Source organism: Cryptomeria japonica, chromosome 6, assembly GCF_030272615.1.
Source record: "Cryptomeria japonica chromosome 6, Sugi_1.0, whole genome shotgun sequence".
NCBI classification, from domain to species: Eukaryota; Viridiplantae; Streptophyta; class Pinopsida; order Cupressales; family Cupressaceae; genus Cryptomeria; species Cryptomeria japonica.
This window is the reverse complement of record NC_081410.1, coordinates 24169582-24241670: the sequence shown is the minus strand read 5'-3', so window position 1 is coordinate 24241670 and position 72089 is coordinate 24169582. Positions and strand designations below refer to the sequence as shown.

The 72089-nt window shown below is 35.3% G+C and overlaps 1 protein-coding gene across 1 annotated transcript; it reads right to left on the bottom strand.

The window, feature by feature from the left end:
- Window positions 1–29489: 29489 nt before the first annotated feature.
- LOC131069916 (phospholipase A(1) DAD1, chloroplastic-like) lies at window positions 29490–52805 on the bottom strand. The gene is made up of 2 exons (XM_058005463.2): window positions 52689–52805; window positions 29490–30968 (listed from the first exon to the last, which is right to left on the bottom strand). The coding sequence occupies exons 1-2, from the start codon at window positions 52803–52805 to the stop codon at window positions 29490–29492; spliced, it is 1596 nt and encodes a 531-aa protein (XP_057861446.2).
- Between the last annotated feature and the right edge of the window lie 19284 nt (window positions 52806–72089).

Here is a 72089-nt window from a genome sequence, read left to right as displayed (position 1 = left end):
TAATGGATCAAACCAAGCATACTGTGCTAGTATCTAGATCACTCACTTGTTGATTACTTACATCTTCGACAAGTCTGAAGACCCTTAACCGGGTAGGCTTGGCAAAGCCTTTGTAAATCCTCTAACAAGGTGGTTCACATCAGTGGATCTTAAATCCTCTCACAAGGTAGTCTTTAATTGGACTTACCTCCTAATAGAGATTGAGATTCCTAGCAAGATCTGTTCTGGTAAAGAACATTATATGACCTTAACTGGTCTAGTTTCTATTCTACAGATAGTAACTTGTGAGTTTCATCTCACTGTGGTTTTTTACCATTTTGGGTTTCCACTTCAAATATCTTGTGTTATGGTGTTACTGCTTATGTGGGTGAATGTGTTATTCGCTATTTGGTTTGCATGTGTGTTAATCGGTTTGTTTGTTAAACTAATTCGCCAATTTTCTACTAGAGTGTGTAAGTGTTTAAGTCTAGTAAATTTCTATATACTAATTCCCCCCCCCCCCCCCCCCCCTTAGTATTCATCAATTGGTATCAGAGCCAACCTTTCTATAAGTCTAACCACTTGGAAAGAGATATGGGGGTATACATTGTGAGGGAACTTACTCATTGGCTCACTCAGTCTGAGAAAGCCTATGATGAACTTATGATCAAATATAAGGCCTCTCAGGCAAAAAGAAGAGAGTAGTTGAAAAACTGATGGAGCTATCTGAAAATAGTTCTTCTGATGAAGCAGACATGGAAGCCCTAATTCAAGAAGTAGAAAAGCTGGATGAATCCAATTCCAACCTGAGAAAAGAGTTGGAAGGATTGACTATCCGAATGTGTCAAGAGATTGAGAACCGGAGGAAAGTTGAAGATCTGGTAAAAGACAAAGATCATGAAATCTCTAAGTTGAAGCAAGAGATCAGTGCACTTACCGCTAGTCTTCATGAAAGAAAAATGGAAAAAGGAGTGCAAGGTGAACTAAACATGTCTATCTCTGAGAACACAACCTTGAAGGAATCCAATGCTACTATTTCCAAAGAACTCACTGAGTCAAAGGAAGTACTTGCCAAATTCAATAAGAGCACTATCAAGCTAGAGCAGAAGCTAGAATCAACTAAACCAGTAAAGAATACCAATGGAATTGGTTTCTCTGATTATGAAAATGGTGAGACCTCTAGAACAAAAGATGAAGTATCAATGAAACAACAGGCATCAAAGGATAAAGGTAATAAAAAGTTCAAACCTGTTTGCTTTAACTGTCTCAAGGAAGGACACACTGCTAATGTATGTAGAAGTAAGGCTTACAATAATTCTCTTTATTTTCTAAACGATAAGCCTAGATCCAATACATTCAATGGTAATTGTTATGCATGCAACAAGTTTAGGCATAGAGAACTTGAATGTAGGTCTGTCATGCACAATACCGAAAGTTATGCTCAAAGGAATCAAGGAGTTTTTCTTGAACCCTCTAGGAATCGGAACCCAAACCGATTTAATACGTATAATCATCAGTTGCATAGTGGTAGCTATCAAGCGGCAACCGGGTGGAGAGAAAACTATTGGATTTGCCATGGTCATGGTCACACTGCTGCAATATGCAGAAGGAAGAATGGAAACATGAATAATGGACCTTAGAGAGCACCTGGAATGGTTTGCTATCATTGCAACAAACCAGGTCATTCAGCAAGATTCAGCAGAAGTAGAAAGAGCATATCGGATGACATACTAGTCACTCTAGAAGGAACGATTGATGTTGAAATTGTTCAAGAATATACAAACAAAACCTAGAAGAAGAAGCCAGGAGAAGTAATTCAAGAAGAACTGGTTTCTACACCTAGTGTGGAAGCTGTTGAACCAACAAACTAAGCATCAAAATAGCTTAGGGGGAGCAAGCGATGAAATGTTTCAAACCCCTAGTCTATAACGGTGAAAGACCTTAACTGGTATGTGATACTTGTCATTTGGCAGAAGACCGAAAATGGTAAAAGGCAGATTAAGGTTTATGCCCTAATGGTGGAGCGTTTATTACGGTAGGTGAGGAATATGTTTAAAAGGAACTTTCAAATCATTTTTCGAGGGAAGAAGTTTTTCAAGTGCAGAGCGAAGAAAAGGCGATTTGTGTTGCAATTCAAAGAAATTTCAAATCCCTAAAGAAGATTCAAAAGCTAATATTAGATGGTCAAGGGAAGAACTCAAAGTGGTGTTTCCTCAACCGATGTAGTGTGTGGTGAAGTGGAATTAGCAAGCCCTAAATTCTTGATTTCTGAAAGGTATTTCTCGAGTTTTTCTATTCTATCATGGCTTCTGCATCACACTCTAGTTCTAGTGCACCTGTTGATTCAGCAGATTTCATCCAACGAAAAGCAAAATATAATGCCCTATCCTTAGTACCTGCTGATGTCATTGTCAAGGAAGGCATTTCCGATTACATTCACTGCAAAATTGAAGACCTACTATCTCTTGCAATCCATTCTTAGCTAGTTCTATTCTATGGGAAGGATAAAAAGATCAAACCAGAGTATAGCATCTTGGAGAAGAAGAAGCTTCACAATGCGATTTATTTCCTTGATTATTTCACAGATGATCACATCCGAATCATTCTGAGCAGAGTTCATGGTGATAAAATGTATCTTGAGAGAACACATGACATAACACTGGAAGCTATTCATGCCATCACCGGTTTCTACAACGTCGGTGAAGTGCTAGCCCTGAGGAAGATCATCAAGACCGAAATGACCAAGCTCACTGGTTCAGTGAGTGACTCACATGGAATGACTGTCAATTCCATCAAGGATGACTTAGTCAAATATGTGTGTATGGTAATAGGATACCGGACATTCCATGCCAGTAGAATTAAGTTTGTCTCTGCTGCAGCGATAAATGTCGCTTATAGGATAATCAAGGAAGATGCATCATTTGATCTGTGCACTTGTATGCAAAGACAACTTCTGTTGAACCTCAAATCGATCAAATGGGATAATGCATTAAAATTTAAGTTTGGTCAACTCCTAGTAGGGTTATTCTTCTACTTCCAAGGTTACTTCCCAGGAGTTGGAGATATTCAGTGGTCTGCTAACCAACCGGTTACCAAGCAAATCAAAGAAAGCCTACAAGCAGTTGGAACTGGTTACCCTAAAGTCTTGAGCAAGTACTTTGATGAGTTCAGAAGCAAGATGAGCCTAAGGATGAGGATATCCAGTGACATTGTTAAGAAATACGAAGAGGACATCTGCTTTATCATCAAAGTGGATGAATGCATAATGGAGGCTGTTGAGCTCAGATAGGAAGAGGTGGAGCCTATGGGCTATGAGGTAATGTATGATATGCTGGATGGGTACACCTCTACCCTTATTGCCTCACCTCTTGACCCTAAGGAGAAAATAACCGACACCTATTTGGAACAGGTGACATCAGTTAAAGAACTTTCAGCAAAGAAGGGAAAGGAGGTGCCATCTGTATCGGTACCGGTTGCTACTGTAAGTCCTAAAGTGACCAAGCGGTCATTGGCAAAGAAAAAACTAGAAGAGAAACCTGCCAAGGTATTTGAGAGGAAGTGGAAGGCAAAAAGAAGCACACTAGACTTAGAAGAAACTGTGTCTAAATAACAACCTAAGAAGACTAGGAAAATGAGGAAGAAGACAAAGGCAACTAGCAATGAACCGACAACATCTGCACTGGTAAATATTGATATTTCCTCCTACAAACCTTTGACACATTGTCAAAGAACTATCAAGAATATTAAAAGAAAATTGCTTAGTGATTTGAAAGAATATTTTGATGATTTTTCCGATAGTGAGAAAAAAGAAGTTGAGCAGGAAATCATTAATTATTTATGTGTTTATGACCGGTCGCCATCAGAAATTAGATCTAATGCACCTGATTCTTTATTCAATTCTTTAGATAATAAATGGCGCATTGCCATAGAAAAGGAACAGGAAATGATGGAGGAAATATTTGCACAATATTTTCCTGATGTATCAAATTCATAACTTTTCAAAGTTATGAATAAATACAAAGGCCTCTTCTTCATGAGAAGAAGAAGACTCCTATTACTGGAAAGAAAGGTTCATGGAGTGATAAAAGATACACATACTGATGTTCAAGCAACTCTAAAGATGCACCAGGTAGCTGAAGCCAACAGGAAAGCTGAGCAAGAACCGAAAACTAGCAAACCAAATGAGGTGTATAACAGTGAAGGAGAACCGGTCACATAATAGATGGACCCCATTGATGTTGATGCCTTGGATGGTGAAAATGTTACTTAGGGTACACCACTTGAAGAAGCAGGAGAGGAGAAGCAGGCTAAAGAAGAAAAGAAGCAATAGGCAGATGAAGAGGAAAAGAGAAAATAGGAGGAGAAAACAAAAGAGGAGAAGAATAGACAAGAGGAAGATAAGAAGAAGAAAGAAGCGGAAAAGAAAGAGGAAGAGAAGAAAAAGAAGGAGAAAGATGAAAAGGAAAAGAGAAAAGAGGAGGAGAAGAGAAGAGAAGAAGAAAATAAGAAACAAGAGGAAGAGAAGAAGAAGAAGAAGGAAGAGGAAAATAAAGAAGAGGAGAAGCAAAAAGAGGAAGAGAAGAAATAGGAAGAAGAGAAGAGAAGAAGGAAGAGGAGAAGAAGATGGATGAAGAAGAGAAGAAGTAGAAAGATGAAGAGAAGAGACAAGAAGAAGAGAAAAGAAAGAAAGAAGAAGAGGAGTAAAGGAAGGCACAAGAAGATAAGCAAAAAGCCAAAGATAAGGAAGCAATGGCAAAAAACACACAGGTGGAGACCCCAATGGCAACTGGTAGTCAGGCTAAACCAGCTAACATTGCCAATCTCATTGACCTCCAATCTGCAAATGAAATGGAGCTACTCCAAAGAATCAAGATTGCCCAAGAGCGACTAGAAACTCTAAGGAGGAAAAAGGAGGAGGATATTATTCAAACTACAGTAGAAACACTCACCAGTTTGATACTCGGTACCAATCTCCCTAGTACCGATTCCTCTCTAGCACAACTGAAACTCTTATGCACAGTTGTAGAGGACCAAGTGCAAAGTCTGGAAGAAGTGGTTGAAGCCAGTGCAGAAAAGAAGCACCAAAAGCCTCTAAACACTACTCTGGTGAAGAAGTTAAATGAGCTCCGGTCCGATCTATAAAAAGCTCAAAAAGATATAAGGAAAAGCTCTTCTATGATGATGTGCTTGTACAGAAGGAAAAGCTACAATCTGACTTGCAGTTATACATAAGAACAGACCAGTGGAAGATTCATCTTGGATTTCTCAGTAAGAGGTAGACCACCTTGGTTTCCCTCTAACCCCAGCAAAGTGAGAAGCTCACTTTTTATTAACCCTAGATGTCTGATGCAGGAGCATCCCCAGTTCACAACAATCTTGCATCAACCAAAAACATTTCCTTTTCCATTTTTTTTGTAGTTTTAGTTTTCCTTTCTATGTGTCCCGGTTCTGGCTCACCAGTTCCTGTGGAGTTGGATTCTACTTGAAGACTTGATCATTGTTCTTTCTTTCAAACCGCATCTCATTTGGACCACTTTCCTATTGGCATTTTTGATGATTATGTTGTGATTGTCATTGATGGTCACACACTTGCTATGAGATCACTTTTTATATGTATGAGTTAAAGCTCAATCGGTATGATGTATTATAGTTTTTAGACTATCAGTGTTTTGTAGAAAGTGTTTACCGGTCTAAAGCAGTATGAAGACCCCAAGTGGTTTGAGGATCTCAAGTGGTACAAAGGAACAAAGCGACACAACTCATATTTCCTAGTCTTCATTTTGTCAAACCGGCAACTGGTATTTTGCTTAAACCGGTATTGTATGAACCAATAATACTCTGGGATGAGTTACCAACCGGCATTTTGTCATGAGTTTCCATCCACCAATTGTTTGGTGGTGCCGACACTCTAGTGGTGCTTTTGTGTCATGTTACCAAATATGTTTAGATGCACTGAACCTAGGAACTTGCAATGCAATCCTATTGGACTGACATGAAATTAGTTTCCTTTTTAAGGACATCATGTCTAGGGTTTTAGGTGTGAGGGTTTTTAATTGCACGAGTTTTGTATGAGCAATCATAGGAGAGAAGAGGGAGTCTGTGTGAAGTAATAGTGTGAAGTGTCTGAAGATTGAAGTAATGCAAAATGCATTAACTATGAGCTTTAATGGATCAAACCAAGCATACTGTGGTAGTATCTAGATCACTCACTTGTTGATTACTTACATCTTCAAAAAGTCTGAAGACCCTTAACTGGGTAGGCTTTGTAAAGCCTTTGTAAATCCTCTAACAAGGTGGTTCACATCAATGGATCTTAAATCCTCTCACAAGGTAGTCTTTAATCAGGCTTATCTCCTAACAGAGATTGAGATTCCTAACAGGACCTGTTCTGGTAAAGAACATTGTATGACCTTAACCGGTCTGGTTTCTATTCTGTAGATAGTAACTTGTGAGTTTCATCTCACCGTGGTTTTTCCTATTTGGGTTTCCATGTCATATATCTTGTGTTATGGTGTTACTGCTTCTACAGGTGAATGCCTTATTTTCTATTTGGTTTGCATGTGTGTTAACAGGTTTGTTTGTTAAACTAATTTACCAGTTTGCTACTAGAGTGCATAAGTGTTTAAGTCCAGTAAATTTTTGTATTCTAATTCTCCCCCCCCCTTTAGTATTCATCATTTCCGGTAAGATATCGCTATCGGTTTCCTTGATAGTCTCTTGTTACTGGTTGTTCCTTTGTTACCGGTTGCCTGAGACCTATTCTAGTGATCTATGGGAACCCATTCCGAAGCTTGCGGAGCCTTGGACATTGATCTTGATATTTCTTGGCGTGTGGCCGACCTTCTTCATTTCATCCTTTGGATTTTCTAGAGGAATCTCTTGATGGAGGCTGACCTTGTTTACTTTTGCATGCTAGGTCTTGCTCTTCGGGTTTTGATCCTTTTTGGGCCGACCAGATCCTTTAGATTGATATATGTATATTTGTAATCATGTTGTAGTATGTAATCAATCGAAGAATCAAAGAGTATTAGATAGATAGACTGTGCCTAGAAGATAGATCTTTCGATTCTAGGACCTGGTGTGACCTATTCTACCAGGTCTATGTGCCGGTATGTTGTAATCTGGTTGTTATCAGTTGGATATAATTAAATTTCATGCAATAAAACTATCTGTTATGCAATGCCTCCATCATATCTATGTGATTCCGTTGTGTTTACTCTTGCTGACCAGCTTGAACTGATCTCCTTGAGGTGGAAGTCAAAATATAATTATCATTAAATAATTAACTTATATAATAATAATACACTTTTTAAAAGGGGATGACCCGTGTAGTATAGCAGTTAAAACACTTGCTTGATGAAACCGCCACCAAGATTCAAAACCCCACTGGACCACTATGCTCGCAGGCTTGCTCGTTTCACTAAACTAGTGAGCTCAAACTAAGAAACTCGCAGATTTGAATAGTGTTCGACACCTTAAAAGGTGCTCTTACCGATAAAATGGACAAGTTTCAGATTTATGCTTGGTTGGATTGCGTCTTATAGATACAATCACAGAGCACTTAGAAGCCGTCGTGATCGTGAGCCGAAGATCTGTAACTATCACAAAAAAATTCGGCGCTGGCCAATTACATCATATGCGGCTTTCTGAACTGTGAACCACTGTATGGACGGCTTGTTGAGTTGAAAGTAGCAGCCCCAGATAGAAACGTTTAAGTGAGTTTTCCAAGTGTAAGGAATGTATTGAAGCAGAATGGCCCCTAGTGCCAAGTTTCAACAATCGCCGACATGTTGGAATATTTGAAACGCAGTTCATTGTCTTACTGGATGGCACGCTACTTCAAATTTCCAATTTCAATCCTACTCCAACTGCTTCAGCTTTCCTACAAATTTTGGACAGTCTTTCTCCACTCAAACTTCGACTAAATGCTATACTACAACGTGTTCTTTGTCTTATGTCTCTCATTGAATACGTGCTCTTTTACAAAATTTGTTTTTCTTTCTTGACAACGATGCCCTGTCTTGTTTTATTTATGGAGATTTTTATTCATTGTTGCGCTGCCATATATATTTAGAAGAATACATGTAAAGTATGTTGAAATATACCAGTCTTAAATCAAAGCTTAGTGTGTGATTTAAGCCGTCGGCGAAGTATATAATATTTGTTTATTGTTTTATTTGAAAAACATAAATATTATTATATATATTTTATATTAAATTATTATTATATTATGATATTGTAATTAATATTAAATTATTATTAAGATATGATTATATTATTATCTTTTAATATATTCTTATCTTTTAAATTTTATATTTGCATTAAACTCTTTATAAAACTTAAAAAGCTTTTAGTAGCAAATATTATTATTATATTTTATATTTATATTAAATTTTTTATGGAAGAAAAACAGCTATTAAGACTGCATTATTATTAGTATATTACCATTTCATTAAGTTATCATATCATTATATTTTTATTTTATATTCATTGGATATTATGTAGGGACACTTTCAATCTCTTATAATTAATAATTCTAGATTGAGATAATTATAAAGTTAACTAATTGCATGATGGAGATAGACAAAATTGATTGATCAGTTAAACTCAGAGCGAGTGGTAGTTGAGAGGTGGAAGTAAAGATACAATTAGCATTAAATAATATAAAATTTAAAAAAATAATAAAATACTTTTTTGCTTTTCATGAATATAGTGTCACAAAATGCTTCTAATTTTTATTGATGGATGTTTTTCCATCCATATGTAAGTATGATACACTCTCGACATAATTAGGACACGTCACTTTGTACTAGACATGCTATTTTGACGAGTTGCATGATGAGTCGCACCTCTAAACCTTAGTTGTAGATGCATGTGTGTGCATTTTACAAATTTACAATAAAGTCTTACGATATTTTATATAACAACTATAGGTTGACAAAGTTAGCCTACAAGACCAGTAGTCCCCCTCCCCCCTAATCTTAAATTATTATATCTTTCACTTTGTCTACATAAGAAAGTTCCTTTTGTATATTAATGGATTGTGTATCTAGTATTAATTTATTATTACTCTTTCGTGGAAAGTTTTATTTTATTTTATAGGTGATTCTAGTAATTTGAGTTTATTATGTAACTTTTAAATGGTACTAGGGCTTTAGATTTACAAATTCCTTCTTAATTTGAGTGTTTTTTGACAAAGACTCTTATTGACTACATTTTGATGAAAAATGAATCTCATCAATTGAATTAAAAGACCTACAACCTATAAATTAATATATAGCTCAATAAAATTTTGATTTTTTATGGACTTGCAATTTAATTTTTTATGAAAAATCTCTAGAATACAATTCTATTAAATAACTATGTAAGTTTTCTCAACACATTTTACGCAATCTTTAATATTACTAGGTACATTTCTTGATGTCACAAGTTTGCATCAATGATACAAAGTTTAGTTGTTGTTTTTTTTTATTTGATAGGGTCTAGTAGGAGGTCATATTTGGGTTGAATCGTATGGTTTTCCTTACTTGGCTCCACTCATTTGTGACTTATCTTATTGTTGTGCTTCAATCTATATATGCATAGGTGGTTACACTCATCTTTGTTATCTAGGAAGAGGCCCCACAAATCTTGCTAGCAAAGTAGTGAAGGGAGACACCATTTGATTTTCTTAAAAGAGAATTTATTTTGGGGGAGGTTATATTTTTCATAAGAGTCTAATTGTTTAACATTCTTATATGCTTTAGATACCTAGGTGTGAACATTTTACAATACTATATATATTATTTCTTGTTTTTGTGACAAGCTCTTGATATTTCAATTTAAAGCCTAGATTTAATTTTATTTCTTGTGTACCCACAGGATTTGATTTTGGATTTCTTATAGATGTTGAAAAGGTATTTCTAAGAACCACACATACATTTCTATCACTTTTTAAAACTGAACATCTGATGTTAGAATTTTTATTTGAAGTCGTTTTGTTGATTTGGCTTATTTATTAAAGAAATATTAAAAGTGATCAAATTTTTCTTGGTGGGCTTCATTTTCAGTATTGGTTCATATTTGAGAGGTTAGAACTAAGATAAATTATTAATATATATTATATTTTTCACTAACTTTGTTTTTTCAATGGTGAGCTTTCATTCATTTAAACTCTTCACTCATAAATTTTATATATGTTAAATTATAATTATTACTCACATTTAAGTTTTTATGTTATTCATTTGATAAACATGATTTCAATAGAAAATATGAGGGATTTTATTATAAGAAGAAATTTGAGGATACTATTTTCTCATATTAGACATATGATGGTGTTACTAGGGGTATGCCTTAACAAGAATTAGGATCAAACAAAATGGAAAACTAAAGAGTTGTACCAAAACACAAATTTAGCCTTAACCACTAATACTCTCACTAGATCAAGATACATTGGTTGCATGTAACCCCTATATAGCTTATGTGACTATGCAAACATGGCCCACATGAAATATATCCACTAAATATTCCCTTAGGAATAATTCCTTGGCTATATCAAGAATCATGGGTCTTATTGAATCCTTGTTCCACCCTTGTTTTTGATGTAGAGTGGTTAGGCTCTCCTACTAGGTTAGCTTATTCTTGATGTCTCCTTAGGCTATCTCTTGAACCATCAAATGGTTCCACACTTTTCAACCTTCCAAAGGTTGTAGGGTCCACCCTTAATGACCTTCCTAAGGTCCTTATCCTAATGTGACCACTTCTTATTTTGTGAGTGTCCCACACTCCTTACTAGAGTCCTCCCTACTCAACACCTTAACCAAGAGCCAACCCCCTCTACCATAGGATCTCCATTCACATATGACCAACACACTTAGGGATGATTTTCCTTAGTTTTCCAACCCTATCCCTTCATTTATGACTTTTGTTTTTACCTATTTCAAGCTTTAGAGCTGAACTACTCTTTTAGGCCTACTAGGAGACCTAGTTCAATTAGCATTACCTGCGAGGTATTTTGCAATTATTTGTCAGAAGTTTTGAACACCCCTCAAAAATATTTGTCTTTTCAGATACCCTTTTGGAAGCTAAATACAATATCTCAAAATTGGATATGGGTTTGGTCTCTAACCCTCCTAACCATTTTTAGGCCTAATTCCTCCTTTTAAGCCTACAAAATAGGGATTTTCTTGAATGTCTTCACCAGTCCGATTGCTCAAGGATTATGATGACTGTTTTAGGTTTGTATATCCATGAGGATGTCCAATCCAACCTTGTGTCAATTCCAACCATTGGATTTACCCATCTAGGGCCTGTTGTCCATAATCCCCAATGCTTGCCAACTCAACATGCCAAGCCTAGGGTATGGTGGCAAATCTGGACTTTATCCTCCCTTATCTTAAAACCACAATCAAAACATACTTTACAAGGCCTCCTAAAATTCCATAAGGCTTCAATATGGATTTCCACCATGGAATGCTAGGAATGGGCCATAGAGTCTTCAAAACCCTTGTTTTTAGGTCCTTAAGACCCGCCTACAACAAAAATGACACAATTTGCAAACTATAACACTTCAAAGATTAATACCACCATCAAATGGAAGACAATTATTTTCTCTAACATGTCATGCCTTGGTCTGGGCTTGGAAGTCCATACAAACCATACAAAACCAATTGAACTCAACTAGACTCACTGAAAATAGAAAAATTGAAAGGCTAAACTGTCTCTTCTTGTTTCCATTCTTCAACCCACAATTCTCATTAGTTTTCCCAAACCTTATATCGGCCTTGGGTTGGTTACAAATTCCTTCAACTGAAAAATATAACCAACTAGTTGTTGGTGTGTGAAAGTACAAAATGTTGTAAAGTTGCTATGAGCAACTTTTGCAACTTTTTACATAAGTGAGCAACTTTGCTCAAATCCAACCTAGGTGACTTCCAAATGATCCAAATTACCTTATAAACCTCTAAACAACATAAAAAACACCTATTCCAACTCAATAACAATTTATTCTACCAAGTTCTCTATCTGGTACCCTTAAGAGCCCATGTGCCAAAATTGGCCAATGAGTAACTCCTAGGGTCCTTACAAACATTTGAGCACTTATTCAAAGACCTATTGACCTTATTACAAACCAAACAATATGATTCCAATCTCCTAGAATCAACACAACAAAATTGGCTTTGTGCCCCTACACCATGCTCTAGGGGTAAGAAGAACTCAAGTCCCTTGAGTGGATAGGGCTTGGACAGTGGTACCATGTTGTAATATATCTCTCTCTATCATCCTTGTAGCCTTTGACTCTGGTAGCCCTATCCATTTGATCAAATACTCTTTATAGAATCCTCTCCTAATCTTTTTCACAACCTTAGAATCCAAAATGCATTCCAATGTGACCGGTTGGCTTGGAGGTAAATCTTTTAACCAGTCTACATTTTTTGTAGCAGTAGTCTCTTCTTGATTTGTAGTTGTTTGAGACCCATTGTATGGATACAAATCACATACATTGAAGATTGGGGATATGCCCAAGTTTGGAGGTAACTCTAACTCATAGGCATTGTTGCCAAACTTATGGATTACCATAAGAGGTCCAATATTCTTCATGCATAGCTTACTAGGTTGTCCCTTGGGTAGTCTATCCTTCCTCAAGTAGGCGAACACTAGATCACCAATCTTATAGTGTACTTCTCTTCTCTTTTTATCTGCTAGGGCCTTGTACTTCTCATTGTGTTGTTGCAATGTCTTCTTGACTTGCTCATGTATCTCTTTTACATTCTTTGCAAAGTTTTCCCCTTGTTCACTTCTATGGTCCATAGAACTGAGATCTCTAAGCTCTAAGATACCCCTAGGATGACATCCATATACTATCTAAAAGGGTGTCTGACCTATGCTTCTATTAACTAAGTCATTGTCGGCATACTCTGCTTGACCCAATACTAGATCCCAAGCTTGTGCATGCTATTTGGTGCTCTCAAGACATCTCAACAAGTTTCCTAAGGATCTATTAACTACTTCAGTTTGACCATCTGATTGTGGATGGCATGCTGATGTAAAGGAAAGTTTTGTGCCTAGTTTCTTCCACAAGGTTTGCCAAAAGTGACTTACAAACTTAGTGTCTCAGTCACTCACAATGCTAAGCGGTAATCCATGAATCCTCACAACCTCTTTGAAGAATAACCCTACTATGTAGGAGGCATCATTAGTGCATTTGCAAGGCACAAAGTGTGTCATCTTGTTGAATCTGTCCACTATGACAAAAACACTGTCATATCCTCTTAAAGTCCTAGGCAAGCCAAGAACAAAGTCCATGCTCAAAAATTCCCAAGGTCTGGTTGGTATGGCCAATGGCTGATATAAACCTACATTGTTGGAGATTCCTTTAGCTCTCTGACATATAGGGCATTGCTCCACAAACCTTCTAACATTTGAATGAAGTTTAGGCCAATGATAGAACCACCCAACCTACTCTAAGGTCTTGTCAAGACCAAAATGTCATCTTAAGCTGCCTTGATGCTTCTCCTTGATGACGTTATCTCTCATAGAGCACTATGGTATGTAACGTAAGTATCCTTTAAAAAAAAGGGCTTACTACAACATAAAATCAAAATATGCAACATGACTAATATTAGTAAACTTGGTGCAAACATCATATGCTTCACCAAAATCCTTGTCACCTTGGTATAGGTCTTGGAGGTCACTTAACCCCACACTTTAGAGCTGTACTTCTTGGATGGTAAGAAATCTTCTACTCAAGGCATCTACTACCTTATTGGTGACTCCTTTTTTGTGTTTAATAGAAAAGATATAGGCCTACAAGTGCTCAACCCATTTGAGATGTCTTTTGTGCAACTTCTCCTATCCATTCAAGAAACTAAGTGCATGGTTGTCAGTATAGATTATGAATTCCTTAGGGAGCAGATAATGCTGCCATTTATTAAGTGCTTGTACCATGGCATACAACTGTAGGTCATAGGTAGAATACTTTTTCTTTTCCTCATTGATCTTCTCAGAGAAAAATGCTATCGGATGACCTTCTTGACCCAAAACTACTCCTATTGCCAACTTTCTAGCATCACACTCCACAGTAAATAGATGATTGAAATCACGAATCCTAAGATAAGGTAGTTCTACTATTTTTTTTTCAACAACTCAAACCCCTTGTGTGTTTCACTAGTCCATATAAATTGACATTTCATTCCACCTTTGATGGTGTTCAATATAGGTGCACATACATGGCTAAACCCTCTAATAAACTTCCTATAGAAAGAAGCTAATCCATGAAAACTTCTCACATCTCCTATTGAATTAGGAGTAGGCCAATTAACTATTGCATCTACCTTGTCTGGATCCATTTTCAAACAACCTTGAGAAATTACAAAACTAAGATATAATAGTTCAGTTTTGAAGAACTCACACTTGTCTAAGTTGATCATCAACTTTTCTTGATGTAGTTTCCTCAAGAATTGGTCCAAATGTCTGACATGCTCCTCGCTTAACCTATTAAAAATTAGAATGACATCAAGATAAACAATCACAAATTTACCAATAAACTCTTCTAGCACTTCATTCATGAGTCTCATGAAGGTGCTAGGTGCATTTGTGAGCCAAAATGGAATCACCAATCATTCATAGAGCCCCTCATTGGTCTTAAAGGTTGTTTTCCACTAATCTCCAAGTCCGATCCTTATTTGATGATAACCTGATTTCAAATCCACATTTGAAAAGTAACAAGCTCCTCTTAGGTAGTCCATTAGGTCCTCAATTCTTGGCATTAGAAACCAGTATCTGATTGTAATCTTGTTGATGGATCTTGTATCAGTGCACATTCTCCAATTGCCATCTTTCTTAGGTACCAAAATAGCAGGTACTACACATGGGCTTAAACTCTTTTTTATCAACCCCTTATCTAGCAACTCCTGCACTTGTTTTGCTATTTCCTCATTTTGAGTAGGTGTCATTTTGTAAGCAACTTTGTTTGGTAAGTTAGCTCTGGGTATAAGGTATGAGGTCTATATGATGGTTCACATCTTTGTATGGGGGTAAAGCATCCAGTATCTCATTTACAACAATGTCACTGTTTCGGTCCAACAAGGTCTTCACTTCTTGAAGTACCACTAGTTTGGGTCCAGTCTTTGCCTCTACTTTTAGTTTCACTATGATGGCACATTCTTGGTTCCCTTCATGCTTCAACTCCTTTAGGAACTCTTTCCCACTAAGCAACATAACACTTGATCCTACATATCTTTCTTCTCCCTGAACAACCAAAGGATCCATTTGAAACTTCCTAATGTCCTTGGTGATCACATAAGAATTCTTCTCCCCATCATGTATGGCTTTGACATCATATTTACAAGGGCATCCAAGTAACAAATGGCATGTATCCATGGGTAGTATATCACATAGTACTCTATCCTTATACTCTCCTATTTCAATGTCTACCCAAGCTTGCTCATCAACTAACACATGTTGTCCTTTAATCAGCCATGATACGTTATAGGGATTGGTGTGTGGCAACCTTTTCAACTTAAGTTTGTCTACCATCTCAACTACTGCAATGTTGTCAGTAGACCCTGAATCCACTATGACCTTACAAATCTTACCATAGGATCTGCAAGTGGTTTTAGAAAAGGTCTTTCTTTGAGTAGGTTCTTTGGCTTACGGTACCTTCAACAAGGTTCTTCTTAGCGTTAGATTCTCTCCATCTAGGACTAGTCCATCTTTGCTAATTGGCGAGGTAACACTTTGATTGTCTTCCTCCTACACAATTGAGTTCTCCTTTCACCCACATAAGAACTTGAAGTCTTTTCAAGACACTGGTTCATTGTGTGGTCCACTTGATGATAATGAAAGCATTTACCGGTGAAGACTATGGGTCCTCTTCCTTGAGTGCCAAACCTGCCTCTAAAATTGTTTCTTCCTCTAGAGTTGCCTCTAAACTGAACACTCTTGCTGAAGTTATCCCCACTATTTTCAAATTGATTTCCTTCCTCATTCTTGCTAGAGTTATGACCCCTTCCAAAGGTGCCTCTTCCTCTAAATCCTTTACCACCTCTGCCTCTTTGATTGAAATCACTTTTCCTCTTGATCTTGTCCTCTACTCTCAAAAACAACTGAAAACACTTATGGATGGTCTCAGGTGCCAACATGTAGATTTCATCTTGAATTTTTTGTCTTAGGCCATTTAGGTATCTTGCTACCTTATCCACTTCTTCCTCTTGCTTCCTTTCTCTTAGAGTTAGTTTATTGAACTCCTCTATGTAGGCACTCACATACATTTCTCTTTTCTTTAAGTTTATCAACTTCTTGTGTATCTGCACCTCATAATCTAGAGGTAGGAATTGAGTTTTGATTTTGATCTTCATTCTCTCCTAGGAGTTGATCTTCTTTCTCTTGGTTTGTTCCCTTTATTCTTGCATCATGTTCCACCACACTGGAGCTGATCCTTTCAACTTTGTCTTAGCCATATTGACCCTCTTTTCTTCTACAATCTCCTTGTATTCAAAATGATTGTTCAAGGCTTCTATCCAATCCAATAGCTCTTCTCCATTTAGGCTTCCACTATAGACTAATAAACCATCTAGGCTATCCTTGTTGAGTGATTTAAGGGCATCCAAGAAGATTTTCTGATCTTTCTCCAACTCCTTCTTTTCTGTCACCACTCCTATCAATATTCATCATTAGTTTCATCACCCCACTATGTGATCTTTCCCTTACCTTTCTTGGTGTCTTTCTCTCGGGCTTCACTAAGCATGTCTTGGACCAACTTCCTAATGGCCTCTTGACTCATTTCCTTAGGTGGTATGCTACTAGCTTTTGACTCTACCTCTTGGTCTTACATACACCACTTTGTTCAATCAAGTGGCTCTGATACCAATTTGATGTACAGTGGTTAGGCTCTCCTACTAGGTTTGCTTACTTTCGATGTCTCCTTAGGCTGTCCCTTGAACCATCCAATGGTTCCACACTTTTCAACCTTCCAAAGTTTGTAGGGCCCACCCTTACTGACCTTCCTATGTTCCTTAGACTAAAGTGACCACTTCTTGTTTTGTGAGTGTCCCACACTCCTTACTAGAGTCCTCCCTACTCAACACCTTAACCAAGAGCCAACCCCCTCTACCATAGGATCTCCATTCACATATGAACAACACACTTAGGGATTTTTTTCTTTAGTTTTCCAACCCTATCACTTTATTTAGGACTTTGGTGTTTACTGATTACAAGCTTTAGGGCCGATCTGCTCTTTTAGGCCTATTAGGAGACCTAGTTCAATTAGTCGTACCTGTGAGGTATTTTGCAATTATTTGTCATAATTTCTGAACACCCCTAAGAAATAATTGGATTTTTAGATACCCTTTTGGGAGATACATACAATATCTCAAAATTGGATATGGGTTTTTTCTCTAACCCTCCTAACCCTTTTTAGGCCTAACTCCTCCTTTTAAGCCTACAAAATAGGGATTTTCTTGAATGTCTTCACCAGTGTGATTGCTCAAGGATTTTGATGGTTTTTTTAGGTTTGTACATACATGAGGATTTCCAATCCAACCTTGCATCAATTCCATCCATCGGATTTACCCATCTAGGGCTTGTTGTCCATAATCCCCAATCCTTGCCAACTCAACGTGCCAAGCCTAGGGTATGGTGGAAAATCTAGAGTTTATCCTCCCTTGTCTTAAAACCAAAATGAAAACATAATTCAAAAGTACTCCTAAAATTCCACAAGGCTTCAATATGGAGTTCCACCATGGAATGCTAGGAATGGGCCATAAAGTCTTCAAAACCCTGGTTTTTAGGTCCTTAGGACCCACCTGCAACAAAAATGACACAATTTGGAAACTATAACACTTCAAAGCTGCAGACCACCATCAAATGGAAGATATGTCTCTACTCTAACAATTAATTAGAGTAGATAGTATACATCTTTAGGGAAAAGATAGTATATATCAATATGATTGAGCTGTAGGCAACCCTATCCACTGATATATTGATTAGACTTCTCTGTTAAAACACATCTGAAACTACCTTTATTACTATTCTACTACATTTGTGTACATTTACTCAACTACACAAAATGATTCACACAATACACACAACTCATACATACATCTATAAAATGATTTCATTCCTATTATACCATTCAGAACTAAACCAACATCAATTAGGTCATCCTAATTGGATGTAACATGTAGAATCAAAATAGTCAACCCAATAAAATCTTCAATGTAATGTAGAAGGCAAAGTGAAATATGTAAGGAATTACATCATGTTGACACACCTTCTTGACCATTCCAAAATAGCTCCTATAATTTAGCACGCTACCGCATGGACCAAAATACTATAGGTTGGCTCCAAATGATAAAACGTTTAAGGCACACCAACTCAAATAGCTCCAATTACAAAGAAAACATCCAAAGACACTCATGGATGCTTGATATAACATCACCTAATATCTAAAAACACAAATTAAGGAAATGCATCACCAATTACTAGTAGGCAGAAGAATGCAACACATTCTTATACACTGTCACTTTGTCATTGAATGCCTAAACTCGAATCAACATAACTCCCAATTTTGACCATTCTGGACCACTAAAAACATCTCCAAAACTCTAGAATAGTGTGTTGAACACACATGGTGACTAAAAGGGAAGATGAATCAATCTAGACCTCAAAATACTTCACTTCTGATCTATCAAACTTTAAACCATAATCTAGTAAAATTATTGTAAAATTTATTATTGATGAGGATCACATCAGTTGCGAGCATGATTAAAATGTGCTAAAAGGAAAGTATTGATAAGGATGTAGATGTAGAGTTTTGGTCTTACACCAATGGATCACATTCACTTAAAAGATTCTCAAGCACCTTCTACAAATTCATTTTGTACGTGAGTCTGAAGTGATTATTTATTTCATGAGATGACATCTCTTTGGCAGACTATTCATATACCTTGCCAATGTTTCGGTCCATTGCACGTATATCTACGAAAGATTTTCCTTATATCATATCTAAAAGACTCTACTAATCAAATTACATGAATAGACATTTCCAACCTATCTCAAAGTGCTTCATTAAATCAAAGATCTTGAGTGCATCTTATGCACATTCTACAATCATTTCATTTCGTTCCTTGAGATGGAATCTATTTGAGGCATTTGTGACTTTGACATGCTTCTATTTGAAAGTTTCTAAAGCTTTCAACAAATCCATTTCATTCCTATTTTGAAATCTTTGCCGTCCATGAGATGGTGTTGGTAAGGCATTCTATGAGATGACATCCCATTGAATCATTTTGTTAAGCAGTTCACAATCCGTTTTCAGTGAGATCAACTTTACACCTGTTCGTTGCATTCACTAGAAAGTTTCTTAAGCTTTTACACTAGACAGTTTCATGTTACCTACAATCATTGTATTATGTGTGAACACATTTCTTGAAGGCAAATTTTTGGTCTTAGACATGAAGATCATGGCATGCACATGGACCTTCCACCTTTATTTATTGATTATGTAGTAAAATTTTTATATTGAGTTGTGTTTTGATTTATTGCAAGAAATTCTATGGTTGTATTCTAGTTATATGAAATAGAGTTTGTTTTACTATATTTTTTAAATTAGGGATGTGGGGATACCAACTCAAAATTCCCTTTCTATTAAAAAATGAATTTTAGGATCCAATGTCATTCACCTTTTTAAACATTTCACTTCTCAAACTTAAATTTTTTAGGCCATATGGCCCTTATTTGTACATTTTTGTTATAAAATACGATAAAAACTTGAATAATTTTAAGACAAATATGTGTGTTTGTATTTGTAGTCGATGATGTCTTTATTTCAACCATGGTAATGTCAAAAAAGTTGAGATTAACTTAGAATATAAATAATCACCAAGATATTAATTGGTAGTAGGATCACCCTAAAAATATTTCCTTGCTAGGGATATCCTAACATTCCATATTATTTTGAATAATAAATTGATACAAGAGCATCCATGGATGTAAGGAAATCTCCCAAAAATATTGCTATTTTTATTTTCTATTATGGTCAAGTGGTTAAAATTAAATCCAATCATATATAGGTCTCCATGTGGCTAGTAAAGTGCCCAAGGGGACATAAGGAGGTGAAAATTATTTAATATTTGTGGCCTATGTTCAATGAAAATTCCAATTTTCAAGAAATTGCACATTTTTCTATCATTTATAATGTTAAAATCATAATTTAACAACCCTTTTTGGCATGAGAACAAGGAAGATGAAAACTCATGGACTCATATTTATTGAATGGTTACACAAAAATTGGGAAAAGACTCCTTTTTAGGCATCCACTTTGGAAAATTGAAAAGACACCTTTTAGGAGCCCTCTTGGAGAAGTTGAAAAATAATCTGTTGGCTATGTGCTTCTTTTCTTGATAGCCATGTATTGTTCATCAAGAGGAGAAGTGGGATTTCCAAGAGGCACAAGATTTCTACAAAAAAAGGGAGACTTGGGCTAGTTGTTCAATTATCCAACACTGAGTGTATCATTGGGAGTTGATCCAAGGTTAAGTGGATCATCTAGAGTGGTTTGGATCATTCGAAGTGGAGTAATAATTTGATGTTGTGGAGAATTCTCCTTCGTTTGGGAGTTGAGTTCTACTTTTTCTTGTAGGATTGGTCAAGCACATGAGGCTAGAGCATTGTAAATTCTGAATATTTGAGCTTCTTTATATTAAGTAATAGGAAATCAATTATTTATTTTCTCGCAATTTCTATGTAATATTAGTTGTTATGCTATGCATGAATCTTAGGTGGAGTAACCCTCATATAGTGTAAAAGAGCATGTGTTTTGGGTTTGTCAGGGGAGTCTCCTACATTACAAATACAAAATGTGAATAAACATTTATTTGTAGTATTGAGATATACAATTGGAGAAATAGAATAGAAAAATGGATTTAAGTCATTTTTTCTCCTTGTAGACAATAATCAAATCAGCTTTAGCGCTAATTCCAAGTTTACTTATTATTCTAGATTGAGCACTATTCCTAGATTCAATATAGCATTTGTAGATATCCAAGCTAGATGGCAGTTTTCTCTATATTGGTCCTGGAGAGTATCTTATAAGTTCTATTAGAGTTAAGCTATTTTTTACATTTAATTATATAATTATTTAATATTAAAATACATTTAAATTTTATCTTTAATTTACTATTAACATATGTATTAAACCTCCTATGAATGCAAATGCTAGTAATTAAGCATTTATGTTATTCAATCAACACTACTAAAAATTAGTTGTGTATTGATATGGAATAAACTTTTCAAGTCATATTGGCACCTCCCATAAAACAAACTAGAGCCGTCTATTCTCCATACAAAATAGCACCTGATCAAAAACACAAAATCTGCAAATCACAACAGATTTTTATGCGATTTCCATTGGTTCAATCCTCTTAATCTGCCTTCTCAATACTGTAAAAAGCAACTAAAAAACAATTGCATTATTGAAATTTACATTTTTTATCGAATACTGTTTTATATGAAAAATAATCATTGCTGAACAAACCACATAAAAAAATTGGCACAGCTTTACCAGCACATGCAAGTGACTAGTTCACATAGATCTGTTTGGATTTTAAACCATGTTTGCATGGGTTTGATATGTCTTTCTAAAAAACATAGGGTTAGGGTTTGGACATAGTTAGTGAGCTGTCTACTATCAATGACTATTATTACAATTGGACAGATAAGTTTGACCGATCATCTGACACTGTTGTCCTATGATCACCGTCTGTATTGAATTTATACTAGTGATGGATTAATAGCATAGATGCATAGTTGATTGCATGTTTATGTTGTATTTAATTAATGAGTGCATAATTGTAAAAATATGTCCCGAGGATTTCGCACTTTTCTCATACAACTTACGAAATCCTTTCTGTTAATTTCTTGTGATTTTATTGGGTGCCATGGCATTAACATCAATGATTTATAAGCATTTTCTTCTTGCATTATTGGTGGTTTAGGTTTCTGTCATGTAGAGTTGGATTGAGAAGTTTGTTGAGATAGTTTGCGATGACAGATTTAGCTAGTTTTGGAATTTGGTTTGCAGATCCTTAATTTGCTGGTGTTGGTCGCTTTAAGCAAATTGTTAATGTGGTGACTTTGTGAATGGCGTTGGTTGAAAAAATATATCATAGTGAAAGACCATGAATTGTAAAGAAGGCAAAGTTACACAAAAACATACATTGAAAGCTACATTTTCGTATTTCTTTAACACTTTTTTTGAGTTACAACAAGAATTTTGTAGAGGTGTTTCAGGTGAATGGCTTAAATCACACACATTGAGTTTTGATTTTTAGGCTTAAAAGCATTAAACACTCAGAGTTGTCTGACATCCTCTAGACTTAATGTGTTGCTTAGTGTGTGTGGTTAGGTGGTTGCCTGGTTTTCTTCTACTACTATACAATAATTCACGTTTATGTGATATTCATTTAATAGATTGCAAGATCACTAATGAAATACTTAAATAATTTTAGTGGTAGAAATGGGAAAGAGACAAATTGAAAGATTGAGAATAATTAGTATAGATATTTAAAATATGTTAAATAATATCAATTGTGGGGTATTTTATAATTTGTTATTTTAAAAGATATGTATTTTGAGATATTATCATTTTTTTTTTAAATAGATGCATTTAAGACATCCATACTAGTAGTATATGAAGGTGAACCATGTAGAATGATAATTTAACATATATTATTTGTTGCATTTTTTATAAAATAGTATATCATATGATTAAAAAAGAAATCATATCACATTCATTGAAATGCATCAAACACACCATTTATTGAGCATTATTGAATCACTTTATATTAATCAAAATGTGCAATTTATAAAATGGGATAAGCCTAAACCTTTACAAATCTACTAAACAATAACACCTAGGGTACATGAGGAATGCACACCCAGCCAAAAAACAAACTACCAATACACGCTATAAATCACCAAACAATTAGACAGAGATAAGACACAAACCCGAAAAGAAAGAAACAAATGGCCACCCACCAAAGACACGAAAGGATAGTTTACTGGATGGAGGCATTACCCTATTTCCAATCTTTACATAGACCTATTACTTTATTTGAAAATGAAATCTATTTGTTAGAGTCCTTTACAAAGACTGGAGCGCCAAAATTTAGGGTCACATTGACCAGTGAGGCTGATGCAGGGACTTCACTTTCTATATTTTCATAGATTTTAGAAAGTTTATTTTTTAGTCAGTTTAGAAAGTTGTCAATTTGTGTCAAAGTCATGATTTTTAGGTACTTAGAAGTTTTCTGGATTTTTTGGATAAGTTTGGGAAATTACCAAAAGAAGAAAATGACAATTTTTGAAAGTAGTCAAAGAATGCCAAAATGGGTAATTTCGGATTACAAGATATTGTAATATATTTAGGTTGTATAGAGAGATTGTAGGAGAATAATAGTAAACAAAAATGATCCATTCAAGTGTTTCTTTGTGTTTTCATTAATGGTGCCATTTATGTTTTGAATTAGCTACATCATCTAGTATCAGAGCAAGAATATGGCTGGGAGAGGAAGAGGAAGAGGAGGACTTGCATAGATGCATAGAGATATGCAAAATCTCTAAAGGCAAGTAGCAGATCTTGCAAAAATGATGGCAAATCAAAGAATAAGAAAAACAAGAGATGATTTTGATGACAAAGTAGGCCAAGGAAGAGGTGCAAACCAACATTGATTCACCAAAAGAGATGAGACATTTTGTTAAAGAAATTGACAATAATGTCAATCAATTATGTAATACCAAAATGTAACCACAAAATTGAAACCACACAATCCAACTTAAACTATTAGAACATATAGACGAACTCATTTTTGTAGATATCAGTTCCTCATATGCTAGGATTCTCCTATATCAAACAAGGATTTCTTGACCTTGAAATTTTATAATAGAATACTCATTTTTGGGGTTTATTTCCATTCATAATAGATTCTAACTAATTGAATCCTTAAATTCACTAAGAAGTATACTAAACTATATATCTTTATCTAAAATTAATGTTTGAACAAATACTAAATGTTATCTCCAATGAGGTGGCTATCATCAACATACTCACTAACACAAAATTATGTGTGGCTAATGTTCTATGACATACTATTAAGTGTGAAAAGTATATTGCCTATTCTATGAAGTATACTCCTCATCCTTAGTAGTAAACTCATTAGTATAAAAGTTGCATTTATTATGGCTCACCAAAAATTTATTTGGCTCATATATGGGTAGTGATAGGTTATACCTTAAACTCTCATGATTATCACCAACCTATGATAAATGTATAATATGCCTAACTAAGGAGCTTGCAAGTGCATAATAGATTACAACATCTAAATCATTTTCTATCTCCTTCAAAACTAATGGTATTTTTACATATTTAATGGGTGGGCAACCAATGGATTTCATCAATTAGTCCTATGATGTGAGATGCCTCCTTCATGTCCTACTTATAAACTTTGTTTCTACCTCAAAAGTTATGAATATCAAATAGTTTAGGATCTCATTGAGTCTAAAATTATAATAGAATTTTCTTAAGAAACATTTAGACACTTTATAGTCACATGGTAGTTGGTAAAAACCATGGACATTATCTATCATAAAATTTATTCTTTATTTGAAATTTGTTGTATTAATAGATTGGGAATGTATTGTAGCTTGTTTAAATGGCACACTAGTTATTGGTCCAATGAATAATATGAACAATTTTTTGTCTCTTAAAAAATTGTTGTCCTTCACTCTATTATAATTTTTTTTAATGGTGTTAAATTGATTATAACTTTGTCTATGGCTTGTCCACGTGCTTATTTATCTTGTGACATAATCTATGTGAGATTGTCAATATTCCAATGATATCACAGTATCCTGGCATTGTATGTTTATTACATTAGTATTTCCTAATATTTCAATAAGCACTTTAAACTTTGTTTTGTTTTTTAAATCTACCCTAATATTTTTTTGTTATGTTTTAGGAGGATTACTAGAAATTATAAGAGTTTGAGAGGGCTTTTATATGTCAAGTTCTTTTACTTCTTTTTTTTCATGTATTTTATTACGTGAATTATTTTGAGGTGGAAGATGGTTTGGTTTGGATGAGAAGAAAATTTGATAGATTAAAATCAAATTAAGAAAACACATTTAATTATAATTATAATTACCAAGTTGATAATATATTACCTCTTCCATGTTGAAGTTACATTATCAAGGAGGGCGAGATGGCTTTGATTCAACACAAATTGAGGTCATTCTTTTGTATGTTCATTTTTTTCTCTCAATGACATAAATAAGATGAAATAAGCTAGCTATTGCCTATAATGTTTGTTTGGATTTTTGTCAATATAAAAAAAGTACATTATAGCATATACATTTTATAACACAACTCTTTTAAGGTTTTAATTTATCAAATTTCTAAATACATTAAATTTATAACAGGGACATCTTGTATTTTTTACAATATAAACATATTCACCAATTGGCTAAAGTTGAATTTTGAAGGGTCTTCTCATGGAAAACTGAGTTAGGTGGGAGGGGGTGGAGTGATCAAAGACTCGTATGGTGGCCTCATCCTTTCCTATATGGAAAAATTTTCTACCCAAATCTCAAGCATGGCTGAAGTAGTTGTAATCTATTACAGGTCAATTGCCACAAGGGATAAGGGTCTTAGACGGATAATTGTTGAAGGATATTCTCACAATACAATCATGATGCTTAAAGGGGTGGCTAAACTAGATTGGAAGTCTACCTCTCTCATTGCCAAGTGTCATTCTCTCCTTCCTACTCTAAGTGATGGTAGCTTCTGCCACATGCAGTGGGAGGAAAATTGTGTGGAAAACAAGTTAGAGGGCTTTGGCACGTTTGTTAATGATTTTGAAATCAGGACTCACTTGCATGAAATTCTGATTGTGGCTTGTGCCATGATTGTGAATGAATTTTCTATTAATGATTTTTACTTTCCATTCTCACCTTTTCCTTTCCTTGTTGGATTATGCAATGAGATTTAAATTTTGTTTAAAGTACTACCTACAACTCTATCCCTTAGACCTGTCACTTTCTCAACCTAGCTTGAGCTTCTGTGGATATGGGTGGGGATTTGAATAAAATTGAACCTAAAGAATTCTCAAAATTCAAAAACAATTGGGATCTTTGGAGTAAGGTGATTCAAGGCAATTTGGATACTTATATGGAGGGGATGACCGACCATAATCCTAAGCTCTCTATTGTGTTTGTTTAGGCTTGGGATAATGGTGTTGTTAAGATTGAGAGTGTTGCCTTTGTGGTTTGTACAGAGACCATTGCGAATGTGACTGGGATGGCCCTCGATGGTGACACTTTCCAAAAAATCCCAAAGAAAATTATAAGGAGGATTTTGATCGTTTCTTTGAACCAGGGGAAGGGGTTTCCAGGCTTCAAAGTGGCTATAATAAGGAAGAACTTCTTGGTATCTGGAAGGAGGTGGCCCTTTTGTTCATGAAGTACTTCACCCTGGATATAAGGAAATTAATCTCTCTATTGTGTTTGTTTAGGCTTGGGATAATGGTGTTGTTAAGATTGAGAGTGTTGCCTTTGTGGTTTGTATGAAGACCATTGCGAATGCAATTGGGTTGGCCCTCGATGGTGACACTTTCCCAAAAATCCAAAAGGAAATTATAAGGAGGATTTTGATCGTTTCTTTGAACCTGGAGAAGGGGTTTCTAGGCTTCAAAGTGGCTATAACAAGGAAGAACTTCTTGGTATCTGGAAGGAGGTGGTCCTTTTGTTCATGAAGTACTTCACCCTAGATAGAAGGAAAAGGAAGTTCCATTTGCAGATTTTTCCCATGTTGAATCATCTTCGCCACGGGGTAAGAATGAATTTTGCCTACTAGGTCTTGTCTTCTTTATCTCAGTCTATCTCTAAAGATATTGTTAATGGTAAACCCCCTCTAAAGTAGGGCCTCATTCGTAGATTGTATTGTCTCCACCTAGCTTTATCACCCTATCATGAGATCCCCTCTATTGTGATTGGGTCTACTTATGACCCCAATTTATATGTTGATCTTATCGTTACTCCTTCCAATTCTAGTGAAGTGTTGTATTCAGATTCGAAAATACCCACTAGAAAAAACCCTGTGCAAATCTAGCCAAATTTTTGCCACCACCAAAAGGGACCAAGATGTGGATACCCGGCTTAGGATGAAAAAGAATGTGGAGATTATTGAGGATTCGGGCTCCAATTCTCCTTACTCAGATGCTTTGGAATCTTCATAAACCATGGGGTTGGATTAGTCCCCTACTAATACTGGTGCTAATTGTAGCCCATCCCCCATAAACCCTCTCCCCTCTGCTAATACTAAGTCCTTGAGCTATATTTCAGTTCTTACTAAAATTGAGAAGGACAAGTATGAGGATGTGCAAAGACAAGATGACATATTAAAGTGGCTCTTTGCACAGACAAATGTGGCCATCAAAAAGATAATCGGTTGGAAGCAATAGCTAAGGCAGAAGCTAGGGATAACACTTGGGTGAATGATTTGGATGAGGACAGAGTGTGGAAAACTGCCAATGACATTGTTGGCATCATGGAGCAGTAGAATAAGGTGGGTGGGAAGATTGATAATATGGACTCCAAGATCAAGATGGCTGGGACCAAAATTGAGTTGGAAGATGTCAAGAAATCCTAGGAGGCCATAAAAATTAAGGAGGTTAACTTTGCTTGCAGGAATGTGGCTAATATGCATAGTGCTTCCCTACTGGCTATCCAACCTGAGATGGAAAGGAAAAGGGCAAAGAAAAGAAAATGCATGGAGTCCCCAGCTATGCGTCCGGGTGCCACTATGTCTCTTCTTAAAGCCACCCTTGATTATGTGTTGTTCTCCTCTAGCTCTCAGATTCGGTCGAGAAAAAAAGTGTCCTTTTTTGATAAAGTGCTGAGTTTGTGCCAGGATTGACAGGAAAAAGGTACACCCATGTAGTTGACAATCTCTTTGTCTCTGTACTGAGTGGTTGTTTTATGTTTTTTGGGTTTTAGTTATTCTCTATTTTGCTGATTTTCTTAGTTTAGTTGCTCGCTCTTGGGTCGCCTTGCTGGGTTTTTGTTGTGTTTTACTGGGGGATTTTTTCGCTGGTTGCACATCCCTCATGTGCTTTTGGTGTCGCTATGCTGTTATGTAATAGTACGAGTCTATACCACTTTTATTAATCAATCTTAAATTTTCCATAATCATGATCTTTCCAAATATCTTTCACTACAAACATAGAGAAATTAAACTTATGAATATACCTTAAGTAAATATCAATTAAATACATACTAATTCATAAAATAAAATCTTAAATGTTGTATTATTTCTTTCGTTCCACTTCCATTTATGAGTCTCTTCCAAAATTTACGTACGTGTCATGTTGAAGTCATAATTCGCGGTTTCATCTTCCTTCAATTACGTGAACACTTGAGGCGCTTCCATATAAATGGAAACGCATGATTTTCTACAAGATTCATTGCAATTTTCATAGACCTCTATTTAAGTAGGTGAAACTATACAATCATCTATTTGACTTTTTTTTTTTTATACATTATTCAAAATAGATAACTTGCATTAAACTCACATCTAAAACAGCTTCAAGACCAGTAAAATCAGTATCACAGAGTGCTCTACAAACACAGAACTTTCGTCTATAAAACAGCTTTTTAAGACCAGTATAATTTGCTCCTAAAAGTTTTCGTTCTTTAAAGTTACAGTATGATTTTTACAAACGTGACAGAAAAAGCAGGATTAAGACGAAGAACCAAGGAAATCCTATCGATGTTTCTTGATTACTCCATTGAGCATAATATGATTAAGATGAAGAATTAAGGACAGTTTTAAATAATAAAACCGATTTTTTTACACATTAAATAATATATTAAATCTAGAGAATGTCAGTTAATTCTGAATGTTTAACACTTTTAAATTTAAAAATATAAGCTTAATGCATATGATTTAAACTATTCAATTTATTCCTTATAACTATCGATCTTAAATGTTATAATATGATTTTTTCAAACAGAGCTTAAAATCAGGGCTGCACTAAGAACCTGCATCATATCAATATTTCTTGATTACTCCATTGGGCATAAACGGCCTAAGATTTTCATTCTCACATGTTGAGAGCAGAAAACAAGGACTTCAACTTATTAGAACAAAGACAATCCGAATCGTATCTATATTTCTTAGAAATTGTACCATTGGACCTCGAAAAAATTCGATCCAAGACACTTCATTGAATTAATTATATTTACAAGCTAAATATTAACAACTTTTACATAGGTAAATTCTTGATGGAGGTACTATTTTTCTCTCGTAATCAGGTATTCAATGTGCCCCAAACTTTTTAAGGTGATTCTGACATGACAACTCCTATCATACTACATAGACTGGAGAATCTGGATTTCAAAATGTCTTAGTTACAACAAAAATAACTCTCACCAATCAAACCAGACCCTCCACCCCTGACTGACGTTACCAGTACCAACTAGACAAAATTCGCTCCATTATGGTGATAACCACTCTTGGCAGCTGTGAGCAGGACGTTGGATTTTTGATTGACAAGCAATCGAAGAATATCTCTCTTCGCAGTCGAACGGAACGGAATAGAAGAGCTGAGAAAACCATCAACAAGGTGGAGATAAGCTTCAAGATCATGACAGCAGGCCATATCGGCATCGGGCTTCAAATACGGAGAATTCTTATTGTTCACCCTGAGCTCCCTTCCAACGTGACAGTAAGACTGCCCCATTCGTTCCAAAACGCCCGGAACCTTAGTCACAACGTCCTGCGTGTTAACAACTCTTAGCACTTTAACTCCCATCTCATCCATTTTCTCCCCAAAAGCTCGATTCCCCACCCGCGGCCCGCCGAACGAAAAAACTGTCACCGGAATTGAATTCCGGGACTTAAAAGTCCCGCCAATCTGGTAGGCGGTCAACAGAGCAAGTGCAGCACCAAGGCTATGGCCTGTGATTGTGATACTCACTTCTTCTCCCTCGAACTTTTCCAAAAGCCTCTGAATTTCACCTAACACGTCACTCGAAACGCTCCGTCCATGCGGGTCCTCACAAGTATACAGATTCCAAAACCCACTTTGGACCCTGGCATCACAGTCCACATCGACACAAGAGGGGTGACACGTCGTCCGAGCATTTGCTACAGGTGTCCAAATGTCTCGGAGATTCTCGACCCATTCGAGAGGGGTGACTGTTCCTCTGAATGCCACCACGATGTCTCTTCGCCCAAGCCTTGCAATTTCCTTTTCATCCTCGCACACTGCAACAAATCCCACCCAGCTTGTTTGCCTCGCCAGCCAAGTTGCATCTCGTTTGGATAGCATTGTAGATACCCATGGCGGAACTTGGACGCCTGACGTGGCGTAGACGTGGCGAGTGACTGTGCAACCAGAGTTCTGGAGTCCCACCTTACTCAGCAGCGATTTTTTCTGGTACTTGCAGTAACCATAGCTTTGTGATTGTGGGTCGAAATCACAGGCACTATAAGTTGCCTGAACAAACTCTCCATATTTGATGATTTCTCGCCTTAAATTGGCGTCCAATGGGTCTAGCAGCCCATTCCAGCCATTACACCCTGCATATTCCCTCCATTTTGAGCCAAGCTTTTGCTTTGGGGAGCTCGGATTATCAACTGATTCAGAGTCCTCTGCAGTACCATTGAAAACTTCACTTTTCAGGGCACAATCAGAACTAAATTCTTTGGCCCATTGATTAGTAAATTTGTCAACTGATTCGGAGTCCTCTATAGTACCATTGAAAACTTCACTTTTCAAGGCACAATCAGAAGAAAAATTACTAAATTTATCGCCCAAGGTGACGGGCGGTATATTAGCCATTCTCCTGCAAGCAACTGATGGAGCGTTCCTGGGCTTCAACCCATCTGTTCTTAGTCTGGTTAGAGACTTTATAGGACGGATGGGGGATGCCGAGGAGACTGAGTGTATCGCCTGCATTCATACGTTGCAAATTCAGCTCAGAGAGCACCAAAACATACATATAAAGAAATTTGTGTTCTTTTGATTTGAAGTGTGTAAAACTTCAAAACAATTTATTCTCCTGTATGACACATTTGTCTCATGATTCAAACGGAACTTCTCGGCGGTCAAAACGGCCGTGATCAGCCAATTCAGGGAATAGCTTGCTTTATGGACGGCTAAACTTTGCGGCATTTTCTTGGTGATGACAATCCGCTGGTCCAAGCAAAAAAGCGTCGTACAGGGTGATCATGGACGGAGGTTTGGGAGGTGCAAGCCAAAACAATAGAGAGGCTGGGTTATATGTTGACTTAGTGCGCCCCACACAGTGGTCGGTGAAACGCAATCAAAGACACGTAAGATCGTCGCCATGATATGATGTTGACGTTGTTTAATGGAAGCTTAGAATTCGAGCTCTCAGATTTAACCTGCTATCGTGGCCACTGTCCTTCCACAGAGTGCTCTACGACGAGTCCGGGTTGTAATGGGGTTTTTGCTTATTTTATACCGAGAAGTGTTCGGAGCAACGTTAACATCACACCATGACGTTTGCTGTACCCTGTCATCTCATCTCACAAGTTTCGCCATGGTTTCTGATAAAACAAAGTTATCGTAGAAATTTGTTCCGTTTTAAATGGCTACTGGTGCAATTTTAATCGTAAATCTAATTGGAGATTTAACAATTATATATTCTGCAGACTTTTTAAAATGTCTCTCTGTATCTTTAATTAGAGATTTAACTATTTGGTGGACTTGTCGTAAATTTAATTAGAGATTTAGCAACTATATATTTGGGTTAGTTTTTCTTTTGTTAGTTTCTATTCTGAGTTGTTTTTTTAATTGTTTTTTTTTTTAATTGGTAATGGGCACTTTTCAAGGTGTCGAAACACTATTGTTGTTCAAATCTGCAAGCATACTAGTCCAGCAAAAGTACCTAGCCTAACACTATTGTTGTTCAAATCTGCGAGTGCACTAGCCCAATGAAAGTACCAAAGCTAACACTATTGCTGTTCAAATCTGTGAGCACACTAGCCCAGCGAAAGTACCAAGCCTAACACTATTGCAATTCAAATCTGCGAGCACACTAGCCTAGTGAAAGTAGCCAAAACAATATCTATAAGCAATTAAGTCGGATTCAAAGACTACAAAAAAATTGTTAAAATCTAATGTACGATATAATAGCTACTTGTATGCTGGCTGTGTATAACTACTTAAAATTTTATTAGACTATATAGATTGAGATATTATTTTTTCCTAAAACTTCCTATAAGACAGGTTAAGTTATTAATAAGTTGTAAAAGAATTGTTATAGTTAAATATAATATAGTATTTTAAGTTATAATAATATATTACTTTATAACATCTATTATAAAAATACAAACTGATTTAGAATATTTGGAAAAGATAAGGTATAACTATTTCTAATTTTTAAAATATTTTAATATGTATTGAGATTAAATTAGTATTTTGACATTTATTTTCAAAAATTATTAATTATTATTTAATAAATTAATGTGTAGAATATATGGTTCTATAATCTTTATTATAAATCTATATTAATTTAGAATCTTTTCAAAATTAAATATAATTGTTAACAAGATTATCTTGAATATTTTTTTGTATGAATTTAGAAATTTAGTAAATATAGTTATTTTTTATATATCACTTATTTATAATTGTTTCTAATTTTACATTTTTTAATATATTTTTGACAATTAATATTTTTCATAATACCTCAAATAAAAAGCATTGAAATGATCAAACCATCATAAAATTTTCATATGACAGGTGGGGGTGGTTGTCAAATGGCCGTCTTAATAGAAAACAATTTTATATTTGATTAGAAATTTAAGAGTTATATATTTGATGAACTTTCTAAGAAGTTGTAAATCTAATTAAGATTTAATAATTATATATTTGGTGGACTTTCTTTAATTAAAAATTTAACAATTATATATTTGGTGGATTTTCTAAGAAAATATAAATCTAAATATAGATTTAATCACTATATATCTGGTTTTCTTCCTAAAATGATTCAAATTAGAGATTTAATGATTAAATATTTAATAAAAACTTTAAAGTTTAAATATTAATTAAATGTGAGAAGTTTTCAATTTCTTACGAGATGATTATAAATTTTATAATTATTTTCCTAGTGGACGTTTTAAAAAAGTTAAAAACTTAATTAACAAATATTTTTTTAATAGATATTCAATTATTACATATTCAACCAAAAATTAATAAAAATTAAAGCTTAGGGATTAATTAAATGTGGGATGTTTTTGTTTTCTTCTAAAAGAGGTTATTATAAATTTATAATTATTTATGTGGTAAGAATTATAAGTTGTAAACTAAACTAAAATTAAATATATTTTACTAGAGATTCAATGATTATTTTTTAGAGATGATTAATTAATTTCTAAAAATTAATTAAATGTGGGAGGTTTTCCTTTTTTGGTTAGAGATGATTATAAATTCTACAATTATTTATTTAAAGAGCAGTTTAAAAGGTTTCAAAAATTAATTAAAATTAAATATTTTCTAATAGAAAATAATGATAACATTTTTAATAAAAAATAAAATTTTTAAAGATTAATTAAATATGGGAGTTTTTTTTGTTTTTCTTTGGAAGAGATGATTATAAATTCTTTAATTATAAAGTACTATTATAACAAGTGTTGGACTTGTTTTTAATTTTATAGTTGGTCCAAAAGAAAAATATTCATATCATTCTAATTAAAACTATAAATTGTAAAATGATTGCAATAATGTTAGCCTATCATAAAATAATAATTAAAAAGTTGAAGGCATTGTTTAAATATGTAACCATGTTTTATAAATAATTAGAATTTTTATAACCAATATTATTTTTAAAAGGTTAACTTGGAATTTTATATTTAAAAATTTATTAGACTTTTTCACTATTTAAAAGGTTATAAAATATATATTTAATTTGTTTCTTTGATTTTTTTAAAATTTAAGAATTAAATAAATGCAGGATCTTTTTATTTATATATTTGTTACAATTTAAAAATTATGTCCTCTCTACAATCTTATTTTAAAAGTCAATTATAAATTCTATAATTATTTAGCTAGTGAACGTTTGAAAAAGATCGGTAAAGCCCAAAACCTAATGGCTTCCTTGTTGAGTTTTTTCAGGACTTCTAGGAGATTATCAAGCTTGATCTATTAGAGGTGGTTCAGGAATCTCACAGAAATAAGTAGATGTTGAGGGCTGTGAATGATACCTTTTTGGCCCTTATTCCCAAAAAAGAGGGTGCTAATAAATTGGATTAGTTTAGACCTATTGCACTCTATAATGTAGTTTATAAAATTATTACCAAACTTATAGCTAATCATCTCAAGGTGTGCTTCACAGTTTTGATCTTTGAGGAGCAATGGGGTTTTGTCGAAGGTAGACTAATTATAGATGGGATTGTGATTGTTGCAGAGACCATTCATTTGATGGCTTTGTCCAAGGAGAAGGCCATGTTTATTAAGCTTGATATGTGTAAAGCTTATGATAGGGTCAAATGGGTGTTTCTGAGAAAAGTTTTGTCTGCCTTTGGTTTTGTGAATGAAGGTATTGGCTCGATCAGGAGTTGTGTTTCCTCTACTTCCTCCTTAGTACTCAGTAATGGGGAACCTTTGGAGTTATTAGTGGCTCTAGAGGTCTTCGGCGAGGGGACCCTCTCTCCCCATATTTATTCACCATTTTGGTAGAAGGGCTTGGTAGATGTATTAAAGCTTGGGTTCAACAAGGCTTGATTTAGTGTTGGAGATGGAGCAATGACTTGTCGCTTCCTCTCACCTCCCGTTTGCTGATGACACTACTTTGATGGGATTGGCTAGAATTAATGAAGCAGACATTTCAAGAGAACTTTGGACACTTATTTAGCTACTTTAGGTCAAATAATTAATGAGAGAAAGTCATCCATCTACTTCTTTAATACTCATGACTCAGTCAAGGCATAATTGCTCATATTCTTAGATTTCATATTGGTACACTTCCTTTGGTTTATTTGGGAATTTCTCTTAGTGTGGGATCTTAGCGTAGAGAGTTGTGGTAGGATATTTTGGAAAATTTCCATAGAAATGTTAGTCATTGGACCTTGCATTATCTTTCTTCAGTGAGTAGGGTGACTCTCCTAAAATTAGTTCTTCAAGCTCTCCCCTTGTATATATTTTTTGTGCAAATTGTCCCCTCAGGTTTTGTGAACAAATTGGATGCTTTGTCTTAGTCTAGCAGTCTTCTTTTGGCCAAGTGGGAATCTATTTGTAGACCCAAACAAGAAGGAGGGTTGGGTCTTTGCCTAGTCAGAATGAACAACCTAGTTCTATCTACTAAGTTGTATTAGAGGTGGTGCACTTGTCAACATCAAGGCTAGGCCAAGATTTTTACCCATAAGTATCTAAGAGGAGTGAGTAGTAGTGAGGTGCCTAGATATCCTCTTGAGGGGAAGGAGTCTATGATTTGGGACACTCTCAAAAAAGGGGCCAAGCTTATTAAGGATGGTATTTTATGGATATTTAATGGAGGTTTTGAAGCCTTGTTTTGGTATGACTCTTAGGATGGACATCACCTGATTTTGTCTCAGTATCCTCATCTACAATCTCTCTACAACCTCTTTATTGAGGTTGGTTGGTATAAGGTACAAGATTTCAAGAAGCTTATGTCAAAGGGTCAGATGGTGGTTTTTGCTGGAAAGAACCCCAGGAATGACCTTTGGGTGGTTCTATGGAGGATCAACATGAACTGGTTGGGATTCTTGTTGAAAGACTATGCGGTTCTCTTTAGCAGAGTGATACTTTGGCTTGGAGTCTTGACCCAAAAGGCAAATTTTTGGTATCTTGAGGATACATTGACATAGATAGAAAGTGGTATGGAAGAAGAGACAACTCTTGTGGAAACAAGTTCGCAACATATTTTCTTGGCCTAAGTGCAATTTTTTTCTATGGTTGGTAGCCCAAAATAAGTGTCTAACTTGGGATAATCTAAGTAAATGAGGATTTTAGGGTCCTTCAATGTGTATCCTTTGTAAAAATAATGAAGAGGGAGTGTCTCATCTTTTCTTTCAATGCCTCTTCTCAAGGGAAATTTGGCATCTTTGGTGGGGGTTATGGAATTGGTCTTGTGCTCATGCCACCTCCTTGGTGGAGTTTTGGGAAAGCTTAGGTAGACATCCAACCCTAGCCCCTTTTCTCTAGATTGTGTGGTTTATTGGTCCCTTTGATATTATTTGAAATATTTGGATAGAAAGAAATCAAAGAATTTTTCAAGAGCTAGAATTAGAGATTGGGCTAGTGTGGCGTAGGATTTTTGGAAATCTTAAGGAAACTATAGTGGTCAAGTGTGATATTTTGATTGAGGTGGATCAAACTGATATGGATGTTGTAAAGAAGTTGAATTTGGTTGATAATGACTTGAAATCTTTTATAGGTACAAGATTGAGGAGAACTAGGCAAAAAGTCCAGTGAGAAGGGAGATGGTTCCCTCCTTCGAAAGGAGTTTTAAAATTTACTATTGATGGATCTTCGAGAGGAAATCCTAAATGGGCAAGCATTGGAGGCATTGACAAAAATAGTGATGATAGAGTTATGTTCCTTTTTTCTACCTTTAAAGGGCTTCACTCAAATAATTTTATGGAGGCTCTTTCTATTTTCCATGCTATTGAGAAAGGTCTTTCTCTAGGCTGGAAAAGGATTATCTGTGAGTCGGACTCGATGATTGTTATTTACATGTTAAATGCTCAAGATATGAGAGATGTTAACTAACAACTTGCCGCTGCAACCAGGCAAATTATGAACTTAAGCTAGTCTTTGGAGTATATTTATTTTAGGCATATCCCTCTAGAATGGAATAGAACTTAGCAGATTGCTTGGCTAAGTGGGCTTCAAAGAATCTTGGTATATGGGATATTGAGGACTTGGGGCCTTTCACCCCAAGTTATTTTGTCATTCTTGAAAGATTAATTAGGAAATATGGGATGATGTAGTTGTTTCTTTTGAAAGGGGTGTCCCTTAGGATCCCTTTTCTCTTTGTTTCATGGTTCTTGTTTTGGATTGCTTGCCTTTGGCTTTGTATTCTTGTTCTCTTTGAATAAATTTTTACCTTCTTTTTCAAAAATATACTTTTGAAAAAGTTCCAATCTTAACTAAAATTGAATACAATGTGATATTTATTAATGAATAAATTAAGAAATGATTATGCATACATACATAGAGAAGTTCTATATATGTGTGAAACTTTTTTCCTTAAATATATTTTTTTTAAGTTTATAAGGAATTGTCTAATTACATATCGACTAGGCTTTCAAGAAAGTTGTTAATTTAAATAGAAGTTTAACAATTATATATTTACAATTTTTTTATAATTTATTTTTTAAATTAAGAAATTGAATAAATGTGACAGATTATTTAATTACATATTTAATGTAATTTAAAACATATATATCCTCTATATAATCCTCTTTTCAAAGTTAATTATAAATTCAATAATTATATGTTTAGTGGAATTTTTGAAAAATTTAAATCTAATTAAAATTAATTAGTATTTGTATATATTTAAAAGTTCTTTAATTGCATATATTACAATTTATTTTTTAAGTTTGTTTTTTTAATAGTTTTTTTAAATTTAATCAAGAATTATATAATTATATATTTACTAGGCTTTGTAAAAAATTGAAAATTATAATAGAATCTTTAACAATTATATATTTAATTTAATTTTTTATTGAATTTTTTTAGGAATTGAATAAATGTGGGCAAATTGTTAACCACATATTCCATGTAATTTTTTTTTATATTAAAAATCGAGGGAGAACAGTACAAAAAGATAGCTATCATCGCCACATGACAGCAAAAACAAAAGCTATACTAGGATGAGAGTCTGAGATTGTGCCATAGTGCATGACCCATCTAGAACAGGATGGCATCAAAGGCCTCCACCCAAGCCTTCCACCCCTATGGTCCTTCCACCCAGACAATGTTCTTATGGCTTAGGGTGTGAGATAGCATTGCCACCTAGTCATAGGAGGGCTTCTTGTTGCTCTAACTTCATTGTTCAGCCTCTTGAGCGCCTCTTCGAAGGATGAGAGGTTGTCCATGTTGCATCTCCATTCGTACCCATCTTTCATTTCATACACGAACATGGTTGCGTGCCTGTCTTTCAGGAATCTCAGCAGCTTATTCCTTTCAATGTTCATGGTAAGAGTAACTTGCATAGCAATTTTTTAAAAAGTGAGTCTTCAGAAAGATTCAGTAAGGGCCCTTGTTTGAGCTTCAAACTTGTTAGCATTCGTAACCTTCCATATATACTAGAGGATATTAGCAGATAGAATAAACCAGAAAATATTAGCATCTTTTTTTAAGCCATGAATATAACCAGAGATAACTTCCATCATGTTTATAAGGTCAGGGATAGAAAAACCAAACATTAACCAGATCTCCCTAGCAATGGTGTAGTCAAAGAAGATATGCCTTCTAGTATTAGGGAGTTTACAAATAGAACAAAGCTCAAAATCATCACAGCTCCTTTTTAAAGGGAGCTTATTCAGCAACAACAACCATTTAAAGCACTTGAGTTTGGGCTCAATCGGACTTTTCCAAAGTCTGCTAAAGATTTTTTGCCATTGTAGATCATAGAGGTCAAAGTACCATAACATATTAGCATGAATGATAATAGAGGAATCAGAGTTCAGCTTAGCATATACATTTTGTGCCTTAATTTTAGACAAAGGAATATCATCAGCCCATTTAAATGAAAGGAAACTATGTGAGTCCACACAACACTCCTTAGGTAATCCAAGATCCACACAAGCCTGCTTAATCAAGTGGTGGGTTCTTTTTTGAGAGGGAGGAAGGTTGAATTTCAAGCTGAGTTCTTCCCATGATAGAATATTCCCATGCTCCAGAAGATCAATGAAGAGCTTAATGCCTTTGCTAGCCCAGGCCCTAGCCGAGCACCCCTGTGTGAGAGCTAGAGGCTTGCCCACATGATAAAGGTTCCACCAAATAGACCTCTCACCATGGATAAGGTCACCACTACTGGCACTAGTGTTTCCTAAAAATCCTCTAACATGTTCCTAGGCCTTCCAAATAGACCTAAACACATAGGAGCCTTAGACAAAGATAGGGAAATTATAGGCCATGAGATCGGCAAAAGGCAACCCTTTCCAGGTGTTGGCCTTCTTCAGAACAACCCTCTCAATGTTGCTTCTGATTAGAACTTTCCAAGGCTCCTGCCCTTCCAAGGCATGGAAGATCCACTTAGCCGTGAGAGCAATACCTTGGGTCCTAAGATCTTTCAACCCAAGGCCACCAAGGGTTTTCTCAGTGTGACACCACATCCAATTAACATCATGTAATTTCTTATTGCCTTTACCATCCGACCAGAGAAACCATCTAATAGTCTTTTGAATATCAAGGATCTGGTAATTGCTAAACATCCAAGTAGAGGAATACTAGATATTATAAGATGAGAGGATTTTTTGGCAAACTTGAACTCTACCAGCTAGGGAGAGGAATCTATTGTTCCATTTGTTCAATTTCTTTTCAATTTTCTCTTTAACCTAGAGCCACATATCCTTCAAGGATGGGGATACAGAAAAAGGAGCACCAAGGTATCTAACAAGCTTGGATGGGCCACCCCATTGATATTCAAAGTTCTCAAACTAGTCCGGGGGATGCTCCTTCAAACTAAGGAATGTCGACTTGGCCTTAGAGATCCGAGCTCTCGAGATAGAGCCAAATAGGTGAAGTTTGTGATTAAGGTGCTCTATGTTAGATTTGGTAAGTTCCACAAAGAGGGCTGTGTCATCAGCAAATTGAATGTTGATAAGTTCATTGTCATTAGGGAGCCTAACTCCATTTACTTTGGGGGAGAGCGAGCTATCTCTAAGGAGATAGTATATCGCATCTGAGGCAATGACAAATAGGGCAGGGGCCAGAGGGCACACCTAGCGAATGGAGCAGGAAAGCAAAATAGGAGGTGAGAGGGAGCCATTAACATCAATCTACATGGAAGCATACTATAGAAGGACTCTAATATAGGAACAAAATTCCCTAGGAAATCCAAAGGATTCAAGCATTAGGAGAATAAACCCCCATTCCACCCTATCATAGGCTTTTTCGAAGTCTAGGAGAAACATAGCAGGATCTTGCCCAAAGACCTTAGCCCAGTCCATAGCTTCCCAACTGGTGATAAGGTTTTCCAGGAATATAACAACCTTTAATGAACCCGGTCTGCGTAGAGCATATGAACCTAGGAAGGATTTTTTCCAGCCTCATAGCAAGCATTTTGGCCAAGATTTTATAGGAGACATTGAGAAGAGTAATGGGCCTCCAATTTTTTATTAGGGCCTTATCCCCATCCTTGGGTATGAGCTTGATAGTGCCCTTGTTAATAGAACCTCCAAGAGAGCCTTTAAGGATAGCCTCATTGTAAATTTCTAGTAGGTCAGAGCATATCCATTGACTATTAGCTTTGTAAAATTCAATAGGGAGCCCGTCAGGCCCTAGAGCTTTATCGTCATAGAGGGAGTTAATGGCACATTAGATTTCATTAAGGGAGAAATGTTACTTGAGGAGGTAGGAATCTTCCTTAGAGATCCTTCTAGGGATGATGGCTTGAAACTTGATTCTAAGGGTCTTATCAGCCTCAGACTCCTCAAAGGTGAATAGCTTTTGATAGAAGAGAGCAAAGGCCTCTTTAATCTTATCAAGGTCAGAGATCTCATCATTATCAAAGAAGATTCTATCAATTGTTTCCCGTCTATGTTTTTGCCTAAGGAGGTTAAAGAAAAACTTGGAGCCTTTGTCACCGAACTGCAGCCAGTGGGTGTGGGCCCTAATCATGGCCCCCTTGATCTTGGTTTGCTGGTGTCGTCTTAGTGCATCCCTAGCACTAGCCACATTACCAGCAAGTTTAGGGTTGGAGGGGTCTGACTGGACTTCATTCTCCACCCGGGAGAGGTTGTTGCTAAGGATGCTTTCCTCATATCTGTAATCTTTGGCCCTTTTCTAACCAATCATTTGTGAATTTTTTACCAAGAGTTAATATTAAAGTTCCATCTGTCAATTTGTGATGTGAGATCCTTGTTATTTTTATTGATCAGTCTGATAATGTTGATGGCAGAGAGAACGTCTATATCTTGGAGGAGGTGATTATTGAGTATGAACTTCTTAGGCCCTAACCTATTGGCAGGGGGGGCAGCTAATCTAATATGGGCAGAGATGGGGTGATGATCAAGAAGAGTGAAGGGGCATACCATGACAGGGTTATTATAAGCATTAGGGGAAAATGAGAGGAGGTCCTTTTTGGCATAAAGATGGTCGAGCCTGCAATAGATTCTGTTGGGACCTAATTGGGAATTGCACCATGTGTTCCATAGTCCCTTGGATTCACCCTTCTTGCCAAGCAGCGGGTCAAATAGATTTCTGACCTATTTCATTCTATCCCAATGGGCTTTCTCAGAACCCTTCCAACAGAAGGTTATGCCTCCCATTTTGTCCTCACCATGTTCTACCATGTTAAAATCACCCCCTATGATCCAGGGTATGTCGGGGAGGGAGGTAATCCAATCCCAGAGGGCAATTCTTTCGTTATAGTCATTAGATGCATAGATGTTACAGATCCCAAGGAGGGTATTGTTAATACTAATCGAGGCCCAAACAACCCTATTACAAGGGGAGCAGCCATTATCGGTGATGTAATTCGCCCATCTAGGGCTAACGAGCAAACCAACTCCTCCCCTACCCTTGAGATGGCTGGAGCAGAACTTGATTGAGTCTTTCCAAATGACATTTAGATTGGTTTCCAATGTAAAATTAACAGATTTTAGTTCCTTGAGCATCAGGAAATCCAGATCTTTATGGGAATCCAGAAAACATTTAACAATCCTCTTCTTGTCTGGAGCCTCCAGACCTCTCACATTCCATGAGATGAATTTCATGGTAAACTACATGGGGTAATTATGGACCTTCAGCAGCTAGGAGGCTACTATCACAGGCAGGGGAACCCTTGTCCTTTTTCTTAGTAGAGTTAATTTTATTTTTAGACCCCATGGGCCTTCCCCTTCTAGTAGGCTTAGAGGTGCCATCTGTTTGTATTTCAAGGTCATCTCTAGGTGCATCTTCCTCTAGACAGATACTTCGTGGGAGAGGTTCTTCTAGTTCTGTAGGTGAGGGAATTGCCTCTAAACAAGGCTCTTGTGGGGGGAGCATTCTAGAGGAGCAAAAAACAGAGTTCCTACAACACTAGTGCAAGCACTGATGGCCTGAGCCATGGTAGAAAATGCGGACAAGTCCTTATTGGAGCCACTACCACTATCATTACAGAGGGTGACTTCGATCTTCTTAGAGATGTTAGCAGAGCCATCCCAAATAACGATACTGCTAGAGCATCCTCGAGGGGGGGGGGGGGGGGGGTTCAAAACTATTAATTATGCTTTTAACCTTAGAGGGGGTGTGAGGCAAATTGAGAAAGGGAGGCTTAGAGGAAGCTCCCCCCTTATTCAAGACTAATTGCTACACATTCTTCCTTCTACGCTTTTTGGAGTTCATCACGACCTGGTAACCATCATCCGATAAGGCTGGGAAGGCAGCATTCGAAGGTTGGAGAGGTGGAGCCGTGACAGAGGGAGGGGGCAGGGGGTTCAAGGCAGGAGTAGGAGGCTTAGGGTGGGAGGTAGGGGCAGACTCCATCACGGGCTGAGCGGATGGGATAGAGTCGCTGTTGGAGGAAATTCGGTTTAGAAGCATCTGCGGCAAAGGCATTTTTTCTCAATATGGGGCAATTTTTCCTCACATGACCCTCATATTTATAGAGAAAACACGCGTTCAAACTTCCCAGGAATTCCAGTGGGCAAGAGAACACATCCTCTGCAATATTAAGCTGAAGGGAATTTGGCAAATTAATCCTAGGAAGAATGGAGATGAGCACTCTGGCATCTAGATGGGGAACAAGGCATGGGTTTTCATCCACGTGGATGAATTTACCGAGGGGTTCAATGATTTGGGGGATGAACTTCCATAAAAATGGCAGGATATTCTTAAGAACTACCCATCTAGGGCTCGAAAGAGCCAAGATTTCTTTAGGATTAGCTTCAGCGGACCAACTTAGGGTATGAAAAGCTGTTTTACCCACATTCCAGTATAATTTATTTATAACCTTTGATTGCATTTCATGTGAATAAAAAAATATGATGAACAACCCCTTTTGAATTTGTCTACAGAAAGAAAAATGAAGCTCTAATTTTAGGTTCCAATAATTGTAAAACCAGTCATCCATGAATTTTCGCAGAGGGCATTTATCAACATCCACACAGGCAAAGAAAATGGCAGAATCTTTCAACCTATTTTTCTCCAAGGTAATTTCATTTTCCATGGCTTCATTCAGGGAAATGGTGAAGGGATTGAGGCCGAAGCCAAGGTCCTTACCTTGTGGACCCGCTCCATTGCCATTTGTAGCAGCCACGAACCTAGCGTCTTTTGCGATGGAGTTCGAACCTCCACCTACGGCCTCGCAGAACGACTTTGGTTGCAGAGGGGGTTGGGAGGAGGGTGGCAAGGATTGGGAATGAGGACCTCCATCAGTCTTTGCCTCCATTAAAGGTGGAGCTAATGTACGCCCAAGAGGGGGTGGCAAGGGCAAAGACAATTAAGCGTCTATGGAAACATAAATGCAGAGTAAAGAGGGGAGAGATAACCCAAACTAGATGGAGGAGGGAGGCCTCCTCCAGTTCCATGCCAACACCTCGGGAGAGGTCTATAGTTGAGGTTGCCAGCACACTCGCATCACCAGTAAGCCCACTTGCATCTAGTCAGCACACTCGCATCACCAGACTGCCAAAGAGTAGTAGACCACCTCGCATTAAATCCAAAGATAATAATTATTGTTCCATGTAATTTAATAAAATATATTTCCTATATAATTCTCTTTTTAAAGTCGATTAGAAATTTTATAATTATATATTTAATGGACTTCTAAAAAAATTTGTAAACTTAATTGAAATTAAATATCTATATTTATAAAATATTATGTAAAAGATGATAAAATTAAACATATTTGTTCATTATTGTTCTTAAAAATTTATTATATTATTATCATATTAAATATTAAATTATTATTAATATATTATGATATTGTAATTACTAGATTATTATATATGATTATATTATTATATTTTAATATATTCTTATTATTATATTTTTATATTTCTATTAAACTTTTTGTAAAAGAAAAATAGCTTTTAGGAATAATTTATTGTTCTAATAATAATAATAATAATTTTTTTCAATCAATAATAATAATTATATATTTAGTGGACATCTAAAACAGTTGTAAAATTAATTAAAAATAAATATTATTATATTTAGAATATTTTTAATAAAAAAGCTTAAGGAATTGATTAAATTTGTAATAAAAAAAATATGAAATTTATTTTTTTATGTTGTTATTTAAATATTTATTGATTAAAAGCTATTAGATATTGTATACTTAGACATTTACTAGAACTTTTCAAAATTTTCTAATCTAAATAAAGGTTTAACCATTATATGTTTAAATTATTTATTTTGATGAATCTTTTAATTAAGAGAGTGAATAAATACTGGAGCTCTTTTAACTACATATATACAAAATTTAAATAATATATATCCTCTATATAATCTTATTTCAAAATTCAATTAGAAATTTTATAATTATATATTAGTGATTTTTTATTTTTTTTGATCGGTAAGAGGCCATAGCCAAAAATTTTATTAATCAAAATTATTTTTTTACATCACTCCACTCATGTGGGCACCGGTAGGAAAGAGTGGAGGCAAGAAAACCTCCGGCCTTGCCTAGGACTGTAGTCCAAATAGTTTCTACATCTAATTAGAATAAGCATAGATTTAGAATAATACAGTAACGCCCTAGGCTAGGGTGAGCAAGTGGGAAGATATTTTATTTCCCTTACAGGCCCATATTACTATTTTTCAATCGTCACTGTTATCCTAGTGCTTTGTTTAAGAGTTTGAGCCTTGATTGCATGTAGTCTTTTGTCATTTTAGCAGCTTTCATCCTGTCATTTGTTCAAGATGGCCATGTAACTCCTGCATGGTTAGTTTTCAAAACACTTGCCCAGATTGTTAGTCACATGTAGTATTCCAATGTGATTTGACATCCTTCTCTAATGTTTCTAAAATCTTAACCTCATATATCTGAAATTATAAAGTCATCAATATGGCATATTCATAAACAGAGTTTCTAGATAATTTCCATTTTGAGAAGTGATCATCCATAGTTATTAATCACCTATTTACCACCTTTTGCTTATGTACTTGGATGCTATCCCTGAAAATGGATGATATCCAGGATACAATAACAAAAGGGGATAAATGGGACTTTTGTCTTGCCTGAGTCCAACTGAGGGTAATAGAGGTAGATGAGTTTTATGGCAGAACCACATATTACCCACAGTCTATGGATTGTCAAATACCCATTCAATTATAGAAAGCTTAGCATCAAGTATCAAATAAGTATATGGCAGGGCACTTAGGGGTTCCTATAGGCCAACACATGTAGAAAATGAGGGCTTTTATTTTACCGAAATGGTGCACCTGTTGAATCGAAGAAACCTATCGGTGTTTCATCGATAAGATGATTTATCAGATAGACTTGGGTGTTGATGAACTTCAAAAGGGGCTTATTGCAAGTGTTACTTTTCATCGATAGAAGGTTATTGAAGAAACCAAAGGAGGTTCCATCGATGAAGCAAGGCTACCGAAGAAACTGCAGTATCGGTAGGACATGTAATGGACTCACCGAAGGAGATAGATCTTCCGAAAAGATGAGATCAAAGAAACTAGGGAAGGTTTCATCGATAGGATAGTTTGAGAGAAGAAGGGTGTCGAAGAGATACTAAAGTTATTGGCCAATAGAGATAATTTCATCGAAAGATAAAAGGTCGATAAAACATAAGAGAGTTTCATCGATATAAAAAGGGTATCGAGGGAAAGGGGACACCAATGAATCTAAGAGGAGCTCATCGAAAGCATAGATTCCACCGAAAGAGGATATCGAAGAAAGCAGAGACGGTTTTCATCGACGGGAAAAGGCTTCCGAGGAAATAATTCCATCGGTGCAACATGAAGGAAACTTACCGAAAGAAGCATTCGTATCGAAAGTATGATCAAACAAAAAGATATCAATAATAATATGAGTTTCGAGGAGGCTAAAGGTACGTTACCAATGAGTGTGGTTTTACTGATGCAACTTTATCGAGGAAGATTACTAATGAGCTCATTGATGAAAGATGATAGCAGAAGTAAATCAACAAAAGATAGATGGCCTCGATGAAACAATAGACCCATTCATCGAAGGAGTGTAGGGATGTTGATAGAAAAAGTGTTTCGATGGAGGGATAAAGCAAGTTACCGAAGCTCAAGGTTTCTTCAACATAAGACCCAAGGATGTCTCATAAAAAAAAAGGGAATCGAAGAAACCTATCGATGTTTCACCGATAAGATGATTTATCGAATAGACTTGGGCCTCGATGAACTTTAAAAGGGACTAATTGAAAGCATTATTTTCATCGATAGAAGGTATATCGATGAAACCAAAGGAGGTTCCATCGATGAAGCAAGGATAATGAAGAAACTTTGGAATCGGTAGGATATGAAATGAATACAACAAAGAAGATAGTTCTACTGAAATGATGAAATCAAAGAAACTCGGGAAGGTTTCATCGATAGGATTGTTCGAGAAAGGAGGGTGTCGAAGAGATACTAAAGTTATTGGCCGACAGCAACATTTTCATCGAAAGGTAAAAGGTCAATGAAACATAGGAGAGTTTCATCGATATAAAGAGGGTAGCGAAGGAAAGGGAACATGAATGAACCTAAGAGGGACCCATCGAGAGTATTGATTCCAATGAAAGAGGATATCAAAGAAAGTAAAGATGGTTTTCATCGACGCGAAAAGGCTACCGAGGAAATAATACCATCGATGGAATGAAGGAAACTTACTAAAAGAAGCGTTCTTATCGAAAGAATAATCACGATCAAATAGAGGGAGGCTACATCAATAAAAAATATCGATAAGAATATGAGTTTCGAGGAAGCTAAAAAGAATGTTACCAATGTGTGTGGTTTAATCGATGCAACTTTATTGAGGAAGATTACTAATGAGCTCATCGATGAAAGATGATAGTGAAGCAAATCATCAAAAGAAAGATGGCCTCGATGAAACAATAGACCCATTCATCAAAGGAGTGTAGTGATGTCGATAGAAAAAGAGTTTCGATGGAAGGATAAAGGAAATACCAAAGCCCAAGGTTTCTTCGACATGAGACCCAACGATGTCTTATCGATATAAAAGGGTATCAAAAGAAAGGAAACATTAATAAACTTTAGAAAGGACTCATCGGAGATAGTAATTCCATTGATAAAAGATATCGAGGAAGGTGGAGATGGTTTTCATTGACGGGAAAAGGTATTCAAGGAGATAATACCATCGATGCAAAGGGTCACCGAAAGAAATGTTCACATAAAAAGAATAAGGTCGATTAGACAAAAGGCAGTTTCATCGATAAAAGATATCGATAAGGAAATAGGTTTCGAGGAGGCTAAAAGGCATGTCTCCAATATGCATTGTTTCGCCGATACAACTTTATTGGTGGAAGAAGTATTCGGTGAGACAATAGATCCATTCATCAATGGGGCATTGATATCGATGGAAGAAGAATTTTGATGGAAAAATAAAGGAGGTCACCGAAGCCCAAGGTTTCATCAACATAAAACCCGATGGATATCAGATAGGAGGAGGTGAGGAGATAGCCCTAGCGACCGAAAATAGTATATCGATGAATGAAGGAAATACGTGTTCGAAGTGATATTTGAAACAAAAGTGTTAGTTAACAGCTTATGTTGAGAAGCCAATATTTAAACTGAATGTTTCTCTAAGTATCTATATGAAAATATAGGGGGAAGGAAGAGGAATAAATAAGGGGGTTAAAATAGAGTCTGGGCAAGAGAAACATAAGGGGATGAAAGGAGGAACATGATAACAACAACTTAGGACACAAAAACAAAAGATTGATGCCTTAAGGTGGCACAGATAGGAGATTAATGCCATCAGCTCCCAAATTGGCCAACTCATCTGCTCTTTTATTGCCCTCCCTATAAATATGATTGATTGTGAACCTATCAAAATCTCTACATAGGTCAAGAGCTTTTGACAGCAAAGTATTTAGTCTCCAATTAGCCATACTACCTTTCCTTAGAGCATTGACAATTATAGCTGAATCTCCATCAATTTCCAAGTTCTTAACTCCTAGTTTCCTGCATAAATGCATACCCTCAACCAGGGCCATAAGTTCTGCCCAATTGTTGGCATTGATTCCAACCGGAGAGGCAAGGGTTGCTAATTCCTTGCCTTCCCAATTATGAACAACACATCCTATCCCTGCTTGCCCTGGGTTGCCGCGGGATGCCCCATCAAAGTTTAGCTTCATCCAACCTTCGCCTGGGGGCTACCATCTGTATGCATCCCTTGATCGAAGACTTGCAATAGGACCAACACCTACATAGGGAGGAAAGGATAAGCCTTCCCAACATTTTTTCATTTTTTCATCCCAATAAGTGATAGAGGCATTCTTCAATGTGCGTGATGATAGTCGGTTGTTCAGGAGTTCAGTGATAGCTGACTCTATCTTGTTAATGATTCTGGGTGCCTCTAGATTTTCATTCTTAAAGAGATGTCTATTTCTATCCTTCCATAGTTCCCACATTATGCCTAAGGAGGGGCCATGCCTTGAGAATTCCAAAGATGGTGTGTGGGAAGGTTGTAGACCATTCAAGTTTGTTGTTGAACCAGATCCAACATTTGTGAGCAAAGGGGCAGTTAAGGAGGATATGATTAGTGTCTTCCTCATCTTCCTCGCAAAGAGAACATCTGCTAGGGCCCTCATACTCCATTCTTCTAAATTTGTCTACAATTAAGAGCTTGTTCAGAACTGCAAGCCAAGAGAAGATACCTTCCTTAGGCAGACAGTATTTATCCCAGCAATGTTTCAAGGGAAGCTCAGTCATAGGTCTTATAAACGATATGGAGATGAGAGAGTACCCATCCTTGGAGTTGTATTCTCCTCTTAGGGAGCCATCCCAGACGAGCTTGTCCTCATTGTGACCTAAGGCAATGTTCCTTGATTTGAGAATTGCCATAAGTTTTTGTTTATCCCTTACCAGGATATCGTCATCTTCCTTCTCGATCCATTGCCAACCCGCCCCATCTGCTAAAGGGGAGATATAGTTGTTTAACAAGGGTCCTCTATGTGATTCAAGAAGGATACGAGTAGAACCAAAGTCATGGATATTAGCAATAGCTTTATATCCACCCCAAGAATCCGACCATAAAAGAGCTTTATCCCTGGACCCTAGGTTCCAAGTAAGTCTGTCAGAGATAATCCTCTTGCAGTCTAACATAAAATTTCATAGGCAGAACCCTCTGGGAGAGTTGGTTTCTCTGAAGATTTGGATAGGATTCCTCCATTAAGGTATTTGTGGTGCAGCAAGCGAGCCCACTTGAGGTGGGGGATTCTGAACATCCTCTAGACCAACTTGGCACCCAAGGCTTTTCTCTGATCACAAAGGTTTTTAATGCCAACTCCTCCTTCTTCTTTAGGTTTGCATATCTTGTCCTAGGATATGAGTGATATTTTATGATTGTCATTAGCACCTTGCCAAAAGAAAGTCCTGAGATGCTTATTAAGCTCTACAAGCTTAGAAGAAGATAAATGTTGACAGGAGAGCTGGTAAATGGGCATAGCTGATAAGACCAATCTAACCAAGGTTGCTCTACCTGCAGATGAGAACCATTTTCCTTTCCAAGTGTTAATCCTAGACTTGATTTTATCCACCAAGTTGTCCCATAATTTTGAGGGTCTTCTACCCTTGTCAAGGGGAATGCCTAGTTATTTGCAAGGAAGAGTTCCTTCACTAATCTCCAGGATATTGCTGATCACTTTTTTTAAGGAGGGGTCTATGTTGAACATAAAAACTGCAAACTTGGTCAGATTCACCTCTTAACCCGAGGCTAAAATATAGGAATTAAGGATGCCTTTGAAGGTTCTCACTTCCTTTACACTTCCCTACCCAAAAAGCATCGTGTTGTCGACAAATTTATGGTGCGTAAAGGGAGGGAGGCCGCTAGTAATGAGGATTCCTTGGATCCCACCTTCCTCTTTAGCCTTAGAGATGGATCTACCTAGGGCTTTAGCCATGATGATGAAGAGGAAGGGAGACATAGGATCTCCTTGCCTGAGCCCTCTTGAGTTGCTGAAGAAACTTTCTGAGGAACCATTAACCAAGACCAAAAATTTGGGGGTGGATATACATTCAAAGATTAGGTTGATCTAGGATTTGGAAAATCCAAAGGCCTCCAAGCATTTGCATAGGAAGCACCAGCCAACTTTGTCATAAGCTTTGCTTATGTCTAATTTGACTAGCATACTTGGTGCCCTATTGAGCTGGACCGAATGAATGGCCTCTTGGGCTATAATAACCCCATCATAGATTGATCTATCTACTACGAAGCTGGTTTGTTCTTCACTAATGATAATGGGGAGAAGATTTTGGAGTCTGGCTAATAGAGTTTTGGTTAAGAGTTTGTACAGAGTGTTGCAAAGGGCTATTGGTCTGAAGTCATTAATGCTTTTAGGATTCTCTTTTTCAGGGATGAGAGGTAAGAAGGTATTGTTGATTTCTTTGAGAATCTTACCAAAGTTCCTAATACCTTCTAAGGCATCCATGATCTCTGTCCCCATAAAACCCCAACATTTTTGGAAAAAGCTAGTGGGGAAGCCATCCAGACTCAGGGCCTTGTCGAGATTCATCTTCATAAGGGCAGATTTAACCTCCTCCTCAGAGAATTTCTTTGATAGGATTTAGTTGTGGTCATTGTTAATTAGTTTTGGAAGATTCTTGATAATATTGAGTTGGCCTCTGAGGTTGGAGCCTTCAATATTGTTTAAGATTTTATCAAGAAACCTTGCTACCTCAGAGGCAACATCATCCGGTTCAGACACGATGGAACCCTGGCAATTCTTAATTTTAGAAATTGGATTGACCCATCGCCTCTGCTTAGTACTATTGTGGAAAAACTTATATTTTGGTCCCCATCACTCAACCAAGTCTCCCTCGATTTTTGTTTCCAAAAGATCTCTTCATTTGAGAGTGTCTTTTCATACTTAGAGAGTAGAGCCTTTTCTTTGAGGAAGAGATGGTCATCCATCCCCTTCTCAAGAACCTCAATGTTAACATTCTTAAGATCATTTTCTATTAGGAGTTTTTTATTGAAAATATTTCCAAAATTAGTCCCGTTCCATTCTAAGAGCTTCCTTTTGATAATCTTTAACTTGCTTGTGATAATAAACATCTTCAAACTAGAGAAAATAGAGCTACTCCACCAGTTCTGAATTAAGTTTAAGAAGTTATCATCTCTGAACCACATGCTCTCAAATTTGAAGGGACATTTTTTAGGGGAGTGGTCAAATAATATGATTAGTTGGAGTGGGAAATGGTCAGATCCTACTAAAGGAAGGGGTTTTGCATTTAAGGTAAAGTTAAGCTCCAAGATCCCTCCATGGATAAAGAACCTATCTAGTTTCTCAACAATGTTACAGAAACCAAGCCTTTTGTTGTTCCAGGTGAAGGCATTATCTGCCACCTGGATTTCCAACAGGGAGTTCCTATTGATCCAATGATTGAAATCTATAGCCACAGGAGGAAGTTTGTTGCTACCTCCTCTTTTGTCTGCTACCTTAGTGATAGCATTGAAATCTCCCTCAATCATGCATACATCATTTGGAAAACTTCTGAGGAAAGACTCCAGTTCCACCCACACCCTAGCCTTATCCCTATTTTGGACAGGACCGTAAACGTTAATCAATTTGAATCTTAGGTAATTTTTATAACTTTTTGCTTCTCCTCCCATCCAATTTTTCTTAATATGTAAAGGTGTAAATGAGATGAATCTAGAGTCTCAGATGATGGCTAAGCCCTCTGAGGTCCCTGTAGCAGGGGAGTGCTTTATCTGTCTAACGCTTAGTTTTTTCTCAAAAAGGGCTATATCAGAGGAGTTCAGTTTGGTTTCTTGGATTAACATTATATCTGGTTTAGAATCAAAGTTGTCATGCTTTAAGATGCACTATTTGTTAGGGGCATTCAGACCCCTAACATTCCAAGATATGATTTTCATGGCTCTGTGGGGAGGAACTTCCCCTCCCCTGCATTACAATGAGTAGATATTTTAGACTGACCCTTGGCTTCTCCATCCTTTGATCTTATTTCAACAAGGGATCTCCTACCTCTTCTCTTACTGTGTTTAGCACAGTCAGGAGAGTCTTTTCTTCTATCAAAGCTGAGAATGCCTAGAATATTTGGGTTATCATTTTCTAAGTTATCTAATGCTACAAAGAGTTCATCTGTTTCTAAGTCAACTCTAGTAACATCCACAAGATTTTTGACCAAGAAATCTGTTAGTCTTTCCAACTCCTCATCATCACAGATTTCATCAACCAATAGGTCCATGAGGTCGTTTACTACTTCTTCCCCTACAAAGTTGGCAATGATTTTAACTTCCCTAGCCACTCGATCATTCTCAGATTCTACAATTGAATGAGAAAAAACCTTTAGAGATGGAGGGCAAACCTCTGCCTCCTCAAAGCTCTCCATACTTGAGACTAGAGAGATTGGTTGACCCTGTAAGGATGCCAATCCTGGATCCGGGGAAAGCCTATCCAGCTCTGCTAATTTCTCAGAGGCCATTTGTTCCATTAAATGTGGAGACCCCAAGGGACTCAACCTCTCTGGTGGAATGAGAGAGCTAGATGATGGCAAATTCGTCAAGCCGAGCTGCTCTTTCTGGGAGATAACCTCATTGATTTCATCATCTTCCAGATCTCGATCCCCCAGAAGAGAGTTAGCTATAGGTGAATTTATAGTTAGTAGTGAAGGAAGAGGGGAGCGAGAGGGCTTAACAGGGGAGCTATGAGGATATAGGTTAGAGGTAAGATGATTAGGGTTAATATCAATCTTATAGCCCTCTAGGGTAAAACCCTCTCCTTCCATGAATCTGAATGGAGTGCCATTAGACTTGAGCAACGATACAAGGAAAGGTTTCTCGGAGGGGATCTTCCTTGGCATAGAATCTTCAAACGGACCATTATAAATGGGTAATTCTAGGGTTAAACAAGATTTATCACATTTCAGAGTTATAGGCTCTAAAAATTTAATGTTAATATTCATTTTAACGATTAAGACCTGGTCAAAGAAGCTTAGGGCTGATTTTTTGACTTCTACAAATTTACCTATTTTGTTTCCTATTATTCTTAAAAAGTCATTATTGCACAATTCTACAGGGAATTTATCAAGTGAAATTGCTCTATGTAGGAATTGAATTGAGATGGGAGAAAGAGAGGTTGCAATTCCCAACAATCAAACCCTAGACCTTTAAATTTTAATATATCCTCATTAAGAAATGAATTTCTAAGATTCTGATTACCACATTCAATAGCTAAAAAATTATCAAGAAGGATGTCAATTCTTACCTGGTTATTAAAGGAGGATGACACCCAGTTAGCAATTTGTTCCAACGGGATCCCCTAGCCTTTCCACCAAGCAAAGATCATTCTATCGCTGCAATGCATTTGATACCTAGCTTGAGTATAATTATAAATTTCAATGACCGACTTGTTAGGAGTAGTTGGGAAATTTGAAGGTAGATCCGACATAGGGTGCTTAATTTCCATAGAATTGTGACGGCCAGAGGTTTTCAACTCCTCTGATAATTTGCCCAAGGATTTTCATGGAGGAATGTAGCGAGCAGAGGAACTCTTTGGCTAGTTAGGTTTTACAAAACCCTGCTCCCGAAAATGATTGGAAATCCTTTTGAGGCCGTTTGGTTTCCCTAATGCCCTTTTGCGACTAACCAAATGCCAATCCTGATCCCAACCTTTGTAAAGAAGAGGGGGAGCCCTAGCCGAATTAACCAGAGAGTATTTTGGTTTTGCAAAGAAGGCCTCTTGATCGCAAGTCTGTGAAATGACCCTACCAAGATCCTTAGTCCCAGAGTTATTAGCCAAAATAGCGAATTGATTAGCAGAACCTCTGTAATTTCCCTGCGACAGATAAGAGCACTCGAAAGAAGATGTCGATGCATTGCATCTCTTTTTCACACGTAGAGACATTTTTTTGCATTTTTACCATATATTAGTGAATTTTTTAATATTGTATACTTTAATTAAAATTAAATATTGTGGGAATAATTAGGATACTTTATTTAATTATTTACTGATTAGGTCCTTTAGTTACTTTTTCAAATAAGCTAATTTTTTTTTTTGTTGTTATAGGGGTATCCTCGCGACCCAACCCAGTGCCCAATTGACCTTACCTTGGTCTTATTTTTTGTTTGCCAAGTTGGGGAGAAAGAATGTGCAACCTGAGGCAAGACTAGTGCCCTGCAGAAGGAGCCATAGCCTACAAGCAGTACCCCCCACTTAAACCTAGGAGAGGATTCAAACCTGGGACTAATGGGGAGCAAACCCACGACTCAAGCCAACTCACCTACCTATGCAAGCTCTTTCTTTTTTCTTTTTTCTTTTGTTAAATTAGGCTAATAATATCTTAATTTATCTTATTCATTATGATTGTGACACTTGATGCATGCTAATTTGATCTAGCCTTTGAGGTTTGCATCTAGGATTTAATTCTTCCTTTTATGAGAATAATTCATTCATTGTAATAATAATTCTTATATGCAATAATATAGGATTCTCGGGTTGTTATAGAGCATGTTATCTTTGCTTGATCTCTTTTGTGTGACTGGTGTTTTTCTTATAGATGAATTATTGGCTCATGTGGTTGTATCATCAACTCCTACATGGTATTAGACTAAATTTGTCAAGTGCATGTCCACATGCTTGAGGGATCCAACCTTGGGTGATTTTTCTATGCACATTAGGATCAAATGGATGTAACCATTGCGTGCACAATATTCTCAAACTTATATATCGACTATAATTTCATCAAAATTTGAGTAATTGAATTTTTGGGCAATTTTGTTGTAGGCATGAAAATCAAGGCAAGATCTAGGGGTCAATAAAAAATCAGGGCACTTTGGACCAAAATGGAGGTCACCATCATGCTTAGAAGGCCAACAAACCCTAATATTGCTTGATAATTCATCAAAATCAAAGACTACAAATTGTTTTGAGGGTACAACCTTTAATTTAGCAGTTCGAGGTGTGCTTTGACTAATTTGGGTGCACATTTTTATCCAATAGTCAAAAGTGTCCTCTATTTGATTTGGGTGCACTCTTTTATCCAACAATTTAGTTGATACTTTGGAGGGATCACCCTTTTATCCACTGGTCCAAAGAATGCTCTATAATGTTCCATTTTTTGAAACAATCAACTTCTAGAAATGCTTCAAGCCTTCCAAACCCTAAATGACCTAGTCTTGGTTTCTGGCCATAACTCTATCATATGGGATCAAAATCACACAAACAAGATATCATTAGAAAAATTGTTCTAGTGTTGATCCCAAATATAGGTGATATTTTTAGATCCTACACTAATTTTTCCTTCTAGGCCTCTAAATTCGGCCTTCTTTTTTGCACTTCTATGGCCATATCTTGCACATCCAAACTTAATTTTTTGAAAACTAGATATCATCAAAAATATCTAAGAGTCCTCTATCAAGATCTTAGGCCCTTTTCTAAAAAATATTCATTAGGTACTTAGAGATCTCAATATTTTCCTTTTGGGTTCATTCTTGGAAAACTTGTAAATGAGTTGATTTTTCTATAATTCAAGTGAAACTTTTTGGAATTAAGAGGATAAATATTGTTGTATCAATCCATTTCTATACATTTTTTAAATATTTTTTTAAGGATCCAAATCATATTGCTTCCATTATTCCATTAAACTACTATGGCTGGACAAAAAAATTGAGATTCACCTAAAGCACTAGGGATTTTATAGAGTGACCATGGGTACAAAATTTGAGCCTACAACTACTTCTAAGAAGATAAAGTGGTTTAATAGGTGTAATGAGGCTTTTAGGATATTATAATGTGTATATGTCTCTATATCTTCTCTTTCATATTTATTATTGCACCACACCCGATGAGATCTGGATTGCATTGGAGTTCCTATTTGAGAAGCAAGATGCATTGAGTGTTCTAAAGGGAAACTAACAAGGAAAAATGGAAGGCAATGCTATCATAAAATTCATTTTGGGCTTCATGATTATTGGTGGTATTTCTCACATCATTTGGCAAGTCTTACATTCACAAATATTACACACTTGACACACTTAAACAATAACAAAGATATGGCCATAGAGTCCTCTATCAAATGTGTCAAATGGCTCTCACATCATTTGGTAAGGAAGCATATTTATTTTCATCCATATTGTGAGCCATTGTTAAAATGGCTCTTGACCTCTCTTCAACGAAAAAGATACAAAAGACAGTCCACCAAAAGTAAAATTAATATTATTCTCCCTTTTGAAAAGAATGAGCTCACCTTCCATACCATATTCCAAGTATCCATAAACTTGAATAATTTCCTTGATTTCATTATCAATAGGAATCGAGCCAGTGCAAAAGTATGATGCACCCACATTCCCTGAGGGAAAGAAACTGCACAAAAAAATTTGTACACACATCTCATAAATTTCATCTGATGAGCAAGCCATCAAAATGAAGACTAAAGTCATCACAATGATCGTAAGATAATACCAATTTTTGAAGATAACAACTTACTAAAATATTTCCAATAAAAGCTTCCTCATTTTCAAACCTTCTTTATTTTAGAGTTATTGTTGGGTATATGAAGCCCAATAGTCACATGGTTGTTTGTCTTCCCCAAAAGACTCTTCATTTCATATTTGATATGTTTATATAAATGGTTGTGTGTAGCCCATACATGATGCACTGTGTAATTGGATATTGGTTAATAAGAATTCTCCCTGTATTTCTAGTGGACACAACCACTTAGTGGTGAACCATGTTAATCTTGTGTCTTGAGTTCTTTGTTGTGTTTATTATTATTTATGTTGTTTCCTTTTCATTATTATGTGTTTTCTCTACTCATTTTTAAACTAGAAATTGGTATCAAAGCTTAGGTGAAGTGATTCAGCAGAGATGGAAAGGTAGATAGATAAAGGATTGAAAATTCTCGAGAAGATGCAGAAGTTCAAAGTTAGAGAAATTAGTTGCTAGTATTGTGGCAAGCGAGGCCATGTAAAAAGAAACTGTTGGTTTTTCGAGAAGGCTAAAAGGAAACCAAAAGATGAAGACACCACTTTAGTCATCGAATATTTTCTTGCAAATTTAGACTTGATGGAGGGTAAAATTGTGCAAGCAAAAGTTAAAACAAAACATCATGTTCATTGGTGGGATGACTGGAAAAAGGAGGAGACTTCGGCTGAAGAAGAAGAGGGTTTGAAGTATTCGTTGTTTGAAAATTTTCTTGATCCGACTGAAGAAGAGGATGGTGAAGAGGAGGATGGTGAAGCGAGTGAGGATGAAGTTGAGGAAGTTGAGACCAAGACTCAGGAGGATTATGAATCTTATTTTTATGAGGTTGAAGGAAGAGAATCTCCTACACACCGACAAGCTAATTTGTATGGACCAAAAGTTGATGGTCTTGTGTCGCATCATGAATATTGAAAAAGATAACTTTGAGAAAGAATGGGATTTTTCTGAAGAGGCCATATTTTAGGAAGAGGAAAGTGATGGGATGCTCCTAACAGAGGACTCTTTCCTCACAAAAATGCATGCCTTGTTGATAGGAAAGCCTTTCTTTGGTGGAAAGAATCCACAAGAGGATTTGGGGTGCCTGGAGATTGAATATCCTAGGAGCGCATGGAATATAGAGCTCACGAAGGTAGGAGTGAGCCTCTGGCTCAAGGTTACGCAAGAACCAGTAGACTTCGAAAAGGCTGAGGATAAGGTCTTTGAGGAAAATGAATTTCAAAAAGAAAAAAAGAGTGATGATTTATTGCTCCAGATTACAGCAATAGAGGCAGAGTGGAATGCATTGATTGCAAACACTGCACAAGTTTCTGCACAAAATACAACAAATTCATTTGATATGGAGCCCGTTGGTGCAAAGTCTGCAGCTGGAAACTCAAAATCAGATCTCATGGCAGACCAATTGCATAAGAATATTGCATCCGGTGTTGGTCAATTGAAGAGAGAACATGAGTTCCAATCTGGCCAGTTTGATGGCACTAGTAATGATTCATTTGATTTGTTTATGTTGGATGTGATGGGGCTGAATGAGAGTCAGTATGTTCTAGATGTGGGCAGTGAGGCAACTGTGAGAATTGGGAGTGATGTTTGTAGGCTATTCACACATGTATGAGAGTTTTATATTTGGGTATTAAAATCTGATAATGGTGATCTTCTACATATTCTATTATGGGGGAGCACAAGAGCCAGAGACTTTGATGGAGGAGTGTATAATGCATATGTAGATAGTAGTGTTCTGATTATGGATTACCGGATGAAGTAGTTAGAGAATATGTTTTTAACTCTGATCTGACTTGGAGAAGATTAATTTGCACTGTTCATGAACAGAGTTTGGTGATATTAAAATCTTCTCAAGAGCTAGTTGTAGTATGAGCCTTGGAATGGAGATGCAGGGAATGCTACAGGCTATGCCAGTTGGACTTCACAGGGGAGATTGTTGGGTATATGAAGCCCAACAGTCACATGGTTGTTTGTCTTCCCTAGAAGACTCTTAATTTCATATTTGATATGTTTATATAAATGGCTGTGTGCAGCCCATACATGATGTATTGTGTAATTGGATATTGGTTAATAAGAATTCTCCTTGCGTTTCTAGTAGACATAGCCACTTAGTGGTGAACCACATTAATCTTGTGTCTTGAATTCTTTGTTGTGTTTATTATTCTTTCTACTTTTTTCTTTTCATTATTATGCGTTTTCTCTGCTCATTTTTAAACTAACAGTTACTTTTACAGATGGAATTGAATTAGCGCTTTCAACAAAAAATAATAACCATATGCCCTCAAAGTGAAACTGCACACTATTATGAGATCTTCATTGCCAGTATACTCATCCTCACACAAACTGATTCATGGAATTATGGAGTTTTGTTTCCTCATGGCACATGATGACAAAAGAAAAAAAACAACTAGCTCTGAATTTGTAACCCTTCAAAGAATGCCCAAATAAACTTTTGTATGATATGTGCAAAGATATAAAACTTACCATTGCTCCGCTATGAAAAATTATTATGTAAAATCTGCAATGAAATTGGTACTTTTGTCACCAGGGGATGGATTTGGCAAGCACCAAAGCAGGGAAACCAAGTAGAAGAATGTTATTACACCCACGACCAAGAAATCTCTTCTGCGCAATCAATTTAGCATCAACCAGTTTGCACTGTTTGAAACGCCATAGTCAAATAAACATGAACGTCTAAACCGTTGCACTCTTTTTTCTACCATCTTTTATTCTTTTCCATTGCACTCCATTATTAAAGTATCGTCACGCCTATTGGAGAATGATGATGATTTATAGACGTTGCTCATAGAGTAAAAAAACCTTGCAGATTAGATTTGAATAGGATTCTATTTCTGTTATATTATGCGCTTATATAGAGAGTCAACTCAGTTGATCAACTCCCATTTAATTATTAATCTTGTGCCTCTACACAGGTTGTGCAATGATCACAACAAACGATTAAATTTACACCCACCACCTCTGCACAATGGTTCGTGGATTCAAGTGATTATTGAGTCGACTCATACACTGGAATCATATTGCTTATAAAGGTGAGAAGGCTCAATAGATATCAGGCAGTCAACACCAAATATAACCAACCCCAATTTCCAACACCCACAATGTAAATGTCACTCTAATGATCTGTTAAAGCTTGGAAGCGGCCCATCATAGTGGTGGCAGTCTCCTCTCTTTAAGTGACAGCACTGCAATGATTCACGCTACGAACTTGCATCTGCACAATCCTCCAACTTCCATGATAGTAACTGCCAGACCTATCAACTAGCAATGCATAAGTACATAACTCTTCAAGGCGACAAAATCATTATTGCTCTGATACCAAATGAAAGAAAAAAATGGTGAATGTTCGATATTTCATTCAATGATGAAAGGGAGAATTTACACAGAGTGATTGATACGGTTGTAATAACTAAAAGCAGTTGTAATAACTGCATCAACCCATCCATAACAAATGGTAAATAATGTAATAAACTCCAACAGGATAGACATGGTTGACTCTCAAGGAAAACCTTTGAGGCCTTGAAAAGGAAAGTTGAGGAGATGATTACTCTAAACAAGGAAATTGTGATAGAAGAATTTTGCCTCTCTACATGTCATTCATAAGGATATTGAATGAAGAAAGGCTAAGAGGAAGAGGCATTTGGAGTCTCCTTTAATGGCATTGGATCTCTTCTCTTTCACTATTAAGGCTACTCTTGATTTTGTGGCTATGTCCTTAGGTAAAGATTCAATTAAAAAATTCTTCTTTGCGAATAAAGTTATATTGTTATGTCATGAATGGTAAGATGATAATGGCCCCACTCAATAGCCCATTCTTTTGTGTCTATGGTGAGTGGTTGGTTGTCTAGTTTGTTTATTATTTCTCTATGTAGTGGTCTTGTTCTAGTTGTCCGTTGGTTTTTTTGCATATTTTGGCTTTAGTTTTTTGGCTAGGTGTGCACCCCTCATGCGCCCCTAGTAGTTTATTTTTAGTTATGTAAAAGGTTCAATTTTATCTCAATTTAATCAATCAAAACAACAAAGAGATATTTATACCCATTTTTTCCTTCTATGAAAATTGACAAGACAAGAAACAACAATTCATTAAAAATCCAATTGAAAAGAAAATGTGTAAACTTACACAAGCAAAAACATTATATCTCAATCATTTCTCTACAAGAAACATTAATGCCTTCATCATGTCAATATTGACACCAAGAAATATATCATTGTCTTGTCATAGGCACAATAATGAATAATCATGCATAATTTTGCTCCTCCAATCAGACAACATTATTCACCCATCCTTTAACACTTTATTTGCAGTTTCCAAAAAAACTTTTGCACTAGATTTGAATGCCTATCATTGTAAATATCATACCTAGAAGTAGAAATTTATTTCTCTAATTCCAAAGAAAGGGAGACCAATGCTAAATTGATGATTTATTGATGTGCAAGCATACAAATATATAGTGGTGAAATGTGGTAATCAATTATTAGAATAGTGTAAGTACATAGTAATCACTAATGTAATTAAATTAACTATGCTTATGCTAACATGAACAATATCAATATATCCATTGATCCATCATTACCACATTAGTTCTAGGAGATTTATTATATGATTTATTGATTACGCATTTCGTAAGGTATCAAGATTTGAACCATATTTTTAGAAAAATTAGGTCAATCCTTAGGCTTATGCTTATTACTATTACACAAACATCATGCATAATCATTTGAAGATATTCTAGTTTGGTATTTTTGTTAGGAACCAAATTGAGAATTATATTATAATATAATTTAACTTTTAGAATTTTCATATTAATGATCAAACAACTTAGTCTTGGCACATTGAAAGCATATTATGAAAATTGTATATTTTTATGATTAAGAATCAATAATATTCAAATTGTTATTTTATTGGTGTTTAACTATATAATTATGTGTTGTTTCATTTTTTTGCATAGTTGGATAACCTTTCATTGGACCCCCTATCCATGACCACTTCAAGTTTTACCAACTATTCCTAAATATTAGAGGTGCAAATTTATTAGTTAATTATTAGGAACTATATATAAAAAGAATTGATGTCACATTAGATCCAATGGTTAAGGAAGAGTTTGAAAGTAATATTCATCTATTTACAAGAAATTTTCACATGCATAACCAAGATACAAGGATATTTTATTCATTGAAAATACTAATAGATTGTAGCATTACAATCAAAGAAGAGAGTACCAATCTATTGGGAGGTTAGAATGATAAATTTGATGTTTTAATTTATTAATCACTGAAGATACAAGGGTCGCGTTAACCTCTAATTTGTGAATAGAAGATGTTTTTTTAAATGCATCTACAAAATATATTTAGAATATAATATATAAACCTAAAAGTTTCCCTCTAGAATCATATTCTCTCTTTGAATACAATTAACATCAATACAAAAGGGACACACATATCAACTAATTTTATAGTTAGCTTTGGATCTAACAATAAATAAATCACAAGAACCGACTCTTATATAAAGCAACAATTAGCATTGGAAAAAAAGCAAAGGAATGCATTAACATTTGTGTCTTTATTGTGTTAAGTCTTTCAATAGACTAATAATTTTGCCCAAATTTTTATGACTATTATGGCAAAATCAACTAAGAAAACAACTCTATAAAATGGAAGTGAGTGAAGAAATATTCTATTCCCTAGAATTATTTATTCGATGTGTATTGGCATAATTCTTTTATTAAAGATATATCTCATCTTTAATGTGATATGGATTTTAATTTATAATAATTCTGAAATCTTTAATTATTTTCTTTCAATATGTTGTATATTACACATTTTGATGAATATGAAATGATTCAATAATGCTAAATAAATGATGTGTGCGATGCATTTTGATGAATATAATATGCTTTCTTTCTTGTCATATGAAGTGTTATTTTATAAAAACACAACAAATAAATATATATTAAATTATCATTCTATAGGATTCCATATACTACTAGCATGGATATCCTAAATACATATATCTAGAAAGCACAAAATGATATTGATCTCAAAATACATATCTTATTAAATAACAAATTCTAAAATACCTCAAATATTTTAAATATCTATACTAATTATTCTCAACCTTTCAATTTCTCTCTTTCCCATTTCTACCATTAAAATCACTTAAATATTTCAATAGTGATCTTAAAATCTATAATATGAATATCACATAAACCTGAATTATTGTAGAATAGTAGAAACAAACCAGACAACCAGTTGAAACACCTCTGCAAAATTCTTGTTCCAACTCAAGGAAGTGTGTTAAGGAAATACGGCAGTGTAGCTTTCAATGTATGTCTTTGTTTAACTCTCCCTTCTCTACAATTCATGGTCTCTTACTATCACATATTTTTTCAACCAACACCATTCACAAAGTCACCACATTAACCATTTGCTTGAAGCCAGCAAATTAAGGATCTCCTAACCAAATCCAAAACTAGCTAAATCTGTCATCCCAAACTATCTCACCAAACTTCTCAGTCCAACTCTGCATGACAGAAGGAAAAAAACCCACCATTAAATGAAAGACTGAAAATGTCTATGAATCATTCATGTTAATGCCATGGAACCCAATCAAATCACAAGAAATTAAGAGTGCGAAATCCTCGGGACATGTTTATACAATTAGGCAATCATTAATTAAATACAACTTAAACATGCAATCAACTATGCATCTATGCTATTAATGCATCATTAATATAAACTCAATATAGAAGGTGACTATACGTTATCGGTCAAACTTGTCCGTCCAATTATAATTATAGTCATTGATATTAGGAACCTCACTAACTACTGTCTAAACCCTAACCCTATGTTTTCTAGAAAGGCATATCAAACCTATGCAAACATGGTTTAAAATCAAAACAGATCTATTTGAACCAGTCACTTGCATGTGTGGTAAAACTGTATCTAAAATTTTATGTGGTTTGTTCTTTTTCATATAAAACAATATTTGATGAAAAACACAAAATTGCATAACATAATTGTTTTTCAGCAGATTTCTTACATTTTTACAATATTGAGAAGGCAGATTAAGAGGATCGAATCATCAATAGATATTGCATAAAAATCCATTGTGATTTGCAGATTTAGTATTTTTTATCAGGTGTTGTTTTGTATGGAGAATAGACGCTCTGGTTTGTTCAATGGGAAATGGCAATATGACTTGAAAAGTTTATTCCATATCAATACATAACTAATTTTTAGTAGTGTTGATTGAATAACATAAATGCTTAACTACTAGCATTTGCATTCATAAGAGGTTCAATACATATGTTAATAGTAAATTAAAGATAAAATTTAAATGTATTTTAATACTACATACATAATTATCTAATAAAATGAAAAATTATTGAGCTTTAATAGCACTCTTAGGATCTTCTCCAAGACTAATATAGGAGAAACTACCATCTAGCTTGGATGTCAATAAAGGTGATATGGAATCTAGAAACAGTATTGAATCTAGAATAATAAATAAACGTGAAATTAGCACTAAAGCTAATTTGATTATTGCCCACAAGAAGAATAAATTACTTGAATCCATTTTTCTATTCTATTTCTCAAATTATATGTATTTTTATCTCAATACTACATGTAGACACCTAAAATTGTCCTAACCTAATTAAATAAATATCTTATTTATTTAATTATTTTATGCTAAGCCTTCTATTAATTAAATAGATTTGTATATATTTAATTCATTCATTAATCCTCTTCTAGCCTTTTCCTATTTAAATAAATATTTGTATTTATTTAAATTATCATTTCTCTAAATTTAATAAATATTTTATTTATTTAATTGTCCCCACCTCTTTATTTAATTGATTAAATATTAATTAATTCATTAGCTTTTTCTCTCCATGGCATTTGTCATTCATCTCTTAATTTATCTTTATCCACCTCTCTAATATTTTCCTATTTCCTATACCTACCCTCCAATCTAAGCTGACCATTTATTCTTCCACCTCTTAATCCTAGCCCTCCATTTCTAGAGTTCTCTCTATAAAAGAGATCTCTTTCCCTCTCTTTCCATCACTCAATCAAGTACAAGTGCTTACACTCTGTTAAATTGCCTACTCAACCACATCCATGCTCTATTGAGTTCTTGTGCACACATAAATCTAAGAGCATCTACATCAAGCAAGATCAATGGAGATAGGAGGACAATAGAGATCAAACCCATGGAGAATGTAAATGGTATAATGTACCTTATTTTGTGGTTTGCATGTTATTTGGTTCTGTATTGGTTTTTTGTTGGATTCATTGTAAGACTAGGGTTTAGTGGTTGATTCCTTTAGGTTTTACAATAATTTTGATATCCAAATCTAGCTTAAGCACTACAAATAAAGATTTATTCATATTTTATATTTGTAATGTAGGAGAACCTCCTAACACACCCAAAAGACATGGTCTTTTACTTAATCTACCCAAGATTCATGCATAGCATAACACATAAAATTACATAGAAATTGCAAGAAAAGAAATAACAAATTTTCTATTACTTAATATAAAGAAACATAAATATTCAGAAATTACAATGCTTAGCATCATGGGCTTTACCAATCATACAAGAAAAACTACAACTCAACTCTCAAATGAGGGAGAATTCTTTGCAACTTCAAATTATCACTTCACTTTGAATGATCCACACCATCCTAGATAATCCACTTAAGCTTGGATCAACTCCCAATGATCCACTCAAATCTAGATGATTAGACAATTAGCCCAAGCCTCCCTTTTATAGCAATCTTGTGCCTCTTAGAAATCCTCCTGCCCCTCTTCATGAACACATGGCTATCATAAAAAAAACACATAGCCAATTGATGACCTTTCAACTTCTCCAAGAGGGCTCCTAGAAGGTGTCTTTTCAATTGTCCAAAATGGATGCCTAAAAAGATGTCTTTTCTCATTTTTTATGTAACCATTCAATAAATATGAGTCCATTACTCTTCCCCTTCCTTTCATCCATGTCAAAAATGGTTCTTAAATTTTTATTTTAGTATTATAAATGATAGAAAAATGTGGTCTTTCTTGAAAGCTTCAATTTTCATTGAACATAGGCCACAAATACTAAATAATTTTCAACCCCTTTTTCCCCTTGGGCACTTTACTAACCACATTGAGACCTATATATGCTTGCATTTATTTTCAACCACTTGAGCATAATAGAAAATAAAAATAAAAAATATTTTTGGGAGATGTTGGATTTCCCTACACCAATGGATCCTCCTACATCAATTTTTTACTCAAAATGGTATGGAATTGTAGAATATCCAGGTTGTAAGGGATTATTTTTAGGGTAACCCTACTACCAACTAATATCTCAATTATTGTTTATATTCTAAGTTATTCTCAAATATTTTGGCATTCTGCAATTAAAATAAAGACATCGATGACTACAAACACAAACACACATATTTGTCTTAAAAATATTCAAACCTTTTATCGTATTTTATAACAAAAATGTGCAAAGAATGGCCACATGGCCCTAAAAATTTAAGGTTGAGAAGTGACATTTTTAAATAGTTGAATGATATCGTATCTTCAAATTCATTTTTTTATTAGGTGGGTAATTTTATGATGCTATCCCCACATCCCTCATTTCAAAAAAAAAAATAACAACTCTTTTACATATAAATAGAATACAACGATATAATTTATCATGATAAACCAAAACACAACTCAATATTAAAATTTTACTACATAAAAAAAAGGAAAATGACAAATTTTTAAATGTAAATATAAAAGAGAATTAATGAGAAACCACAACTCGATCTATAAAATTTGAAGTTTCTCAATACAAAAAAGAATTCATGACAATATAGAAGTGAAACATCACTATAGAAGTCATAGCTACTAAAGAACACTTAACTAATACAAATATGATCAAATCCTACCTAAAAATGTATTACATGCTCAATAGTTTTAATTTATTGATTAGGAGTGTTCAATGACAAAGGTACTAATTTTTTTATTGCATGCAACTCCTAATCAATAAATAACATTCAAAGCCATACAAAGTTGATTCATGCTAATTTAGATCATTTCTTGCAACAATGGAAGGCTCTTCTATCTTTGCCACTTCTACTCATGTAATTCTATTTCTAATTCACTTAATGGTGGAACCTTCTCTCTATCCTCTTGTTGTAAAAACAAATAAAAAACTTACAATTTTCCTTTTTGTTGGAAGAAACTTACTTTGTATCTCTTGCCATATATATGATTTAGTCTTGAATTTTTTCTTATATGCATTTAAATAATTTTTAATCATAAATCAAATTATTGATGACAATTTATATTCTTGGTTATTCTCATATTTTAAGGCTAAGGAGTATCATTCCTAAACATGAGTGAATGATATCGGATCCCCAAAAATCAATCTTTTTCTTCATAAGATGGGTCATTTTCTCTTCTTACCCTCTTAAGAAATATTTTTATTATATTGCGATTCACTGTCTTTGATTCCCTCAAGTGTAGCATTTTCCTTCTCTTCAAAATTTTCAACCTTCCTATTTTTCTTGCATAAGGGTCTCTAGGCATCCTTTTCTTGTTCCTACCCTCTTGGTTGATTCATTGATGAAGATTGTTTTGATGAAATGGTAGTATTATTACTATTGTTGGGGTTAAAATTTCTTCATTATGTACATTTGATGAAAAATATATTATTTATGATGTTGTTTATTTCTCGATTCAATTGCATAAGATTTTTGAGCATCAACATTTTGGACCACACTCCATGATCCATCATGAAGATGTTGAAGATAATAAGGAAGTGAAAAAAAAATTATCACTTCCTTATTCTCTCCAACATCTTAATGAATGGATTATAGAGTGTGACCTAAAACATTTATTCTCAATAAACTTACAATCAAAACTAGAAATAAAAAACATAATTCCTCATGGACTGTGGAAAATTATTGATATTGATATTTTTTTTAAATGTTTCTAATTGAGATGGTGGAATACTTTAGTAGTCAAGATAGGAGGTCTAACTAACATTATCTATCTTCTAAGAAAATATTTTCCCATTTTTATCAATGGAAGAATCTGAAGAACCCATGTTGTAGAAAGAAGAAACACCCATGATTGTTTAGTAGGAAAAGTCATTCGTAGCCAATTTGTTTAGGAAAAAAAGAAGATGAGAAGTCCATGAGAAAGGTATTAATATGATCAACTTAAGACCTAATTTTAAAGGTGAATCCCATTTAAGATCTAGCCTTACATTCTCCTCACCCATCATTAATTATTCCAAGCTCCAATTTAGATCTAAATCATCTAATTTATCATCAAGTTCATTATTTCCAATCATCACTTTTGGGAATAAGAAGGAAAATTCAATTTAATAAATATATCAATTAATGGGAACATGTCCATGTTGCCTATGTGCCACCCAAAATATATTAAATTATAAATGTTACAATATTTTTCCACCTAAATTGACTTTTAGAGTTTGATTAGGATTATCGATAAATAGAATTATTGTTGTTAGTGTACTAATTAAAAATTTTAAAGAATGAAATAAATAAAGTTCTATAGTTATCCATGATAAGAATTTTATTTAAATGATCTCTAGTAGAGGTATACTTTCTTATAAGTCGTTGAAATTTGTCCACATGAGAGTAGAAGAGTACATTCTATTTAGTATCATGAGATAGGCTTTTTTATGCTTTGTGGACTTGCAAGTCCACCTAAGAAGCATATGAATAATTAATTTATTTGATTAAATAATATTGTAATGGTGAAATTAAGATACATACAATATTTCTCATTTAGCATTGTGTTTATCTTGATGACTGATTTAATATGGTAATTTAGCTCACAATTCTATATCTATTCATCCCTATTCATATTGATTTTACTCCAATTTAATACAAATGATAATTATTTATTCACTTTCTTGAAATAATCACTTCATCCCTTTGGATGCTTGACGAGCACAAAATGAACCTCAAAATTCAATTTCTAAATTTTCTCCCCACTTTAGTGGTTATGAGCTTACTTAACATGTCTTGTGTGACATGTTTCTATATTATTATATTTAAACATATTTATTAATCTCTTAAATAATAAAAGGTAAACTAATAGAAAAAAATAATTAGAGTACACATCAATCATAAATAACAACAATGTAATCATATCTCCATAATGATATTGGTCATCTACTTATTTGAGAATGTGGTCATTGATCTTGCAAATTATTATTAACTTATTCCACCAAGGGTTTTCACCTAGGATAATCCATTCACCTTTTGAGTTGGTATACTTCTCAATCAATTTAATAAATGCTACCATGATAGATTAAGATATAATAAAAGTGAAGGAAAGAAAATATTCAAGCATAGTTTCTATCAATTTATTCTTCTTGTCTTAGATTAAGTACATGTATCAAATTGGTTATTTAGATTCAAGATGTAATTTGAGATGGCTTAAGATTTATCTTGTAAAGGAGTGATGTAATTGAGATCTACTAGTTAATTATGTAAACTGGGAATCAAACTCATTTACCACATCAATATATTAAAGTTTAATTAATAGAACTGAAATTTAAACCCATTGAAAAAAGTTGGGCATTAATGATTTGATTATTCTTTTAATTTATTAAATTAATTTGATAAGAGAATGTGTGAACTAAGGCTAATGATGTAGAATTTAGAGTAAACAACATAAATAGAAAGCTACAAATCATTTATGTGGACTTTGAGTACAAATCTAGAAATAGGAATAGGAGAGGAAAATGCATCTGCAATTTGAGCTTAGAAATGCCAAATAATGGGGCTAGGAGACTTGACCTTGAGTGTGTTAAATGTCTTGAATGTATCAAAAAACTATTGGACTATGGGGCTAAGCCCCATTGTCCGGGTTTTATGCTTCTTCCAAACCATGTTATCTTTGTCTCGGGATATACATTTTTATCTATATTCAGGTTCTTTGTTGAACCAGTAAGAGTCGGCAACAACAATGAAGGAAAACTGAGAGAGGGGGCAGGGGGGGCGGTGAATCAGTTTTCACTGGATCAACAAACTTAATCACAGATACAAATTTGATTAACTGCAACAACAATAAAGATAAGAAAATTGATAGAACAACACACAACACCAAGATTTTGACGTGGAAAACTCGGTTAAGGGAAAAACCATGGTAGGAACCTACCCACAATTAGATGATACTTTGTAATAGTATGTGAAAATGATTACAATAGAAATGCATATACATTCAAGCTCACTGCCTAGAGCTCACTGTTCAAATACAATAACCCGAAAGGCTACAACCCTCAGGGAAGGTTCACTACCTTACAAGGAAGTCTCACTAACTTACAAAATATTCAGAAAATAATCCAAAATAAAATGAAATAAAAAATAGCATCTGCAAATGCCTAATGATAGTTACGGTTAAGCACATGTGTCTTCTCTACAACACTCCAATCTCTGCTCAATCACAATGTCGAAGGATGTATTTTCTTGTTCACACCTTTACTACTCTTTGATAATGTAGACACTTCATTGATACCTAATTTACATGACTATGCCATCTATATATAATGATCATCATCCTTGACAACAAGGTCAACCAAACCCTCAACTCTTAATTATAAAATTACATCACACGATAAAAAAATCGACCACTGAACCAATATAATGATATAAAATGGACCTGCTCAAACATGCAACACCACATAAATCAACTCCAAGATCAATTACAACACGCTACACCACTGGATAAATAAAACAACAAATCCATGCACATTGATCAATGTAGATCATAAAAAGAAATAGGATACAATTAGGAAACACCAACAAGCATGTTAGAATCATTTGTAATAGCACACCAACACCACTTATCAAATCTTCATCGATAAACATATGAAATTCAAGAACACTCAAACAATAGCAACTGTCATGAGAAAGATAACTTGCAGAGCACCAAATCACAATCCATCTAAAAAAAAGATACACATGAACATCTCAAACAATCTCCCAAAAGATCAACTCAAGATCTTATAACACCGAAATATACTAGCAGAAATACCAAACTCTACAAAGCACTGATCAGAGGAACCAAACTATAAATTGAATCATATGATATGAATAATTAAGCTCCCAAATCACTGAAACCAATAGAAAAAGATATAATGATACTAGAAATACACCATATACTGAGGCATGATCCCAATAAACCAATTTACAACCACTGGAGCAATAAATCACAGGAATATGTTGACATCAATGACAACAACATATCCTAGCAGTAGCAATGTCCAACAATCTCCCCCTTTGGCATTGATGGAAACATATGGATGTGAAAAACAATCAATACAAAGAAATAAAACATCTCCAAAAACCTCCCCCTAAGATCAACCAAATAAATAGTTTTTCACATGCTTTCTCTCCCCCTTTGACATCAATGACAAAGGTTTTCAAAACAAAAAACCAAACTTACTCCCCCTTATAATAAACAAATCATGATTATAACTAGCTCAACTGAACCAAAAACAAACTACTGCATTATAGGAATAGCATAAACTCATCAATCTAGGCAAAAAGATAAGACAGTAAAATCCACTAGATTGATGTAACTCAGTGCATCTAGTTCCCATCAGGAGGGGAAGATACCCCTAACTTGTCTCTCAAATAGACAAATGTATCTACAGGAAAAGGCTTGGTGAAAATATCAGCAATTTGTTCCTTTGTAGACACATACTATAACTTCACTTCCTCTTCATTGACTTTTTCTCTCAAAAAATGATACTTGATTGATACATGTTTAGTCTTTGAATGTCACACCAAATTTTTTGACATATTGATAGCACTGGAATTATCACAATATATGACAATAGGCTCATCATAGATAACTCTAATATCCTTCAACATTTGTTTCATCCAAACTACCTGAGTGCAGTTACTAGCAATAGTAATGTATTCAGCTTCATCAGTAGATAGGGAAACTGAATCTTGTTTCTTACTTTCTCATGAAACCAATTTATTACCCAAAAAGAATGCACCACCAGAGGTACTCTTCCGGTCATCAACATCACCATCCCAATCATCTTCAATGTAAGCACATAAAATGAAATCATCATTCCTCGGATACCATAAACCATAATCCATAATCTCTTTCAAGTATCTGAATATCCTCTTTACATCAGTGACATGAATTATTGAGGAATGTTGATGACATATTTAGCTTGAGATATAAAATACCTTTTCCAGTCTGTGAAATCTACAAACCTAAGAAAAAAATT

Coding starts and splice junctions, on each gene's coding strand:
- LOC131069916 (XM_058005463.2), bottom strand. CDS start 52,805: ATGGCCTCTGAGAAATTAGCAGAGCTGGATAGGCTTTCCCCGGATCCA. Junction 30,969..52,688: donor AGAGCTTTGAGGAGGCAGAG/GTTTGCCCTCCA, acceptor GTATGAATGCAG/GCGATACACTCAGTCTCCTC.